At 39.8% G+C, this 71,260-nt stretch overlaps 3 protein-coding genes across 3 annotated transcripts in view; 2 read left to right on the top strand and 1 right to left on the bottom strand.

The window, feature by feature from the left end:
* NEK5 (NIMA related kinase 5) overlaps positions 1-17,948 on the top strand; it is a 26,506-nt gene extending 8,558 nt beyond the window's left edge. Inside the window, exons 7-22 of the mRNA XM_062582504.1 lie at positions 143-197; positions 1,748-1,948; positions 2,040-2,121; positions 3,753-3,889; positions 5,780-5,979; positions 7,251-7,317; positions 7,661-7,780; positions 9,011-9,094; positions 9,182-9,286; positions 11,227-11,307; positions 12,158-12,226; positions 13,874-13,997; positions 14,209-14,340; positions 15,470-15,607; positions 17,139-17,253; positions 17,696-17,948. Of these exons, the coding sequence (XP_062438488.1) occupies positions 143-197; positions 1,748-1,948; positions 2,040-2,121; positions 3,753-3,889; positions 5,780-5,979; positions 7,251-7,317; positions 7,661-7,780; positions 9,011-9,094; positions 9,182-9,286; positions 11,227-11,307; positions 12,158-12,226; positions 13,874-13,997; positions 14,209-14,340; positions 15,470-15,607; positions 17,139-17,253; positions 17,696-17,948 (1,963 nt within the window). The remainder of the gene's footprint in view (positions 1-142; positions 198-1,747; positions 1,949-2,039; positions 2,122-3,752; positions 3,890-5,779; positions 5,980-7,250; positions 7,318-7,660; positions 7,781-9,010; positions 9,095-9,181; positions 9,287-11,226; positions 11,308-12,157; positions 12,227-13,873; positions 13,998-14,208; positions 14,341-15,469; positions 15,608-17,138; positions 17,254-17,695) is intronic.
* A 1,758-nt stretch (positions 17,949-19,706) lies between these two features.
* ALG11 (ALG11 alpha-1,2-mannosyltransferase) lies at positions 19,707-25,135 on the bottom strand. The gene is made up of 4 exons (XM_062576599.1): positions 25,097-25,135; positions 23,565-23,798; positions 22,059-22,990; positions 19,707-20,028 (listed from the first exon to the last, which is right to left on the bottom strand). The coding sequence occupies exons 1-4, from the start codon at positions 25,132-25,134 to the stop codon at positions 19,757-19,759; spliced, it is 1,476 nt and encodes a 491-aa protein (XP_062432583.1). The 5' UTR covers position 25,135; the 3' UTR covers positions 19,707-19,756.
* Positions 25,136-45,422: 20,287 nt separating this feature from the next.
* Positions 45,423-68,226, top strand: ATP7B (ATPase copper transporting beta). The gene is made up of 20 exons (XM_062582374.1): positions 45,423-46,599; positions 47,959-48,195; positions 49,354-49,517; positions 50,607-50,768; positions 52,257-52,333; positions 52,692-52,866; positions 53,450-53,683; positions 53,883-53,974; positions 54,114-54,241; positions 56,174-56,328; positions 56,543-56,677; positions 57,827-58,021; positions 59,716-59,898; positions 61,541-61,694; positions 63,078-63,224; positions 64,274-64,416; positions 65,829-66,032; positions 66,145-66,262; positions 67,051-67,153; positions 67,965-68,226. Exons 1-20 carry the CDS (start codon positions 45,426-45,428, stop codon positions 68,224-68,226), a joined length of 4,242 nt encoding a protein of 1,413 aa, XP_062438358.1. The 5' UTR covers positions 45,423-45,425.
* Positions 68,227-71,260: the final 3,034 nt, after the last annotated feature.

The following is a 71,260-nucleotide window of genomic DNA, read 5'->3' as shown; positions in this document are numbered from 1 at the left end:
TCTTAGTATAAAAAATGAAATTTGCATCAATTTTCATCTGTGATGAAATCATAATGAGTTTTAGAGCTGAGAAGAGATACTGATTACATGTATGCAAATATTACCGCCTTTCCTCTGAAATTTTCATTCCTTTTGTTCACAGAGATATTTGGTCTCTTGGCTGTGTGCTCTATGAACTATGTGCACTAAAGCATCCTGTAAGTACCTTAGAATCAGATCAATATCATATTATTAAAAAAAGTAGTAGGAAGCCATAAAAAATTCTAGTAATGACAACATTCATAGACAGCTGCTGGAATTAATTTCAATTTACTTAGACAGCTGCTGGAATTAATTTCAATATACTTATTGGTATTAAAGCCTGACTGTCAGTGTTTAATTTTTCAAGTTATGTCTGTTTTGTGATAATAAAGACAATATGTTATATTTCTACAATAATTATATTTACATACACATCAGTCATACATTTATTCTTTAATAAGTGCAAAAAAATTTAAAAGGCAGATGGACAGTAGAAAGAGCTAAAGTCAAACCTCAAGGTTAGTCTTTAGTCACTTCATTTTACTCATTTCTACTTGAAAATACCAATTTACACTTACTACAGAACTTGCAACCAACATTTGTCCAGAAAGCATTTCAAGTCCCCAGAAGCATTTTCCTAAAGGTTTTATTTAGTTTGGAAGCACATTTATGTCAGGAGATAACAGGCAGTATTTTTGGGAAGGAGAGCTGTGCTCATCCTGATCTCAGCCTGATAGTCCTTAGCCTGCGAGTATTTTTTGGAAAAGGGAATACAGCAGAGACTAATCACCAAAACAGGAAAAAGATCAGACTCCTGGGGCCAGCAAAACATGAATTTTTACTGGCCTCGATGAGGGAGATGGCAAAGCTAGGTAGTCCTGAGAGCACTTATGAGGAAAACTCCAGATTTCATGAAGTGAGAAGACACTAATATTACTTCTTGTGAATGGTAGGTGTTTTATTTTGTATTGTCTATTTTGAATTTGAAGTCAGGAACTAGATGCTGATGTAAGCAGGAAATAAAGTGTGACTAAGACAAATTTTGTTTACACACCCTCAAAACATCTGAGTAAATAAAATGATCCTTGTAGAAAGATGCTGCTTTCAAAATTAATTTTGCCTGTCTCAGGTTCTAAAAAATGGAGATCTGCTGAGCAGAGGAAAAGGTTAACTGATGTGTAGTTGTGGTAGTGTCTCTGTGTGGCTGACTGTGTAGCATCAATTGTTAAATCAAATTGTACTTTGGTTCCTGAGGGAACGTGGAACCCAAAGGTTATGTGGACTGAGGTTTTGAAAGAGAACACTGTTAAGAGGGTGTATGTACAGGTCTCTCTGTTGTACAGCTTTTGGCAAGATAAATCACCTTTCATTCTGGAAAAATTGTTTCCGTTCTACTGTGTGACAGCAGAGCATGAAAGAAACTCTTCCAAATATGAAATCTATTTGACCTGCTGAGTTGTGCAGTGAAACAAGGAAATACAACCAGAGAGTGATTGTATTAATTTTTCCTATAGAGAAGTGGAAATATAGACGTGTTGCTTAAAAACAGCACATTATGGATAGTGAGAAAGGATTTGTGAAGATATTTCCATAGCATAGAACTACTGTCAGCAAGTACCCTATTTTGTTGATTGTCTGCTACACTGATTGTAAATTGGAGTCTAGTCTGTCATTTTTATTATCAACCAGCAGTACTTACTATCATCGTTTTACTGTTTTCATTGAGTTTGAAGGCAATAGTTTGCAGCAGCTGGTGCTGAAGATCTGCAGAGGACATTTTCAGCCGGTGTCTCCCAACTATTCATATGATCTGAGGATATTAATTTCCCAGTTGTTTAATGTATCTCCAAGAGATCGACCATCTATTAATTCTATTTTAAGGAAGCCCTTCCTGGAGAAGCTTATTGTCAGACATTTGCCCCCTGAGGTGAGTGCTTTGTGCCTGCTGCCTGCTGAGGGAAAAATGCTTATCAAAGTAGCATAAACAATTCTATCATCAGATACTTTTTTGCCTGTAGATAATACAAGAAGAATTCAGTCACACTGTGATACACAAAAAAAGACCTTCAGCATTACAACCTGGAGAGAAGTTGATACAAGGTAATGATAATAATATTAATTAAAATCAATTCTACACTAACATTTGTTCTATCGGCAATCAAGCTGAGAAGTAAATATTTGATGGCTATAAATCTCTACAGCAGTCTTTAATACACATTTGCACACAAGAGCTTCATACAAAGTTGCAGATAAACAGAGGTGAGAACTGCAACAGCAAGAACTTTGACCCCAGACTGTCCATCGCTGTCCTGTTCAGGAAAGGACAACTTTAAGACTAGCTTGATACCACAGTTCAACCAGAAGAGCTGCTGTAGGAAAGTACTGAAACATTAATCTTAATTACTTTAAGAATAGGATTTACAACACTAAGAGACTTTGACATAGATGTAGTTCAGGTCCATCACATGACAAACCTCCTTAGTTCATTTTGCCAAAGTACCTGCAAAATTGAAAAAAAAAATTGCAATTTTATTTCACAGTATTTTACAAAATACATTTTGCAAAATAATAGAATTGTATTTTACAAAATAGTATAAATTAGATTAAATTGTGAGGGACAATTAACTGTATTTGGATTAAGTGCTCATTGATAGATCAGATTGCGTATGCATATTCTTAGAAGACATGGATGAAAGTAAATGGCATCTCTGTATGAACTGCTGGATGTCTGACCTGGTTCTGGCAGTGTGATCTTTTTCTAATTCTGTAGTATTTAGTACATCATAATTATTCTTCAAATATTTCTTTGGAAATATGAAAGTAGTTTAAACAGACCTGTGAAAATAAACCACTTAACTTATAGGGATAGTGAGCTTTTCTTTTTCAAAAGTTCTTCAGTAGTGTGAGAATCCATGTTATTTTGCAAATTAATTTCAGTCAGATTTATGTGCCTTCAGATGTACTACAATTTTGGCAGAGGCACCTGAACACCTAAGTCTCTTACGCATTATTAAAAATATCTGGACTCATATACTTATAATTTTCAAACATTCTGTGTCCCAAACATAACACTCTGTGGTGGATAACAGTCATTACTCAGGAAGAACCTAATATACTCACACAGAAATTACTTAATCCTAACAAGTACACTAGTTTTCTTTTTTTCAGCTAAGGTCTTTGTTAAAATACTTATTCTGACCAAACTGGAATGGTGTATCGTGTTATTCTCTTACTGGGGAATTAGTAGATAAGATAAATTTTTCAGTTTATAGCCCTTCTTTCCAAATTTCACAAAGATTACAACATTGTCTAGTGGAAGTAGAATAGTGGGGGCTAAGTTTAAAAAAGGATGTACTTAAGAAGTAGGTAGGTATTTAATCTCTAATAAAATTTGAGCTTAATCATCAGACCTTCAGATTTTTGTTCTTGGTGCTAGCATCAAGTCAGCATTTTAGTTGGAAGAAGTCTCCCTTTGATTCAGTGTACTTCTTTATAAAACTAATCAATAAGATCCACTTCACATCAGTTTGAAAAATCTTAGTGTTTTCAAAAATGTGTAATTCTAAGAATGATGATCAGGATGCGTAGAAAATGGTGGTGATAATGATGAAATGACATAAAGAGGCTAATAGCCCAGCCTGTCAGTGTTATGGGTGTGCATCTTACTGTGGTTTGCAACTATCACATAGAAGGCACAGTAGATAACCTTTTAATCTTTTGTCGTTAAGAAGCACATAAACTTCAAAAAACGAGAGCCCAAGAACAAGTTCCTCCAGAATGTGGAATGGTGGTACGTGTCAAGAAACTGGAATTATTTCAAAGAAATGAATGGAAACCTCCTTCAGGAGTGCAACAGTCTGTTTTTCAGGTACTGTGCATAAAAAACTTGCATGAACTCCACCCTCTTCTAAGATCTAATCATCTTCAGAAGGAATATTCCTGCTCTTAAAAAAGACCCTTTCAAAGGCCTCATTAAGATAGAATAAATTCAGCTTGGTGCCCTACACTGAGCCTATGGAGACATGTAAGCATTCTTGAAGCCTCATGAGAGTTATTAAAAAGGCCTAACTGAGAAACACTGAGTTTAGGCTGCTTCAGTGTGGTCCTTTGTAACACAAAGAGTCAGGCATGCTTTGCATTTACTTTTGCTGAAAGAAAATAGACTGAGACTGTTCCATTTTTGCTATAAAAGCAAATAAACTGATCCTTTTACTTCACTACCCCTAAGAACCCATTTCCTGGACAAAACCGCTGATACCCACTGCTTCTGTCTCAGATACTGTTACAGCCAACTGGGACCACATCCTGCAGCAAAAAGCCCCAGTTCCTCACACCATCTGTGTCCCTCACTCATTTTCCACCTTCTTTCCTCAAGCTAGATCTCAGCTCTGTGCCATCTTCAGCCTCTTACATGATATCACCTGATACCCCTGTCTTTAGTTCCCAGAACTGCAGCCATTAAGCAATCAGTTATACTACCCTGGCCCTATACAGAATATAGGACTTAATTTTTCTCATAGTTACATTGATGTATCTCCAATGTAAATGATGTGTACTGCAGTAATCAGAGACAGAATTTTGTCCACAGTGTTTTAATCTACCAGACAGATCTCTTAATATTAACACTGGACAGGTTCCCACATTCTTTCAGCATCCAAATGAAACAGCCAGTTTACAGGGCTTGGGGGATACTTGCAGTGTCATACTCTGAATGAGTTGCTTAGGGACTTACTGTTCACAGTCCCCTTACGTTTATTTAGATGGCCTTGCTTTGTTGTTTGGGATGATCATGCTTCTGGATACTATGCTCTCAAAACATCTTTCAGTGAGGGACGAATGTACCCATTTTAGTGTTACCTCTTCTTCAGGAACATCTTTAGCAGAGGAAAATTTTCTTCTAGTATAGGCATTAATTTATGTTGTGCAATGATCTGGACTATACCATAGGTAGATGAGTCTATTTCCAGTGTTTCTAAAAGGGAAAATAGGGAGAATTGGTAAACATATATACTAAGGAAGAGATACTTAGATTCTTTTTAATTTATGTAAGGAAAATGAGTAAATTTATTCATTTTTCTAATACAGCATATGGTGGTTTTTAGTCTCCCACTATGGGAAAGTTCATGGATATCTTACCATACATTTTTATATCATATAACAGCACCTAGACAGTCATCTTCTCTCCATTGTTCTTATGAGAAATGGAAAAGACAGTCTTGTCACAGTGTAGAAATACAGGAATGTTTCATCACAGTAAGGACTTTGAGAAATGAAAGGCAAGCTCCCCTGGGTACATAATCAAAGAGACAGTGGCATGAACTAGCCCAGTGCTCCACTCAAAGCAGCGGTCAATGTGTATATTCCCCAGAACTACATACCAGGCTCCCCTTGCTCTCACATGTCAAAATAAGACTCTCCTGGAATTAATTCAGTGCTTTGGACTTCGGAGCAACGCAGTGGCTCTAGGGGAAGTAAGTTACAGGGTATAAAGCTCCATGCTGATTGACTCACACAACAATATGGGCTGCTGTGTAATGAGAGGATGTCTAACAGAGGGAGACAGCGATAGGATTATATATCAGCCCCAAGAAGTTAGGAAGTTTCTGGGTTAGATGTGAAAGTGTGTGTAGAACTTGCACTAGCTATAATGTAGATACCCTGTATTATGCAGCTGAGAATGAAGAAAGGGGCAGGAAGTTAATGCAAAATGATACTGATATGGAGGAGAAAAGATTAACATCTTTTACTATGTTTTCAGCCACAGAGTTCCAGAATTAAGGTGGCAGAAAGGCCAGAAAGCGTTAGAGTACATGGGCATTATGGTCATTACTATGATAAACTTGACGACTTGGAGAGGAAAGCTAATGCACACTGTGACTTTTCTCACATCAGCCAAAGAGCTGAGGAATACTACAAACTAAAAGGACAAGTTGCACCTTCGCCTCCACCACCCCACTGGTAAGCCTTGATTACTGTATTAGTAGTGAATTGTTTTACATGTTTTGAGTTATCAACATTCCTGATAATGTAGCGACATGGACATCAGTATGATTCCTTCTGTACTTGGTCTTTGATAAGTTTTTTGTGCAAGTGTATTGCAACCTCTGTTGCTGTCTATCCAGAAGTACCTTCTGAGCGTGTTGTCCTGATATTTGAAATTTCATTTCCAAAATGTCTCCCAAATCTCAGCATTTTATTGGGGAGGAGTAAAACCTACCTTTTTGTAGACCTTCTGATTATACCAGGGATAAACACAGTCTTTCCTACCTACTGGGATCAGAAAGATCTAAAGAACCAAAAGGCGTTCTCCAGTTGAGGGAACAGAGTGGGAGGCAGGCCATACAATTTTTCTTTTTTTCCTGCAGAGCTTATACTTTGGTTTCAGGTAAGAGACCCTTTATCCCTAAGTTTGTGTACTTCAAAGCCTTTCTCTCACAAAGCAGGAGTAAAACCATTCTTTTCACTTCTGAGACTGCTGGTCCACTCCATGACTGGCCATTTTATAAGTGGGTGAATTTTATGAACCTTGAGAAAGATAAGTGAGGAATTTTTAATACTGTGTACTTTGGGAACCTTCCATTAAGGCTGGCTAGGGCATTAATGTTCATTCAGTGATTTTGAATGTTTCAGTTAATGATCATTACATTTAGAACACCTTGTCTGAGCCGAGTTTATAGTGTTTATAGTTTAGCATAAGCTCAGTTCGTTTTGGCTCTCTGAGACACAAGTAGATTCTAAGGGTATGATGTTAAATAAACAAAATTAGGAAACTTAAAAGTGACTGCTGATTATCTTACACCAAAACAAGAGGAAAATGCTAAAAAAAATCCAAAAACATAAATACAAAGTTAGGTTGATAGAGTTAAGCATAAAGGAGAAATGAAAAAAATATTATTGAATGTGCCACCTCCATTCTCACAATTTTCACTTGTTCTGAAGACCGGAACAACTTTGTTTTGACTAACACTTCCACATACCATTTATCAAATAAAAGGCAGAAGAGCACTTTGCTGCAGAAGGCTTATGTGCCTGAAATAGTAGGAAGGGAAATACACAAAGTGAATATGTTTTCTCTTTTTTATTATTTTATTATTATTTCATATTTATACCTTTCATTTAATACAAGGAGAGCTCAGTTCATATTATGTGGTAAAACTGAGAGAGAAATGTATATGCAGAAAACAGTAGAATCTGTGAAACAATATATGAACATTACTTTCTTCTTTCAGGCCTGCAGATTATCTTCAAAGGCGTTTTGAAGCCCAGCAGTATAAGATTAAAGTAGAAAAGCAGTTGGTAAGTAAATACTGAAATTGTTGAATAAAATCTCTAAAAGAAAGTGAATGAAATTTCAAAAGATGAATTCCTGTCTTTCTAATAGCAGATTGTCACACTGACAAGTAGAAAGTTCTGCTCCAGTAAATTTGTTGACATGCTCTGCAATGCTCATCTTGAGGTTTTATTTTCTGATATACAGGTACAGTAATGTAAAACTCTACTAGAACTTTTTTCCTCAAAGAATATACACTTGTCTTATTGCACTCTTCAATGGAACAGAGGGAGTGAATTGCAAGAGCATTCAAGGAAAGGATTCTAAATGAAAATTCCTTTGTTTTGTGAATTATCTGTACATCAATAGGGACTGCGGCCATCCTCTGCTGACCCACATCATGACCAAATACAGCAGCAGAAAATAAAGGAAGAGCATCTCAAAAGCCATCAGCTGGACATATCTAGAAAGAATGAAATGAAAGAACAGGTAAAAAAAAAAATCTTTCTTAGCTGCCTAAAGCTCTTTTATTATACTCCTTGACAATGATGTTTTTGATGTGAGAGCTGATTCTTTTCCATCTGATGACAAGGAGAATATGAGCTGCTTTCATGTGTTTCCCTCTTTCATTTGACACAAATCTGACTTCCATAATCTTGTTAAAAGCCATGGTCTTGATTTTGATTTCACTTCTACTGAGATCAGTGGAATTACATCACTGAACAAACTAATATCAGAGGTCAATAGATCCTCACATTTACAAATCAGAAAAGATATTCATAAATACATTATTTATATATGTGTATTCATTATTCAGAAGTGATACATTTGTCTTCATACTATGACATTTAGAATGTGATATAGTAGTAGGTGACACGTATTGCTTCCTTGGTTTATTACAGCTTTTGGAGATTATGTATATTCTATATAGACACAATAAGCTATTTCTCTTTTTGTGTGACTGAAAAAACAAACTGATACTTCTTTCTTATATGAATGTATATAAATAGAATTGATCTTTATATATAGGAACATTTTGTCTGAATAAGTATGAATATATTAACTTTTATCTAAAAGTAAGACTTGGAAGTAAGAACATACTTATATAGATATTTGTCAGAGACTTGCTGTTTAGATGTGAGATTTTACAAAGGCTTGTAATATGGACAAATTTGGATAGACTTTCATAGAAACAGTAAAAGAGAGGTTCTTAACACAAAGGTTATCTTCTGGCCAAATTTGAAATTTTTGCTTCAAGGGATAGAGATGATGAAGCTTCTCCATGAAAAGATTACCAGGTTTTTTTCATTTTGTGGAGGGGGTTACCACAGAGTAAATAATTTACACATTTTTTTCTTCCTGCTTACCTAAGCTAATTTCTAGTCCTCAAGTTTCCCATCCTAACCTCAGGACCCTAAGGACTCAGCCAGTCCTTAGGCTATTCTTGGAGGTAACTGTTTTGGATATAATTCTAAAAAAGATTCAGAATGAAACATATAGTCTGGAAAACTTCAGAAGGGTTAAAGTCTGAAAGAGTAGTAATTCCAAAAATCTTCGGTATGGGAAATATCAAACAATCTTTAAAATTGGCAGTAAAGGACACTAATCCTTTCTTTTCTCATATGTACACAGTTGTACATCCATAAAATATTTTTAGCTATTGTTATTTCTGTATGTATTTCTAATACAAATATATTCTACTTTGCTCTTGTTTCATAGAAGTACCTGAAACAATTAGAAAAGATTCGGAAAGAATACCATGGTGTTCTAAAAGAACTCAGATTCAGAGCAGGCATACTCCAGGTAAAAAAGCTCAAACATAAACACATCTTTAAAGCTAGTACACTTACATAGTAATTGAAATGAACACTTTATAAACATGTCTTTTAGGAGAGTCCAAAAGTACAAGATAAAACCTATCTTGTGAAGCAAGGGAAAGCTGAGAACCAGTTTGAAACCAAGGATACATCTGGAACAAGAGAAAAATCAGTTCAGGTATCAGTACTGTCTTATAGTCTAAACAGTACTGGTAGAGTAATTATATAGAATAGTGCAACGACCACATCATCCTTTATTCACTCTCTGTGGTAATTCTGAAAAGTAGTGAATTTTAAATCTCACCTGATGCTAGCACTGTATGTGAACCTAAGCACCTAAGCTCCTTTCATGAATAGCCTGGGAAATTTATTTGGTTGTGTCCTATCTGTTTTGGTAATTGTCTTTCACCTATATGTATTAATATATACTTCTACTTAATATCTCCTTTCAAAAGTATATTTCTTTTCCTTTTGTTATGAGCAAAGTATTGAAGAAGCCAGTCATAGTGACAGATCTTTATGAGAATTCTGTGCAGAAGACAGTAATTTGTGACTGAATTACTGCACGGCATAGAGTAGAGCACGAACGTGATTCTTACATGGAAGATGCTATGTGGGAAGTATTTTAGAGTGCAGTTTGATGTGGTTTCCTTCCTTAAACAAAAATTTAGGAAAAGCAGGAATAAGAAGTAGAGCCAAAGGCTTCCTGTGACAGGAATCCTCTACTTCTTTCTAATTAAATTCTACCAAAGTAGTCACTGGAATGGAGTTGCAGAACTGTTCAACTTTTACTTTGCAGTATTGGCATGGTAAAGACGAGATGAGGTTGCCAGACTACACAGAGTTCTGCAGCAACAAGTCCACAGTGGGTGATGGGGTCTGGGAAGAAGGTGTAGTCCTTAATGAATAAGCATATTATGATATTCTTTTACAGGTGAAAAGAATGAAAGCCACAACTTGTTAAAATAAATATCAGTCTGTAAATTGCCCCTTCATTCTGAGGGGAAAACAGCTTTGATGTAACTGCCAGGGAGTCTTCAGTCAGGGTTTGCCTCATTTAGGATATGGCTTACTGCATTGTTCAGCAGCGCAGTGCTGACAGGCAAACTTTCACATAAACCTGTGACAGATGCTGCTACCCTCTAGCAGCTGGTACTTGGGTCAAACCTGCCAATATTAGCAGGATTCTCTCCAGTGATTTTCATAGGTTCTGGATGAGGCTTTTCTAAAATGATTTCACCCATCACTTGACTGGATAAACTAGATTATGGGCAATGAGAGCCATGACAGGACAGAAATGATATTCCTAGTGCATGATGACAAAAAGAAACAGTTGACTTTGTGCCTGCTTTCTGTTACTTTAGTCCATGGGCATGAAGGAACTGCTTAGATGTTTTAAAAAAGTAAAATCTATGAATTGTGGTTTCATATGAAGTTGAGAACATGCCCTGATGGTGACAGCTCACTTGAAGAATTACACGTAATTCTTATTTATTCTGCTTTTATCCGATGCAGACCTATGTTCTAACATAGGACAAAGGAATATGATTAAATAGAACATATGAATGACAATATATATGATTAAATATAATAATAATATAATAATGTAACAATAATTATATTATAATATGATATATAATATTATAATAATTAAATAACTTCTAGGTATTAGCAGAAAACAGGGTACTATGAAACATACTTAGATTTTCTACAGGTATAGGTTTCCCTTATAATTTTTACTTTCATCACTCCCAATTTTTGCCAGAATGAAATAAGTCTGAATCATCTTGCATCATTTAATCATTTAAAAGAAAAGAGGTGTTATTTATTTCTTGACACAGTGCTCTATCCTTCAAACATAGACTTGCAAAAAATCAGGTTTTCACTTTATGAAAGGTATCCTACATTTTCTTTTTGCCAAATATGCCAGAATTGTAAATGTCTTTTACTATTAGATTCTAAATATCAATAAAGCAATGAATGGAATATTCTTACAGGCAATCACAAGGAAATCAGTGACTACATTTATTACTTAAATAAGTCTTTTCATATACATTTTATACATATTCTGATTCCAAGGAATGCATTCTAAAGTCTGGGATGTTTCCTTCCCTCCAGGATGTGGAAGAAAACTTTAAACAAGTCAGACTCCAGGATTTGCAGGACCAAAAAGTTTTAGAAAAGAAACATAACACAAAGGTATCTGTGTTTATTTCCATATTTCTTCTGTTTTCTTGTTTCATCTGTTTGTTTCAAATGGTCCTATTATGCCACAATAGCTCTGGAGATTAGGTTGTTTGAGAGTCAGTTAAGAGCACTGGTCTCCTGTTTGTGAAAAGTTCCTATGGGAAGATAGGATCAGCCAGAAAAGAAATTTAGAGCAGAGCTTTTCTGATAATTTGAGGTTCTCTTTAGGTAGGCTCAGATAGTGATCAGTCCTCACCTGCTTATCTTTATATCAAATTGCATTAGCAGCATACATAAAACTCATGCTGACTCTTAAGAGAAGTCAAGTCAGGCTGTTTTTTTTCTTAACATTTTCTTGTAAATCATTATTCTCTGCAGTGCATTTTAAGTTGTAGTGGGGGATGGGAATGTATTCAGTGGAAACATACATAGGACACATCAGGAAGGATTCTGATCATAGGTTCATTCTGACCATTAAATGTTGGAATGAAGTTCTTTTCTGAAGTACTGCACTGTACTGCACTAAATTCAGATTTAGACTGGACAGCCTAGCGAAGAACCAACAGCTAAGAACCTACTTTGTGCATTGCATTAAGTGATTATCTTAAGACATTTTCTTAAAATCACTGATATTCCAGCCTTGTGTAGTGGATTTAATCATTTTAAAATATCTACAAACTATACTAGAGAGATCTATTTTTGTCTAATTTGTTCAGCAGTAATCTTTAAATGGAAGAAAAATCTTGTTAAATAGAAGAGTTGTTTTTTAATGGAAGGATTGTAGCTCCATATAAATTGTGTACAATTTAATTAAATGTTTTTATTAAATATAGTATTTAATAAGTCTGTAAAATTTCTTTAGGGAGGAGTAAAGTTTGAAATAAATTTAGACATATGTGTTCCTGAGGAAGTCAGCGTTCAAGAAGCAGAGGTAGGCTGCAGTTACATTTGAACCATTTACATTAGTAATCTGAAAACATGACAGTAGCTCCGTGATTTAGGTTCTACTATTTCAATTACCATCCTCCTTTTTCTTTGTTATAACGAAGCTCCCTATTGAAGCTCTGTTGATCTATAGTATGTATCTGACCTTCTGCAAGAGAATAATTGCTTAGAATAAAATTGGATGACATATGGATCTTTCACATGATAAAGGACAAAGGTGTGCAGCTATTTTGGTTCTGTAAAAGTGTGGGGTGCAGAGAGGAACACATCTAAAAAATGAGTTAGCTTGCAAGTGCCATATTTGAATTGTAAATTGTTTTAGTACATTTCAGTACTATTTGAAATGATAATGGCCACTTTTGCAATTATTAGCTACACTGGTTTTGAAAGCCAGAAGTTACAATATTTTTATAAAACTTAATACTTTACTTAGCAAAATCATTGTCAGTTTAGACATGCCAGAAAACTCCATCTGACTCAGTCCTTACAGAAATTCCTGTGAAGTCTGTTGGAGCTTATACATGCAACAGACCAAAGCAAACACCTGAGACCAGTAGTGCTTCTCAGTGTAAACACTACACACGTCCAAGTTCAGAACCTAAGTCTTCTCGGATCCTTGTTTCTGGGCCTGCCTCATTTTCAGAATAGGCCAAAACCGATGAGTGACCATGGCCAACATGCATGCAAGGTTTCTAAGATCAGTAGGAGCAGAATTATTAGAAATGTAGAAGAGTAAAGTCAGTGGAATTACAAAAAAAAAAAAAAAAAAAAAAAAAAAAAAACTGCAATTCAACTTTCTGCCTAGTATAGTTTCTAAGGAGAATCTGATAATCTAATTACGGTTTAGAAAGGTTTTTTTCACCTGAAAGGAAAGTTCTTCCAGCAAGACACACATGCTTGTTATTCTGAATTATTTTCTAAGCCAACTGCCTATTACATTTTTTTGTTGTGTTTTCATCCATGTGTCATCCTCTTCAGCTTGCGTAAGTCTTTTTCTGTCCCTTTTGGGGAAGAGTTGAGCTGCCAGACAAGCAATTATATAACAAGATATCTGTCCATTCTTTGCTTGAAATACTCCCCCCCTCCCCCAAATAATACTAAAAGTTGAGCTTAATTAATTGTAGTGCTATTTTAATATTATATTAGCACAGTCCTATTTTTTTTTCAGTAGTATTATATCACAAAACAAGAATGACATTGTGATAAACAGGTGTTATTTAGACAAAGTAGAAGTGAGGCTACAGACAACATAATATTAGAATGCAAATATTTATAACCAGTCAACACATAATAGCTAGCTATTAATTTAATATTTTTATTAGCATATTAGGATGTTTAAAGTATTTCTAATAGCAACATTGGAAAATAATATATGTACTTTCCATACTATATATTCCATTCCATAATATATATACTTAACTTATTAGGCACTATTTTGTTATTCTGTTGTTTCATTTCTCTGCAGAATCCCAGGCAGCCCTATGATACATAAATCACAACGTGTGTTTTGAGTCCTAGTGTTCCACTTTTACTACCTACCTGTGCATACATGAGAATGGTTGTAAAGTTATTGTCCCATATTTCTTTTCGAAGTAACTTACTGTTACTTAGAAACAACTTACTGTTGTTTCAGGTACTAGATAAACTCAGTGAGACTTCAACTTTTGTGGATGGTGAGAATCTTAAGGAGAAATTGGTGGAAGTTCATGAAGATCCTATGGACAGGGCTTTGGAAGAACTAGCTGGATGCCAAACAGGTATTACACAGAGAAATGCAAAGCCAAGTGAATGTATTTATCCTGAAAATCAACTACGAGTTAGTTAAGTTCAGTAATTTCACGCTATAGCAAGTTTATCTGATGAGCTAAGATTTTATGACACACTCAACATTATAATCACACTGAAATCTGTTTTAAACTGTTTTTAAAAAAACTGAAATAACTCTGCCTCTTCTTTTTTTCTCCTTAGAGTTCAGTGATGTAAGTGATACCAAAGAAAATAGAAAACATTGGCAAGCTGGAGCCCCTCAGACACTCCTGAATGTTTTAACTGATGGTGATGTCACATCTGTATCCCCTACAATAACTGAAAATGAACTTGGTAAGAATATGTTATATTTTTCAGTTAAGGAGGATAGGAATGGCTAGAATTCAGCCCAACTAGTTACAGACCTTTGCCAAGACAGTTGCATAGTAGAATGCTCACAGGATCTGAGGGGCTGTTAATCTCGGGACTTCATACTAACTGAGGTTATCCTATGTGTTAAACAAAAGAATGCAATTGTCATTTTCCACTTACTCTAGTATTGCAGTCATGCTCACGATGATACCTGCAGATAATGCTCATAAATATAAAGAGGGGTTGACCAGTGCTGCAGTGTATGAATTACACTGTGAGCTGGGTGAACAAGAGCTGAAGATGCCAGCCCACGCAACTAATCGACCAGCTGATTGACATGACTTTCTTTAGCCTCGAGTGATGACACAAGAACTAAGACAGTCTGTGGCCAACATCCTCCAAGAACACTCCGGACAGTGGTGTTGCTACACAGTCAGAAGGGCTGCTGTATCCTCACACAAATGTGGCTGTGCTGATGCTCCTTTTCAGAACAGGTTAATTGCTAGGTTTTTCAGAGTACCATGGCATACGTTCCCAGTGAGCCAAGTACCTCCAGTAACTGACTGCTGCAAAAGAGGGACTCCTCTAGCATTCTCCCAGTACCCCATATACTCAGAAACACCCTGAAAAGTTTGCATGGACAAGCAGGACAAAGCAGAATATTACATTAACATTCTACTTGTTCCCTCATTCTGCCTTAGATGATGAGTGTAGGAGACAGCAAAAGCAGAAACTTCTGTGAAGCTTTTTCAGCCCTAAGCAACCAGCACATCTGAAACCAAGAACTACTCAGTGAAGCTGCTGCTGTCTATTCCAGCCAGGCCTAATTAGCAGCTATCTGAGGATTAAAACTGGTGTTAGGAATTTTTAGTGGCAATTAAAATTTTAGTGGCAAATAGTCCAAACTATTTCTAATCTATAGTATCAATCAGATAAAATACTTACGAAAAACATTTTCAGAAGGTAAGAAAGTTCCACAAGAAAAAAAGAAGTCATGTTTCAGGATTACACAAAGGGAATAAATCAGTGTTAAAAAGTCTGAATCTGACAAAAGAAGACAGTGCCAGCCATAGACATGCTTTACTGACCTGAGAACCTTCCTGTTCTTTAGCTGACCATCTTATTCTGCCTGAAGACACCCCAGAAAACAGGAAGCAGTGGAAAAAGACAGCAACAGGGACACTTCTGAACATCTTAGCAAAGGCAGAACTGTCTAATGACTCCTTTTTTCAGCTTGAAGAGGAAATAGGTAGGATATTTGTTATTGTACATTCTGCAAGTTTTTCTTGGTGTATTGTTTCTTCTACCATTGGAGAGGACTTGTGGCTAGAACCAAAATTTTGAAGCAGTTGACAAAGTAGAAAAACAAGAGCAGCCTCTACCCTGTAGCAGTGAAATAAGCTTCTTTCAGGATGTTAACTGGGATTTTCAATTGCAGGAAAAGCGGGAAGTTATGAGCTATTACTTCATATAAATATTTTCATTTACTTAGGTAGATGGAGGCAAGCTACTACTACCAGCAGGTAGAAGAACATAACCCTGCAACTGCTGAGACTAAAGAACCCTGTAAAAGATTTATATAAATACATGTATTTATATAGAACAGCTATACAGGGTAGTACATGATGGCTTAAGCTGCAGTGGTGACATACCATTTTACAACATGGTCTGTGGTGATACAGCTGACACTGGAATTAATTCCAACTTACTTATACTGCAGCACATTCTCCTGAAATAACACATGATTTTTTAAAAACTACATTTACTTTGAGTCAAAGTACATTTGCTAAAATGCAGAGCAAGAGTATTGCCCAAAGAAAAATGCAGTAAATATAACTTGAAATTGTGTTTTTATGCACTACTGCTACTAAATGTTTAATTAGATGACAGGCCTTTTAAGTCAGCTGAATTGTACATGCCAAATACTAGCATTTTTAATGGATCATGAGAAATATAGTTCATCTGCAATTATATAGTGAGTGCCCTTCTGCTAATTATGCCTCATATAAATGTTTTCTCATAGTATAACAAGGTCTGTTATAACAGCCCCATTCTGAAGGTTAAACAAGCTAAACGTGCATCCCATTCCTAAGACTAACTTTATAGCTTATGCTTAAGGAAAAGGAAATCAAATCGTACTTCACTAATATCAGTGGTTCGTAGGGCTAATGCAAGAATAAGGTCACACAAGTACTCTAACTGCCATTGCTTTTATCAGTTACACTTATTAAAATATTTTGAAAGCATTCTCTTAATACTCATTTCTGCTCTGCTACTCAAGTTGATGTTGTGGACTGTATCATTACCCAGATTGATAGATTTCTGTAGAAATGCGGAATTCAGCCTTTACATTGTAAGACAGCAACTCTTACATCATTGTTTCCTCACCTCTCAGGTTTGGGTTTCCCTTTAGTCTTTGAAAGTGAATATTCTTAGAGAACTCAGCTATATCCAAGCAGTAATTTTCAGCCTTTCCCAAACAGTCCTTAAGCTTTCCCACTGAAATGCAGTACTTTAAACCTACTAACAACAGATTCCCTTTCTTGCTTACCTTTTACAGTCCTTTGGTTATGATCTCCAAATACTCTGAGCGAAAGTTATAAACTACTGACTAAAATGTTTGTGATCAAGAATAATAGAAGTCAATTAAACATGAAATTTATGTTATTGTAATTTAAACAAAAAAATCAAGCATTTACTTATCTGTTTGCTAGTAATTTATACACACTTTTATAATTTACTTAATACATAAATAAAGGAACATTTCTTTCCCTTTCCAGGGAGATTATTAACCTCATTGCCTCCAAAAGAAAACAAAGATGATGATTCAGAAACATATTCTGCTGCTGATGTTGGTGAAGGCAGACTTGAGCCAAGATCAGATGATGATGACACGTAAGTCAAGCACACCAGAAGAAATCCATGCAAGTGAACAGTTTTCATGAAATGGCAGGTTGCATTGCCTAAAACTAGTCTTCTCTGTCCTTTTTTAATTCAAAAATCAAGAAAACTTACTAGTTTTACAGTCTGCTAATTTAGCTTTTAATTCTGTAATTTAGTATTTGAAATGCCAGTGCTGACATTAAAAATATTATGCAGAAGGATTACTATGGGCTTTTGCAGCTCCTTTTCTTTGACCATATAAATACAGAGAAACAGTCTGATGGAGAAAAGAGAAGAAACAGCTCTCATTTTGTGTCTAGCTTCTGTATTTTTACAAAATATTTTTGAAAGCAAAATATTTTTTGCTTTTGAAAGCAAAAATCTCAAAGGCTGAAACTAGAAAAGATGAAAATAGAGCTGTTTAATTAATATAATTTTCTTGTTTAATTTACAGAAATTTTGAAGATTCTGAAGATGAACTTAGACATGGGCTGGAGGGAGCTCTGGAGAAAGTGGTTTCTTCTCCAGCAGAGAGAATCACAGGATCTCCCGTCCCTTCAATAAATAAAGGTCAAACCAATGAAGAAGAGATGAGCGTACCTAGCAAACTACTTAGAAAATTTGATGAGGATTCAGAACATAACCCTGGGCCATTTAGTGTTGACACACACAATGAGAAAAGCAAGCAGCAAGGAACAGCTGCTTAGAGTACTAGACTAATTATTGTTTCAAAACTTTAATTTGCTTGAAATTTCAGCCACATCAGTAGCAAGATTTTAAGAACAGACATCTGACATTAAATGGCAAGTAAATCAGCTGCTTTTCAACACTGCTAAACACTCAATTAAAATTAATAGAAGGTTGGTGTCACTCTTGTCTAAAAGATAAAAAAAAAAATCAGGCTACTTATTTAGATGCCTAAACGTTGAAAAATCTGATCCAGACCGAAATTGATTTTCATCTTTATTATTCTAAACTACCCAGGACATCTCTGACAACACTAACCTTAGTAAATCTCTGATTATATGCTCTTTTCAATCATTTTTGTATCATTTAAGAAAGTGCCCTAGTCAGTATATTTGTATTTCCCTTCTCAGTCAAGTTCCTGTTTTAAGAAGCTTCTCCAGCTTTTCATTATCTTTGTGTTGCCAATATAGCTTTATAATCCCCAAGTTTAATTTACATGGTACTGACTGTACATAGTATCACCAGCTACTCAGTTTTATATAGTAGTAGTAGTGTTTATTAGCACCAAAAGAATTGTGCATTCCCAAATTCCTAGTAAGACATGAATAATAGGTTCTTCTAACCATATTTTTCACATACAAAATTTCATACAATCCAGGTAAAGTATAAATAGAGGTAAAAAGACACTTTAACTCTTATTTCAGTAGCTTTTTGCACTTTTTTATTTTGCTAAGATAAATCCTTCATTTGCTCAGAAAAGGCTATACATTTTTCCAGTTTTGACCAAAAAAGTCTACTAACAGTTTGTTCACTTTGTTCTCAATGTAATAAGCATAGTTTACAGCTGGAAGGTTCACATTTGTGTATCATTTAAATCTGTCCTCTAATCTAGAGCCTCCTTTTCCTTAGGAATAGGAGTATTTTCAGTAGAATGGGATTGCAAAAATACTGCGGTCATACAGTAGGAGGACAGGAAAAAACAGTTAATGTAAGTAGCATATACAAGTACAGTTATTATACATACTAAAAAGCAAACTAACAAATACAATTAACCTAGAGCAATCACTGTAGTTAATGCTACTGAAATCTCCATTAAGTTCATTTGAGAAACAGCTACCTACATATTCTTCATTAGAAAACGCAGGCAAAAGAATCATAAAAATGAATGCATTTTCTTTTTATATTGTTAGAGTACTTACCTGTATCAATGGAAGGAGTCTACAGATGGATACAAGCACCTGTAGACACATTGTGTGTTTCTGGAAGGATTCTGCACATTATTAGAAAATTAAAGTTTTCATCAGAAATAAAAGGGAGCATATCTTATGCATTAGAAGATCAAGAACCACCACAGTAGAAACCTTGCAAAATAGAATTTTGTTACTCTGTGGGGGGACAGCAAATTGAAAGTGTGATAAAGATTCTGGAAAAAGATCTAGATATTAAAGCACAATCAACACAAAAGTGTTGATTTTAAGAAGTGTGACTGTAAGTGAAAAGTCATGAAATAGGTGGAGACTGACTGAAGGCAAAATAAATATTCAATAAATAAAAGATCTTCCAGGTGTACTTCTATTTGCCAGGAAAACATTGTAAATTCAGATGGTTTTGTAGTGCACTGTATTGTCATAAAATGTCAGCAGCATTTCTTCTCCATTAAAAAAAAAAATCTCTATTACAGATTGCAGATGCCCTGAGTGGAAGAAAAAAATCTTTTTGAATAGGACCATTAGGACCATGGGATTGCAGGTAGTAATATATTTACAAGAGACATATGGTCAAATACAAAAATTTAATTTTATTCATATATAATTTTATTCATATACATTTACTTAAATAATGGCTCCACAGATAATAGAAATGTCTCTTTAAAATTTTGGTCAGAAAATCTGTGCACAGACTGGCGAGCATTTTCTCTGATCACTAATCTTTTTTCAGGAGACAAAGAGAGGATATATGCCATAGTCTCAGCATAACCGTCCTCATTTTCTGCTAGGAAGCCTGTAATACGTCCTTCATAGGGTACCACAATGTCTAATTTGGGACCTCCAGAATTGTGAGCCAGGATAACCGTGCCAGCTGCCATACATTCAACTACACCTGAAAAAGAAACAAAACATGCTGATGTGAATGTGTAGATCACATGTCTTGGATTTCAGTAATGAACTGAAATTTAAAACTTTCAGCTCGTCTTCTCACAATTGAAAGCCATCTTTGAAACTACAGAACTGAGTTCTGGCTCAGACACATAGAGAGTAAATGGTCTTATAAACCAAAACAAATTCAGATTTTCAGTCTGAAGAACTTGAATTGTATTTTCTATTAAACATATGCAATTGAAATTAGAAATCAAGTATAACTGATTAAGTTGTTGTTTTTCTAACATACCTGATTTACCCAACATAGATGATACGGTGATAAAAAGTGCCAATGTTGAAAGGAACATAAAGATAGGTTAGCTCTGTGAGAGAGCACTCCATAGCTACCCTGAAAACAAGGACTTGATTTATGGCTTAGTGGCAGCTGCAAAAAATTAAAAATTACAGTTGAAGATGTCTGCGTATTCAATTTCTCATTCAGACTGAAGATTTTTAACATTTAAAAAGACATTCTGAGAGGAGAGTTGACTGTGATCATAGTGTTTCAATCAGATGATATTCAATCAGTTGTTAAATATTTTGCTGATGAACTAATCTTTATAGTTTTTTGACAATTCAGTAAGGCCAGCCAAGTAAATTGGTACCACTGAATCTGCACTTTTGACTATAAAAAGTTTTCATGAAAAATCAGTAATGGCAGGAACCTGATACATAATCTTTCCTTAGCCAAATGCTGCAGGATGAGAACAGCATATAGCATATGGATCAACTCCACTCTCCTCCATTGTTCCAAAACAGATCTCAGACATCATTTAATTGATGATTTTCCTCAGTTCTGATTTGATTTTTAGAAGTTTCATTAGGTCAAAAATTGCCAACTATAAATAATATTCCAGAATTTTGGAACATGTTTTTTAAAGGCAAAAAGTCACCACAGCTGAATGTGAAATCACACTGAAGTTCAGAATTCACAGTATGATTACTGACACTTTTTGAAAATAAACTGTATTTTATGAAGGCGAAAATATAAGACATCATTATTTCCAGATTGAGGCAGTTTCTTCTGGGAAACTATTCAGAATCATTTTTATACCAGTTTCCTATGGAAAACAAGCTACTTCAGATATTTATTTAACTTACATTCTAATAAAGCTTAAATTATTAATTGGAGCTTGGTCATATTATATTCAAGAATGGCATCCATCTATTTGGCCACTGACTTACCTGTTGTACGTACATTTATGTTATGTGGCATTCTTACATTCCCTTTCAAAGTCAGGAAAACTCAACTAATCCCCGTAAACCATGTCTGATATCTTAATTTCATATGACAGCATATTTCACACTAGGTCCCAACTCCTCTAGGATTCAGGTCTACACAAAGGAAACTGATTTAAGGGCTTGGTTTAGTTGTTCTAAAATATGTGTCTAGTGCAGTGGGATGACCTAAGGTACCTGGTGGCATTTGTACAGGGCTTACAAATAAAAAACAGAACTTGTTGGAGATGCACTGCTCTGAAACAGTAGCTGGTCCCAGTAAAATACACCAGACTTGGCAGTTGAAGCAGAAGAATCATGCTCGAGATCTCTACACATGGATGTCTACACGTCAGCTAAGTGTCTAGGCTCCCATTAGTCAACAGAGCACAGTTTAAGCTGCTTAAATGTTAAGTAACTAGTGCCATCTGAGGCACCGTTGGGTATGAAGACCTCTATGTGAAGCTGGCAGACATGAAACACTAGCTGTTTTTTCAGGTCACTGAAACTGAGCTTATGATCAATACAGTCTGGAAAGTCCACAGTGATTCTGCTTGTGCTACAGTAACACCTAGTAGCTAGTCATCTGAACTGGTTTCAGGCTTCAGCTCAGCTAGACTGCCACTGACAAGAATGGGAGCTGGACACTTGCTTGACGTGCAGACCTCTGCTTAGACATCTTGACAGAGGAGCCTGAGTCATGAACTGAAGCCTTGCACCAACTGTATTCTAACCCCTGGGACAAAAGTCTTAAAATTGAGAAAAGATACTGACCGATCCCAAAGTGTTCATTCCACATCGTGTGCAGGCCAATGGTGGCCTCAGCCAGGTGCTTCTTTAGCTCCACAAATGGAATGTTTATTCTGAACGTCACGTCGTTACTAACTCCTAGCTCTTCACAAAGATGTTTAAGGTTATTTACACGCTCTTCATCTTGCTGGTTACGACAGCCTCCAATTAAGATAAGCTTCAATGATGGCTGGTGCCCCACTCTCTTCTTTTTAAGCAATTTAGCAAAGGCTCTGATTTGCAATGAATGATCTTTTTCAGGCCTGAACTGGCTCACAGAAACAATGGAATATTCAGTAGTGTTCTTTTCCTCTTCCAGTGGAATATCCAAGAAGGTCTGAACATCGCATGGTGGGTACACAATGCTAGTGCAAGCCCCAGCTCTCCAAAGGGAAAGGATGTGATTCAATGTCCAAGACGAATTAACCATAATCACATCACTGCAAGAACCAACCAATCCATACATAAAGGCAAACAAGTAGTAGTAGATAAGCTTAAATTTGCTGAAAAGAGGATTGTTTGTAATGAATGCTGCATTGTTAAATCTGGTATCCTGATTCCGAACTACAGAGAGCATGTCAGTGCTGATAGTGGGATAATGAACATAGCATCCAACACGACAACCTCCTAAATACTTAAAGAGCGGAAGTGTGAAGGCATAGCCCATTGAGTCAATATAAATATCAGGAACACACTTTAGAAGAGCTTCCCAACCAAGAAACACAGACCCTAAACTTTGTCCCAGCAAAGTGAAATAAGGGTAAAGACAAGCTTCCACAAGATACCGTTTCTCTAGAAATACAAACTTCACAGGATGAGATAATTTAATATTGAATCTTCTGGAAGCGCCTTCTACTATATCTTCTCCAGTGACATCTCTATCACCAGTATACACAACGCACGTTATATTTTTGTACCTGAAAAAGAAAAAGAATTTCACGCATTCTTCTCTTCAAACTCCATACCATGAAACTAAAATTTTATCCATCTCAGAACTACCCAGAGTAAGAACAACTGTCTGGCCTACATCTGAAATGATTCTGAGTTAACTGAATTGATTCTATGAATTCTTGTCCTTATACTACCATAGCATGAGTGAAATGCAGAGAGGCTATGCCAGCCAGTGGATGTGCCAATGTTAACTTACTTTGCCTTCTGCACCAAGAAACAAGTATCGAGACTAGGTTATCAGTTATCTACTGGTGAGTTATGCCCATACCAGTACTGCAAAACAGATGGGGGAGGAGAGGTAATGGCCAAGGAGAGAAAGATGAGGGGTTCAACAGCTATGCAGAAGGCAGAGAAGGGAACGAGGTCTGGAGCAGAGAATGAAGCAGAAAGGTAGAACCTGGTGAGACCCAGATATAAAGAAATTAAGAACCTGTAGGTTAACGATACATACTTAAATATACAAAATTCCAAAATGTGGCTAAATAATGCCTTCAGAAGCTGACACTGAGATTATGATACTTGATAAACATATGTGCTTACTTTTTCTGGAGTGTTCTTATGGCACACCACAAGACTCTCTCTCCTCCACCACCTGCATTGCAATATGGGTGAAAAAATGCAACCACCAATGGCTGCTTCCCATCTTTTCCTGCTGAGCTGAACTGTTTTTTCCTTTGTTGTATCCAGAGTCGTATTCCCCACAGTAGCATGAACAAGCAGACACACAAAACTCCACTCAGAAATAATGCAGGGATTAACAGTGAGCACAATAATCTGAAACAAGAAAATTTAAAATATAAAATTGCTTTAAAGAAATACTATATATGAAATGTACACAGAAGGGCTTACCAGTAGAACTAAAGGAAGCTAGATAATTTCTTGAGTTCTCTTAATCTCAGAAATCATCTGCATTCAACAATTCATGCTACATTTCAACAATTACAGAAAATAATATTGCTATTATTTACCAAAGATAGATAGTTTTTTTTTTCTCCTGTTGGCTTTCAAATTCCCAAGCTGATTCTATGCCAGCTTTGGTCAAGCAACATTATTTGCTCAAGCACCACATGAACACACAGAGGTTACCTTCACAACCAGCATGGCTCCAAAACCAGCTCAGATGCTTTTACCTGGAGCCCAAGGTACGCTCTGCTCTACATATGTTGGAGGATTCATGAGGAGCCTGACACAGCATAACCAGTGAACAGATTTCCAAACAGATTTGCAAGGATCTTCTTCAACCCAAGCTACTGCTGGCCTCCTGTAGCATGGCCTGCGCTAGTGCAGAGCCGCTTGGGTTAACCCACGCTGCATGACCCAGTACTTGCATTTTCCATTATCCCCACTCTCCAGCACCCTGAGAAATGAAGATCTGAATAACTGTTTTTATGGCCTCAGGTCTCTGATGTGCTCTTTAAACCTTGCACTCCCCTTGCTTCGAAGCCGCCTCCATAAAATTCCCCTAACCCAGGCATGGTGTGTGCGTGTGTGTGTCTCCACAGGAGTTTTTTCTTGGTCTGTACAGCTTCAAACGCAACCGTGCTCGACTGCTGATGCCGTGCTCCGTATTAATGACAAGTATCTTTTACTCGATAGGAAGGGCTTGCTCACAGCAGGCTAAGCATCATGACGGACACCTAAGGTGGCGAACGCTGTTTCATTTTCGGGTCGAAGGGACCGAAAACCAGGGCAGCTCATCCGAGGCCGGTGGCGAGCGCCGCCCCGCCGCTGCCGCCTCAGGAGCGATGGGGGAGGGGCCGCGGGGCGGGCGCCAACGGCGGCGGGGGGGGGGGAGCAACGGCCGCGGGGCGGGCGCCAACGGCGGCGGGGGGGGGGGGGAGCAACGGCCGCGGGGCGGGCGCCAACGGTCGCGGGGGGGGATGGGGGGCGCCACGCGGCGGCGGGGGGAAGGAGGCGCCACGTGACACCCCCCGCTCCCCACCGCCCGAGGGGCAGCGCCGCGGGCGGGGGCGGGACGGCGGGGCGGGACCGTGCGGGCGCTCGCTCTCCCTTCCCCCTCCGCCGCCGGAACGCGCCGCCGCCGCACAGCGCCGCCCTCGCGCCCCCAGTACCTGACGAGCCCAAACAGACACAACCCTCCCGCCACCATCTTGGACAGCGCCGCCGCGCCTTTCCGCCGGAAGGCGTCGCCGCCCGCCGGGGCGGAGCGGGGGCGGGACTAGCCGGCCAGCGGCCTTCCCGCATTGGCTGCCGCGAGAGATTGACGGGGGGGAGGGCGGAGGGGCGGGGCGCGCTGCGGGGCGGGGCAGGCGCCTCCCCGCGGGAGGGTTTTCCTTGGCGGTCGCCACCGAAGCGCCAGTTGTGGTCGCGTCGCCACTGTCTCGTCGCTCGTCTTCTGGCCATGAAGGAATCCTGCTCCGTGTCCCTCTTCGAGGCGTACATTAACCTCTGACTCCTAAACGAATACCTCGTTTAGGTTTAGGGGTGCCTGCTCTGCTCCCTGCCTGCGCCTGTGGCTCTCGCGTCTGTGAGGTTCAGGGACCCGGTCCCGAAAACAGGCCGTTATCTGCCTCCTTCTCGGAGAGGTCCCCAGGGACCGTTTCCAGTGGAGGATGCTCAGGTTGTCTCTCTGTTTGTTGCCCTTGCTCTTTTATCTTGTCATCACTGAGAAAACAGAGCAAAGGGCAGAAATAAGGCAAAAAGGCAGCTGTATCATCTGCCTCCATGAACTTCAGCTTTTGGTAAGAGAAAGCTGAAGGCATGTTATGCAGAAAAGGCTGCTCATTTTCATAGGTACAGTTTATATTACACAGGCTTCAGCAGACAACCTAATTAAAAAAAATGCTGGACAAGGCCTGCTTGGAGGTCAGGTGCTTCCCTGTGAGATCTCCAGAAAAGCTCCTAGGAGCAACTTGCTTCCAGGACCGTTGCAGGCACAGCACTAACACTGCCCAGAAACTGCTGGCGTTACTGGAGAAAAAGGAGAGAAGAGTATGGCACCGAAACCTGGCAGGAATTCCTGCAGTTGCCTCCACGATCAGCTACAAGACCATGCAAGGGTGTTTGTTATAAGTTAAATAATCATAAATCAATGAAGAGGCTTGAGAACTTACAACAAAAGCTTTCAGTCTTCTGTGACCTGTTCTGTGCTGATGGACTAGTCTGGAGGTAAAACTAACCTGTGCTGTTTTTCAAAGTATTACTAATAATGTGTCATGAAACAGCAAGCCTTGGTATTTCTAAACAGCTTCCCATTGATCAGAGTAAGAAACTTCCTGCTCTCTTGCATTCTGGGAATGAAACTATATTGATGTGGAGGAGCTTAGGCAGAATTTAGCCATTTATGCCAAAACTAATCTGATCTCCTATGCAATAGCTAGGTGCTATTTCCCCCCCCTACACACACACACACAGATTCTTCATAAAAAAACCCAAAGTGTCATGTGGTGAATTTGTGCTAGATAGATGAAGCCTTGCTGTCTGCCCCCTCTTGCTGAACTGAGGTTTTCCAAACTTTGAGGGCCTTTCAAGTTCACTTTCTTTGAATGGAACCTTTCAAAAAACGATAATCTTTCAAGCTCTTTGAGGTCAGAGCAATCTCTTTCATCTCAAAGCCTTTGGTGCATTTTGAGGGCTTGAAGCTCTTAGGGATGTTTATGAAGGTCATCTTGTGTCTTCGCTGTCAGAAAAATACTGGTGGGAAAATGCTGGATCTTCAGTCAGTTTGGCCATTGTTATGGCCCTAAGCAGAGACAAAATCCCTATGGTAGTGGGGGTGTGAAACCTTCACTTTAAGTAATCCTTATTTGATACTTTTCCACTTGGGAGTCACCGTGTGAGGATGGAATTGGAAATCTGTCAATCCCTTTTATTTTACTTCTATAAAGAATCGATGTTTTTATTTAAGTCCTGTCACTATCCTAAATACCACTGACTACAGGTTAGCAGGGCTTCTCTGCCTTTATGTAAGAATGGAAGAATTCCAGTTCTGAATCAAAGCTCTCACATGTAGGGTGCCACAGGCATTAGTCTCTCTCCCATAATCATCTCCCCTACACACCCTACACACACCTAATTGCCTGAGAAAGCATGTCAGATGCCTGCAGACAGGAACCTCTCTGGATTCATACCTCTCAGCTCAAGACATCTGCTCAAAACCTCTCTCTTGTAAATGTTAAAATTTGAAGCTAGTTGCCTGAGTTCAGAGGAGAGTCATGGTTCTAGGGAAAAAGAAGTCTGGTTGATTTTAGCTGAGTCACCTCCACTGACTTGAAAAGAAGCTTATGGCCACCCACTTGGAAAGTATGAGTCTTAGACTGAGTGTCTTTTTGAGGCAGAAGGATTACAAGTTAGCCACAGCTTAATTAAAATGAGACTGAAGTCATGCTGAAGAGTTCAGGAAGCAAGAAGATAGAAATAATGAGGGAGACACCTGCATAACTAGTTTTTGAGTGTCTTGGGCCATAAATGGCAGATCGGATGTTTTGGGTTTAGATCCAGCACTCTGTTCAGTAAATCATATAGCAAAAGTTTTCAGAAAAGCCTTCACTTTCATGTGCCTAGAAGAGTACAACTTGTTCTTTCCAGTCAAGCCTCATTGCAAAGTTAGGTGTACTGGGAATGAGGATTCTCTAGTCATGGGATTTAACCTGCAGAGCTTCCAGCTAAAGTCATACAGCTTCTTCAGGGTTGCAGCCTGAAATGTCAAGAACAAGTGTTAGCCTGAGTCCAACAAAATATCTTCTTGAAACCAACTAATAAATTTTCTCAAAGTTCCCCAAGTCTCCTATTAAGGAATGTTTACATGCTGAAAAAAAAAAGACGGCTTTGGGCAATCACAATATTAACAGCTGCCTGTGCTGTGCCTGCTGCCATGTGGTAGTGTATTCTGTTTGTAGTGCATGCACATGTAGTGCAAGGTGAGCCTCAGATTGTATTCATCTATCTGTACTACCAGCCATGCTCTGTGTGTACCGTATAGCTGATGTGGGGCGTAGGTCTGCACTTCTCAGAAGCATTGATTTTTTTTTGCACAGATGCAGTCTGGTCTGGTTGCTAGTGCTACTAATAAATTTCCTGGTGACACTTCAGGAGCAAACGGAGGGAGCTGCTGTTGAAAGAATAATTCATATATCTGATTCTTGCCTTCTTTCCCAAGGCAAACAACAGCTAGGCCAGCAGGCCAGAGGAATTGTTTTGGCAGGAGCAGCTATCCTTTTTCTGCAGCTTCGTGGCCCTTGCCCTTTCATGGACTGGATGTGCACTCCCCACCTGCGGGTACTTCCACAGAGAGGAGTCCAGGAAACACACTGTCCTTGTAAACTGCATATGATGTGTAAGCTGTAGCTCAGGTGCCTTGTAATAAAGTATGTTCATAAGCAAACAGAGATATTCTGGTGCAACTTTTCCAGGTTCCTACCAATTCTAAGCAGGGAAAAGAAAAGTTTTTAAAAGACAACCAGACTACATAGGAAGTGCACAGGATGCGAAGAAAAGTTGCAGTGTATCTGCTTGTAGTTTCTGCCTACCTTCCTTTTTAAAATATATCTCTTTCTGCGAAGCTACACAAGTCGCTATATACAAATTCTCATGCAAGTTCAAATGATAGTTTTGGAATAATTTCTGATATCTGTCAGAAGATTATTTCTTTTGCAGTGCTTCCTATGTATTTTATAGTCACCTCAAGACTGCTGTCCTTTTCATGGAAGGTCTTTTTCTGTTGGAAACGCTGTGCGCTTGCTTGCTGTAGAGAGACATCTGCTTGATGGTAGGAGCACCAAATGAAACAGTTTTCTCAGTTCTGATAATTCATAGTTGCTTTATTTCTTCTGTTGCCCATCTAGTGGTAATTAAAACCAAAAAGATGTATAAATACTTGTGAAGTTCTTTTTAATTTTCTTTTTTAATCATAGTTCACCTTTTGACATGAACAATGTGAAAACTATGGTGCTGACAGCCTTACAGACTGCTAGGGCTACCTTTTACGTTTGAACAGTTGAACACAGACTAATTGGGTTAACACCACTTAACAATTTCCCCACCTTAATGCATGTGTAGTCAAAGAGATTGTGTATTTATATTTAAGGTATTGCCCATAACTTCAGCAAGAGCAGAGCTGAGCTCTCGGTGGTGTTCCTACTCCAGCAGTGAGAATGCTATTAAAAGCCTTGTCTGTAGAAATTCCGTGTCGCAGACGTTCCAAAGAAGTTAAACTAGCCTCATCATGAAGTTAGCTTTGTGCTCACCTTCCCAGACATGTACAAAAGGTTTTCTTCTTTTGCTGCCTCTGTAAGCATTTTTGTCCCATTTTAATTGCTTTTCTTATTAAGGTCCTCACTGTGAAATAAGCTGCATGCAGACAGGCCTCCTGAGGTGAGCAGTATCCAGAACAAATAGCAAAATCCACTTGCAATGAATTCTCCACAACCCTGCAAAGCATTTGAGACAATTAAGTATATTTCTGTAACTCTCATTCTTGCTAAGTATTAATCATACAAGTAACTTGGTAAGATAAACACACAGAAGCTGGATTGCTATCATGTAAGGATATTCATATGACCATCACGTGGTCTTTTATACTTGCACAACTGACCGCTTTCTTTCTGAAACATGTACTGTGTAGTACTGAGTCTCTCACACTGGGCTGTGCCTTAGCTAACAAAATGCATGGGACTGTTTTTAGCAGAAGAAATCTTAGATCATTCATATACACAGTAAGTTTTTCCTTTTTGCAAAGTCTTGTAATAGGTTATTAAATCTTATTGTACATTTGTTTTTCATTGCATAGGAACATAGTGTAGAAATAAAGTTGCAGTAGTTGCTTACTAAGAATTTGCAAAGTGAAAAAACATGTATTTGAAATAAATTATGGCACTTTCGTATCTAAGGCAAAATACTATTGGCAGACTTTACTGACATGTTGTAATATTAAAAGTTGCTAAGTACAAGCAATTCTAGTAAAAAATAGTTTTTAATTGTCAGCTTTACTTTGAGCTAGGTGTTCCAGGGAATGGGTGCCTGCACCATTACCTGTGGGCAGAAGCTGGCCTTTATTTTGGGAGCAAAAGCAGTGAAGTATTAAGCAGCTTGGATCTATATAGATTTTTTGCAAGAATTCCTACAAACCATTTATTTGTATCACCATGCAACTTAAGCAGGCTGAACCTATAGCTTTGGTTAACAGATGGTTATTTTTACACAAGTTGTCCCAGTAGAGCACAGACCATAAATGAAAACAAGCCAGCTCCACTGTTGGAGTTAAATCCTGTAGATTGTGCCAATGTTTTAACCTCCTATAGGCTCTTCTGCAAGTTCTCCTAAGCTCTCAGTCATTGGAAGGAAAAATCAAAATGTCTGTCATTTTTAGGGTGGGTGGAGGAAACTGCTGCAAATAAGTGGCACAGGCAGAACTGAGACTGCAAACGACATAGCTCTATGGATAACAACACTGAGGTTGCAAAATAACCTCTAGTTACACCTCAATTCCCTGCTTTTTCAGCTGGAAGCTGGGATTTTTGAGCAACTGTGGACTAGTTTTGAGTGTCTGTGATAGCAAACCTAAACTCTTACTGCTTTTCCATCTCCCCTGTGCAGATACTAATGCCTCTATGGCCATATGCTGCTAATACTGACATGAAGGGCAAGCATCACCTCTTTCACAATAGTGCTTTAACATCTGTTTAACTCAGCTATGAAACTGCTTATTAAGCTGCAAAACTTCACGGCGTGAAGTTTATACCTCCATCATCACACTTGACACAAATTGAAAAAGGAAGACATCTGCACTAAATCGGTCAAGGTGCATTTGTGCACATGTTGGTGTGTGCTTTTAGCCTGTTAGAGGAGGCTAAGATGAATGCTATTTAGATGGCAACCTGGATCATGTCAAACAACCCAGGACTAGGCAGGGTTTTGCATTCTGTGCTCACGCCTGGCTTCTTGGCACTGAGCAGGAAAGAAGAAGGAGCCAGAAACTAGCTGCAGAACAGGACAACGGGGAGTTACTATGCTGGAGGAGACTGTTTGGCTAGTGCAGACATGAGACACAGGCGCTGTGCCTTGCCACCTCCTCGGACCTTTTCCTGTTCTGGGGATAAAGCAAGCTTGAAAAGGACAGGAGTTTTCCCATGCTGTAGTTTCAGTCAACAGTTCCTTTCTGGAGTGTGAACCAGGGCTGCTTAAAAGTGGTTCCCTGATACGCTACCTTTTCTTTCTCCAAGCAGAGGTAACACACAGGAGGGACTGATAGATGAGCTGGTGGCTGAATTTCCATGGATTACCAGCTCTGCTTCCCTGGGAATTGAGGGCAGTTAATAAATTTTAGGAGGTTGCTCAGCAACCCTCAGGATAGTTGCCTTCTTTTGTACTGAGCAGCAGAATGCTTTAATTTGGACTAACAGTGTCTTTGGAAGAAACATGCCTCTTCTGCAGAACAGGCTGAGGTGAACTCTGGACGTGTAAGTGATTGCTGAGAGCTGAAAAAAACCCATCCATCTCACTGTTGGAATGCTTTTTTATTTGCATTTTTCCTTCCTTACAATTGCAGGCTTCCAGGAAGTGTTTCTTTTAGGAGTGAACTGTCTTTGAATTTCCTCTGTGTGCTCATTCAATAAAAAAAACATTGTTTTTACAGTACATTTGGTTCAGATGAGCCAATATGTATACTGCAAATAATAACCTCCTGAGAAAGTCTTTACGTGTTTGAAAGCAGGATCTTGACTGCATATTCCAACTCAGGTGTTAAATGGTTCAGATAAAAATACCTGTGAAGAGAAAGAGTTTTTCTTTGCATTGTCCTTTTCTTTAGGTGTTTCTTAAAACATCAGTGTCCACTGAAGCAGTGGGGTAGTCCTGCTTAAAATTGGTAGCAGAAATTTTCTCGATTTTTGATATGTTCAACTCTCTCTGTTGTTTTTGCTCTGACATTTCCATCCAAATTCTTCTCCGCTACTTGTCGTATGCTGCTGGTTGTTATCTGACGCAATACGGAATTATTATCAGTAGGCGTTCCAGCAGAGAAAAATAACAGCAAATAATCTTGTCATCTTTATTTTTTATTTCTCCGCTCACTTTTTATAAGCCTCTGTAGAGAACCAGGGAGGGAAAAAAAAAAAATAAGATCAGGGATGGATTTAGGGAGGCTATGGCTGCCGAAAGCCTGTCCCCTCCTTACAGTGATGCTGCATTTGGGGGTCTGGGCAGCGCCCGCATTCGGTGGCTCGTGGGAGGGCACAGCCTGGCCTTGGCAGCGCGTGGTGCAGCAGGCCGCCAGCAGTCCCCAAAACAGCGGCCACTAGGAGATAAGCTAAAGGGCCTTTGCACCAGCGCCGCGGGCAGCCCTGCCAGGGCCACCCTGCAGCCGTGTCCTGGAGATGCCCCAGCAGTAGGTTCACCTAAGTCTACCCTTGCTGCCAGCGTAAGATCACAAAGCGGGTCCTTGCACTTGTGCCTTTTTCCACCCAGAAACCCCAACTGCTCCGCAAAAGGAGGGGGGAGGGCAAAAGGAGGAGAGAAGCGGACGGGTGATGAGGAGAGCACAGCCCTGCTCCCCAGGGCCTGAGCTGCTCCGGGAGCCAGACGGTGCTCGAGGAGCCCCGGCGCTGGGCTGTGGTGGTGAGTGCGGGTACGACACTCTCTTAGCGACTTGGAAACTGCTAAAATCTCCTCACTGTCTGCATAGAGGTTGTTTCCAATAGCTGCCAACAGCCAGCCAGAAACAAGAGAAATTGAGTTTGGCTTCACGCTTATGTATCTAGCTTGCCCTAACAAATGCAGTATGCTTGTATTTTAGATACGGCCTTTATAATGCAGACACAAGATGCTGTGTTGTCTCTTCCTCGAAATGAAGCTGTTTGAGCGGTATAGAAATGAACTGTGATGAAATAACCGTTTATTCAGAGGCCCAGCACTCTGGCTTGAGATTAAGCACTGGTTGTAGAACCAGAAATAGAGGCTTAAATCAGAGAGATACAATCCTTTTTTTTTTCTTTCTTTTTCATTTTTATGCATGTTTTACAAATACAATGTGCTTTGTGAAGTGAAATCTTTGTATGCCAAAAACGATGGCAAGCAAGTGCTGTTGAGGAACTAATAGTAAATCTAAAGGGTGTGGACTCTGCAGCTGGGGGCAGATTCAGGGGTATATATTTTATATGAGTACCATCTAAGACTTAGGTCTTATATTGCAAATCTGTATAGGGAAAAATTTATTTGCAAGCTTTTTAGAGCCTGCTATTAGCTTGTCTGCAAGTAGGTAAACAGCTGCGAAAAAAAAAAAAAAAAAAGAAAAAAAAAGAAAAAACCCAATCCTTTGTCTTCTCATTTACTTAAATGACAGTTCAGAATCTTACTACTTTCTCTATTCAAAACAAATGTAATATTTTTTAAGAAGCCAAACAAATACTGAGGAGTTTACAAAACAAAACTGGAATTAAGAATTTGAGTCTTATTTCTAAATGTGAATAGCAAATGTAGGTGATAAAAGTTATCATTTTTACCAATGACTGATACAGTTCACAAGTAGTAAGTCTTTCTGTCTTCTAAAATTAGCCTTCTAAAAATAATTGCTTTTGTAACATTACTCACGCTCAAGTTATATTTTAAATATTGTAGTTAAGATGGGTAAAATGTTGGTTCTTTTCATCTGAGTGAATTCAAAAGAACTTTTGCTCAAACTTCAGAAGCAAAATCAGCTCCAGGCAAAAGCGAAGCACAGGAAACCGCAGAAAATTTAGAGCAGTGGGAAACACAGAAGTTGAAACACTCTTTTGGTGGTCGTACTGCCAGACAGGTTCTGCCACACTTACAGGAGGTGAGTATTAACCTGTTGCTGGAAATAGGAATTTGAATTAATTCGTACAGATTGCAATTGTGCCTTGCGCTTAAACTCTGACCAAAAAGGTGTGCCTCTTCCTATGGTAATATGATCAGCCGCGTAGTTTCCAAGCACTTTAAAACAAACTGCTGCAGGATTAGTGTGCAGATAACAGACATTACCATAATGAAATCAACGCTGCTAAAAGCAGACAAAGTACCAAGTCCAAACAATATGCAACCATATTAGCAGCCGTAACGTAAAAAAAAAATCAGTACGCGTTTTCGGGCACTGTTACAAAAGAGAGAGTCTGCTGAGTTACTGGTTTAGAACAAACAAACCTTTTTTAAATATTTAGAGAAGATTGAGTCCGCTTCCTGAAAAGCTGAAGCCAAAGTCTGACCTGATTTGATCTGAAATGAGGCCATCAGCTGTTATGCAATTTTATTCATAGCAGGTATGAATTTGATTCCTTGTATTTTAGAGTTAAGTAGGACTTCTTTTTTTCTTGTAGCATAAGAAATAATACTACTTACAATCATGCTTCCTTATCTGTTGAGAGAAACGTGTGTACCACAGAGTTGGTAGTACTCCATGGAGTACCATTCACTCCGTAGAGACACCTGTGTGGCTCCTGACTGCCAGTTTTCTCATGATGTTGTAGCCAAGGAGTTATCTTGCTGATCTCATGGCTTAAAACTGAGAGCAAATGTAGGTAACGAGGGAAAGATGACCAGTTCGTTGCCTCCTAAGGGATAAAAAGGTTAGGCCGTGTCTTTTCCTGCATTAAGTATGTCAGTTAGTTTGGAAGAGTCAAGGACATAGTTATGTCCCGTGAATCTGACCAAGCTTCCGTTGAACTTTCGGCTGGAGCTGATTGACTTCCATGGGGAAAACGTGAAGCTTGTGTCGCTCAGCATGAATGAGAAGGGACTGCTGTGTGAGAGCAGAGGACTGCTCGATGAGAAGCAGCACGCATTTAATAACTGCTTCACTGTTGGCTTGTGGAGGACCCTGATTGACGAAAAATTTTCTCCTTCCCAGACTAGCTGGGTGTTTTATGGGTTGTCTCCCCTCAGCCCCCAGAAGTAATGTCAGCAACTTTCTGACAAATCAAAGACAAGAAGAACCAAAAATATAGTCAAATGTCAAATCTCTTGTTTTTTAGCCTCATATTATTGTTTGTATGCCTCAGGATGGGTTGTATTTCAGTCGTTTAAAAAGATGTCTGATATGGGGAATAGGAAAGCTACTAATTTACCATTCAAGGCCAGTCTGGATTTCTGGAGTGATGCATTAATACTAGTATGTCCCCCCATGTTACATTGACATGATGCACACATACCTGAACCGGTTCCTCTTGTCTATCAGATTAAGGAAATACGACCCCCTTATCTCCAGGCTCCCAGGTTTTTCTGTGAACTCAAGCTTCTCATCTTTCAGGGCATTGTAAAGAATATTTTAAGGTGTTTTCTTTGGGCAAGGAGCCTAAGGGGATTAGAAATGGGGTGGATCATCCTTTAAAGCTAGAGACTAACACACCCAGGAAGTACCTAAGAGAAATCAAAAACATGTTTTACCAACTTTTGAGGTTTTAAATAAAAGGCATTTAATTTTCTTGTGATGTTCTACATTTTCTGGCACGCAGATTAAAAAAATCTCACCCCAACACTAGTAGAGAACTGCAAAGACAGGGAGCATCTTTTGTGTTTGCCATCTAAATTTCACACCGTCAAATCTGCACAATTCCTCCCAGTGAAACTCCTAAGCTGTGCCAAATCTAGCCCGGGACCAGGGGATGTCGCCGCTCTCGGATGAGACAGAACACATCGCCTTCCTTATTTCAGCCTTCGCTAAAATGCTAACCACAGTCAGGCAGCTGACGCAGTTCACATCGGCTCTATGGGGGCAACTAACGGAGCCAGAACGGGGTGGGAAAACGGTTTAGAAATGAGCAGCTTTGGGCAGCTCGTTGCCTTGCTACTCTGACTGCCCTTGAACGTGGCATTGGAGCCCTTCCTGAACTGACTCCTAACCGTACGAGAATCATAGAGTAACTGGGATAGGACAGAGCCTCTGAGCCTGCAGTCCGGAGTGGTTAGTTTTGCCCTGTGGTGGTCAGATGGTTCTGCTTCGTGAACGGTGCCTGCCGTCCCAGAGCCGCTGCTGCCCGCTGGACCAGCTGCTGCCTTTCGGTTTGCCGTAGCTGTGTATCCTTGTTTGAGCCCTCAGCTGAGTTAGATGTTTTAAATCAGCCAGATGTGTTGAAATACATCGTATGTCCCTTTCATCTGAAGAATTATAGAAAACATTTTCCAGCCAAATAATTCTTTTTAACGTGGGTCTTGTGAACTGAACACGTTCAAAACCAAACCCCATGTATTTCTTCTCTACCTTGAGATCAGCGTTCAGGAAGTGCAAGCAACTATGGAAGCAAGAAGATCTCTTCACCACTGCTTTTAGAAACAAACTAACCAACAGATTATTACCTTAAAATTGCCCAGAAGTTGAAGGGGGAGAAAGGGCACTTACTAAACACCTCTTTATTCCATCAGCCTAGATTGATCTTTGCTGTTTTAACCTGAAATTAACCCAAACGTAAAATGAAAAAACAAAAAAGCTTGTTTTCATGGTATGTTTTATCACATGTTGTCCCATGAGTATTAGTTCCTTGTAGAAACATGCTAGGTTGGGTTTTGGATCTTTTAATAGTAAAGATAATCTCTTAGATGAGTAGCTCAAAGTATGTATATCTGACCAGGAACTGGAATTGCTTTTCCTTAAGACATTAGAGAATTTAAAATTGCCATTATTTGGAATTAACATGCAAAGTTGAATTTCTGAATATCTTAGATTTAGGACCAGAAAATTGCTTTGTTTTAGAAAGACAAAAACAGATTTTTAACTTATATATATCTGTAGTATGTATATGGAGTAAATGGTATTTTATAATTAAATGTTTTCACATAATTTAAATTTATGATTTTCCAATTCTTGTTTTCAGATCAGTAATTCCTGAAAATACTTTGTCTTTAACACAATTGTCTTTTCTCAGAAAGAACTCCAGCTAAAATGAGATTTAAAAAAATTTCTTTATTTGATAGTATAGAACAAATACAGATTCTTTACTTTTTATAGTAATGCTCTAGAAGGCCAATTCTCTAAACATTCTTAAAATAACCTTATTTCAGGTTGTTCAGATTTTGTATAGTGTGGCAATGATACAACATAGTGCTACAAAAATATTTGGGTATTTTGGCTAGGAAGAGTATCGTTGGCATGAACCATTCCTGTTCTCTTCTGATTGTGCAAAAATATGACAATCATCAACCCTAGAATCAGATATAAAGTAGATGCAATATGATATAGCATTAATACTTGCCTTTTTTGGAAACATAGTGGGTTTTTTAGCTAGCTTTTAGGTATGTGTCTGTGTTGTTGATGGTGGTGTTTTTTAACATAAGGTATTGTCTCTCTTCTTCCCCCAAAAGTTTGTTCCAAAGTTTTTTTGTCGCCTGTGTGAGCAGAGCTGAGGATTCACCTTTGTGGGGAAGTTTTCGCGGGCAGATAAGCCGGCGTGCTGATGCACTGCGCGCTGGCTTGCTCTATCGCTGTCCTCACGGCAGGGGTGTGAGAGATGGGCCTCGGCTTTTGGAAGCCGAAAGAATCTGAATTTATCCTGCACAACAAGGGGAATGTCATGTATTTCCTCAGGTTTTCTTGAAGTGACTGAGGTATGTAGACATTTTGATCCTCTACACTAACCTCTGCATTAGGAGTAAGTTGGGTGAATTTTCCCCACAAGCCCAAGAGCTTCTGATGGAACCTGTGACAATTATTTTAAGGCTTACTTGGGCAGAGTCAGTGGGGGTACAAACAGATGACACATTGGCTACATTAAATAAATTCTTTGCATGGCCATTCTTTAGATATGTATTAGGGGGTCTTTAGAAGTAGACTAAGCTACTCAAGGCTTAGTGGACCTCGACAGATTCCACTTAGCAAATTAGAACAGAGTGCTGTAGTTTTCCTAGTTTTCCTGTTTAGCATGCAGGCAATCCTATAGAAAGATAACTGGTCTTGGCTCTAGACACTTCTATACCTATCATGGTCTAAACTAGCCGTTCCAGATGTTCATGAAAAGATTTAAGGGGAAGCAGGCTTGCCAAAGGTATACTTTTTAGTTTTTACTTATTGATACTGATTGCTTCCTTTTTTTTAATAAAACTTGGTGGTGGTAAAAAAGGTGCATTTTGAAAAATATAAATATTGTGCTTTGAGGTCCCCCCCTGAAGCAAAGAGTGAACATTTTCTGCCCTGAACAAGTGGAAGACCTTCAGACAAAGGATCTTACCGAATGAGATCACCGCAGGCACGTTTGAAATGTTAGACAGGACCGTATTTTATCCAAGAAATCACTTGCAATTTAATAGTAAAAGGAAGTGGAAGAGCACTGCGTTTGCAGGAGCTGCGGTTGTGCACATGGCCACAAGGAGCTAATGCCTGACTGAGTTAATTATGCACCGGGTTGCTGCACAGAGGTCATGTTTGACTAGCTTGTGAAAGGCAGCCTTGGCTGGGCTCGCTGAGACGCCGTGTGCAAAGATCAGTGGTGCTGAATGCAGTGTGCTGAGCACGAGACGTGCCAGCCGGTGGGAAGCCTCGGCGTAGGTAGCCGAGTGCAGCGAGCAGCGTTCGCAAAGATCGCCGGCTACGTTTGGGAATTCGTTAGGAATCCCTAATGAGCACGTTGATTAGACGGGCAGAGCTCCTGGAGCTGTGGTAAGCGTAGCTCAGAGAAGCGTTGCTGATAACACGCTGAATAGCCGCTCTCACAAAGCTGTCATTTACGTTACAGTCTTTGAAGCCTGAAAAGATAATGGAGAGCAAACTGGACAATAAAATGAAAAGGGAACTGTCCTGCTTAGCTACTTTAAACAACAAAAACATAACCCTGGTGTCTATTCGTAAGCAGCAGGCAGCTCAGGATGTGCCTGAACTACTGATTATTGGTGGAAAGTCCAAGACAGGATCTCCTGCAAAGGCAAGCGGTGACTTGCAGAAAGAAGAGAAAGTTTTGCAGAGTTACTCCATGGGAATGCCAGAAGTCAATACAGTTGAAAGACAGGTCAGTGAGCTGGGGTGTGTGCTGGAGGGGAAGGCGGGGGGTGGGGGGTGTCTCAGCTGGAGGATTTAAAACAGAGCGTGCTGGATGTGGCTCGTATGCTCGTGCGCTATACCGTCATATGCTAAAGTGGTGTAATCCCAAGCGTGTGTGCCTGCCCTGTAATACAGCGCACAGAGTCCTCTTGAGAACCTCTAAAAAGAGCCTCTGAAAGCAAATGTTAATAATGAGTAATGCAACATTAACTAATGAGCATTTTGCCAGCTCCACCTCTAATATTAAATACAATGTTGATGCCTGCTAAGGAAGCGTACTAGTATTTCCCCTTTTGAACTGCAAGTATTTGAGTAGTGAGAGGTCAGATCATACTAGGTTAGTCTCGGGAATGATAGACATTGCAGAAACATGAAAAGGTCATGATTGTAGGTAAGCAGTTTATCTATAACCGCTTAGGGATACAAGCAAAAGTTCTTGATAATGCCTTTGCGGCAACGATTTTTTTAATCCCATATTGTATATAATTGTACTGTAGTTTTGTATCTTAATTATTGTGGGGAAGAGGTTGTTGCCTTTGGAAAGATCTATGCTGATAAAAATGATGAGATTTATTATTAGAAGAAGTTTTTGCTATTTAAAAGGCATGTAAATTCCAGTAATATAATCTGGTTCAGTGTATATTTAAGGAAAACAAAATCTCAAAGCAAATATTGTGTTCTCTGAAACTATGTAAGCTTGGAATGGCTTAAATAATTAGTGTCACACTGGAATGTAATAACAGCAAGGACATACCGGGAATACCTGAAGGATTTTTCTGTCTCTAGTTACTTCTTGTATTATAAATGTTTACTATAACTGTGACATAAATGACTTTTTTCTGCCCTGTGATCTCTTTTCTGTACTCAGTTCACTGGAATATATTGCATTGCTTATATTGGAGCCACAAAGTTGTATTAAATATGATGTGTGGGGTATCATTTTAGTAAGACTAGCTACAGTTACATAAATCTTTCTGCATCTTCTGTACCGTTCTTTTTCCAAATAGGATTGACAGTCCCTTGACAGTCACGTTATGGCAACTTGCTTAGTATTTTGAAACCAAGAACACCATGAAGCTATGTTGCTTTAAAGTAATATTTTCGTCAGATCTTGATCTCTAGGGACAGTGAGGTGCTTAAGAATCGAGGACTGTTTGAAAACCGAAAAAGATGTGTTACAAGCAGGTACTGATAATAGCAGATGCTAACATCTATTAATATTAGCTAAACTTGGGGTGAAAGGGAAGGAAGAGCAGCCATTTAAGATCTGCTACATTTAAAGGATATTCGCTAACAAGATGGATGGATGAGTTGTACAGAAATTTGTTAAAAAGGATAAGGATTGTATTTCTGCCTCCTGCCTGCTCGCGGAAATGGTGCTGTCAATGGTGGGAAGCTGAAGACTGCTGGACCTCTGACGTCCCAGTGGCCGTTCTGTCCTCATTTCGTTGTTCCCTGGCTGCCTGAAGCAAACCCGGGAAACGTGTGAAGTGTTTAATTAATAGTATGTGGCTTTTCAGCTGTGCGTTACTGCCTGCCTGAGTCCGACGGCGTGAATCAGCAAGTTGTGCAAGAACGAAGCAGGAAAGGTAAAACAGTGACACAGATAAGATAATTCTTTGGAAGTCGTGTGCTTGAAGTTAAGAGGACAGTGGCTACTTTCGGCCTGTTGGTGTTCTGGGAGAAGAGCAGCCCAAAGCCTTTAGAGATCACCGGGCAAGGAATGCAGTAGCATTTGTTGGTGAGTGCAAGGAGTAGAGAAATAACTGAATGGGCCAGGCCTGGTTTCCTTGTCAGCGACGGCTTGGCATTTTGGTTACGAGCCTGGTTCTTGAATTTCAGAATATGAAAATTGGTATCCCTGTAGACCGGCAAAAGAAGAGACAACTGTGACTAATATTCTGAAGGTGAGATGTTGCTGCCCAGTGTCAGAATTTGGACAGGGATTGAAAAGGGATGTCTGGGCTCAGGTCGCCTTAAAGCCTCCTGCTTAGATTTCATTTTTCTGAAAGGGCAGGTATGGAAAATGAGCTTGCTTTTCCCAGCCCTTGGAGCCTTTCTGGGGCACCAATGTGGGGGAGCCATGTGGGGCAGGTCATGGTGAGGACACAAAGCTGGGACCAGATATCTAGCTAAGGAGGCTGCTTCAGACTTCTCCCTCCCCATGGGAGTGGTGATCGCTCTGCCTCTGCTGCTGTGGAGGCAGCTCGCCCTACAGCAGTGAGGAGGGGACACGGTGCTTGGCCTCTCCGCCCAGGGTGGCTCTGGCCGCCCTGACACCAAGAGCTTCATAGCATGATGGGTCTTGAAACTTGCTGTTCCCAATCCTTTAGTATTTCCCTGCACTATTCCACCTCCACACTCTCCCCAAAAGTTAACCCAGCCCTGAAGCATGCTCCTGTTGGATGATCTTCCTGGAAGCCTGCAGCAGCAAGGACGGGCAGTGGGAGCCTACGTCTGCTCCCACGGCCTGGGCGTCCTGGCTCGCCCCACGCAGACGCAGAGGCTTAGGTTCCTCTTTGAGACGGTGAGAATCTCTCTTAATCCTAATGGCTTTGTCTGGAGATGTTTTAGGGAGCATCTTCATATGAACAGCCATGGCTGCTCTTCTTGGGTCAAGTTCAGGGCTGTCTCCTGTGGACAGAAAAAATTCTATTCAGTTTTGATGTTTCCTCTACAGCTACCTCCAGCTGTTACTGCCTCTGTTTTGATGGATCGCTTTTTAATTTTCTTATAATTTTTCTTTTTAAGGGCTATTGGTTAAATGATCTTCAAAACCCTGCTTTTCATAAGGATTCTTTGTTTTCAGGCTTGAGTCTTAGTCTGAAGCAGCCAGACTAGATTCTTGGGCTGTTTTACATGTTGAGTTGCAACTTGTATGTGCAGAACAGTGGGGAAATAATTGTCATAATTTCATGTTTTCATAATTTGCATAATTTTTGCATAGTCACTACAGAAATATGCATAAAACTTGCAGAGCAAGCGGAGTTTGTGTACGGGTCCCCTTAAAAGTAGGCAGACCTTCAGTGTGATAAAAAAGAAAAGAAAGTTGGTAACTGTAGCTGGAAAACGCCAATACCAATGTACAGACAGATGCATTCTTGTTATTTTATTAGAATTTGTCTAGTGAGAAATAAGTGGGAAGGTTAACGCCAGGGAAGCGCTAGGTTGTGCAGCTCCTGGGTTAACTGGATGCTGTTCTCTTCTTGCTGGTCACCTAGAGAGCAGGCTTCAAACACCAGTGACATTACCCCGGCAGATGTCTTTTTGGCATTTCTGAGATGAGAGCTTCTCTGATCCTCTTGCGGATGGTCTCTCTGAATTACTGTGCAACCTTGTAGATGCCATTTTATAGAGAGCTCTTAGCTGGTATCAAAAAACCTTTTTGAGACCTAATATGTACTTAAAGAAGACCACAGGCATATTTCTGCATGCCTCGTTTTTATGTCATTATGTTTACCTGCTGTTTTCCTCGGATCTAGTGTAGAAATATCTCTTCCTCAAATACACACACGTGTATCTAAGCCCCTTTTCCTGAGATTTTTTTTTTGAAACTGTTAAACAGTAGTAAAGGCTTTGCAAATACTCTAAATCAAGTATTTAAACCAAGGTATTTTCAGGAAAAAAAGATTTTTTTTATATCCACTTCTCGCTTTTTTTCTTCTTGTCATTTAAAAATTTGGATTCAAGGATTTTTTTTCTTATAGCATAAACAGCCGTTCCTGTCAAATAGTGAACAAAATATTTTTTTTACCAATTTGTCTGAATATTAGCATATCCTTTTATCCAAAATATAAAGCGATGGCCAAGTTTTGATGCCTCTGTGGCTAACAGTGCACTGAAATAGCAGAATCAGTACTCGCTTTTCTGTTTTTCCACAGAATGGATAACAGGAAATATCCTTTAATCTTTTTAGAAATTTAATTTGAGTTGCTTTTGTATCATGAGGTGCTAGTCAAAACGAAGCAGAAAATTGGAATGGTTAGTGAGAGTGGGAATGGAGGGAGCGGAGTAGAGGACATAGGGCCTGTGACGTTCCCTAGATTTCACATGCGAGCTGCTCCCAGAAATGTGATGAGGGATGGAGGAGGAGGAGGATGTTTATCTCGCCCTTCTCACAAATGCCGTTGTCGTATAAGCAGAAGTACAAAGTGAGCTCCGGTAGCGTGTGCTGGGACTTTGGTTTTACCAGGTGTTTGTGGTAATAAGAGCTGGCCACTGGGAGCAAAGTATCTTTTAAGGGGGGAAAGAGAAGACGAGGGACGGTACTTCAGTCCCTGTTTCTCACCGTAGGCATTAAAATAAACACGTTTGAGGTGAAGCAGTGTTTGAAATGTGGGATAGCAGAGACTGTTTTCATTCTCCCAGGGGCTTCTTTTCCCTATAGTAGTATGCCAAACCGTGGGAAAGAAGGCACAAATGGGAAGAAATCAGCTTGCAGTTGTCTCCATGTGCGTGTAAATGAAGAACCACCTTCACCGTGAGGTCCAATTACCTGTTTACTTTTTATTTTGGAAGAGGGGGCTGGCTACGTAGTCGCATTTGTGTTGTGGCGAGACCCTAGAGAGGCAGGGAGGGAGAGTGCAAGGAGGGGGTCCGCACGGATGAGGTGGGAAAGGGGGTGAGATATTCCCGGGGCTCTTCTTCCCCGGCGGCGCCGAGGTTTTTTGGGGCCTCCCTCGTCCTCTCGCATGGGGCAGCACGGCTCTCGCACCACCCGGTTTTGGCCCCCCGCATGCCGCGTGTCGGTGCCTCGGCAGTGCGAACGTGCATTACCGCTGGGAGCCGGCACTCACGTTTTCGTGCAATAGACGGCAACGTGCTACTGTTCGAATACGTATGGCACAGAGAGGGCTTGTGGGCGTGAGTTTCTCGTTTTAAATTTCTGTCGTTTCGGTCACAACCCAGCCATCGTTGTTCCCAAGCTGTCGGAGCATGAAACGAAATCAGGTTAATGAATCGGGGATACAACATCAAATGAGCTGGATGCAGTCTAGTGTTAATAAGTGGCCTGAATGATCCTAATCTGCGCTATGGTATTAAGGAGGGAGTTTTCTTCCCTGTAGTAGGAACCTGAGATTTGCTGCAGCGAGTGCGATGCAGTGACCCCATCTGTGGTCCCCTCTCTGCGGTAACGCCCAGCGCTGGACACTCTGGCAAACAGTGGCGATCCCGCAGCTTTGGCAGAAATAAAATAATCGATTCTTCATGGTAGCTTTCATCTTGATCTTTAGGACTTAAAGTTGCCTTAAATCCCAAACATGATTTTTAATGTTCCTTCTGCAAAAACTAACAGACTTGAACCTGTCCCTCCCCTTTTAAATCTTCCTAAACTCTTGGTGTCAGCAGTTTCTTTTGACGACAGGGTCTGTGCTCTGATTTTCTCTTATTTCATATTCATATCCATGTTATTTCATATTCTTTTGAACTGAATTGTAGAAGTAATGTGGAGTCTGTGATCTGACTGAAGGATAGTCCACTTCTGGCTAGTCTACTTCAATACTGGCTGTATATCCTGAAAACTGCTGTTGGGTCAGACCAATGAGTTCTGTGGCTCAATATATGATCTTTATTAGGTGCCTTGCAATGACGTAGGATAAACTAAGCTATAGTGGAAATATCTACATATGATACAAGTTTTTTATTAATATGTGTCAGATGCTGACTTTGAATTAGAAGATCTGTATGTATGCAGATAACACAGACACTTGTGTGCATACATACGGCTCTTCAGACATGCAGCTAGTCCTCCCTACACCTGCTGATTACAGACTCTCTGGTAATTCTTGAACCTGTTTTTCCTCCTCTCCTCTCCTCTCCTCTCCTCTCCTCTCCTCTCCTCTCCTCTCCTCTCCTCTCCTCTCCTCTCCTCTCCTCTCCTCTCCTCTTCCTCTTCCTCTTCCTCTTCCTCTTCCTCTTCCTCTTCCTCTTCCTCTTCCTCTTCCTCTTCCTCTTCCTCTTCCTCTTCCTCTTCCTCTTCCTCTTCCTCTTCCTTTCTTAACTCCTAGTGAGCAATAGTGTGTTGGCTCTGGATGTTTGTTGAAGGTCATTCAGACTACTCTGGCCTGTGAACCCTTGGGCAGGTGACCATGTACTATGGAGAGCAGAGCCTAGGTTGTGTGATGAATACGCTTGATGGCCACAGAGAGTTCAGATTTTAGATGATTGTATTGGGAATGTTCAGACAACTTTGCTTTTATGTCTCTACTTGAATATATTTAAAACTGCTGCCTAAGAGAAGTTTGAGGGGCCTGATTCATAACTGTGTGCATAACTAACCGGTAGTATTTTCCGACTGTAAATTAACATTGTGATACGTTCTAGTAGAATACCCTGCACTTCTAGGCATGCAGAATACTGCTGCTTTTGCAGAGATGAACATACATGCATTCTGTTTTTATTTTTCCTTTGCTCTTTAGGCTTTGTCCAAGACGGATTCTCCTCCCAGCTGTGTGCAGGAACCCACAATGAAAGAGAGTTTTGCTTTTGACAACATGGGCTATGAGGAGAGCTTTGAAACAGCACCTTCTTCGTCTTCCCAAACACACACTGTTGCAGTCAGTGTTCAGGGCATGACTTGCCAGTCTTGTGTGCAGTCGATAGAAGGCCAGATTTCCAAGGTGAAAGGTGTTGTGAGCATTAAAGTCTCCCTTGAGCAGAACAATGCTCTAGTAAAGTATGTACAGTCGGAAATAAGTCCTGAACAGATTTGCCAGGAAATTCAGGAGATGGGCTTTGATGCAAACATAGCAGAAGAGAGATCGACACCAGCGTCCGTAAGTGTGCCGTGCTTGCGAGAGGCAGTAATTAAACTTCAGGTCAAAGGCATAACATGCCAGTCCTGTGTCAGCAGCATCGAGGGGAAGATTAGAAAACTGAATGGTGTGATAAGAATCAAGGTGTCACTTGGTAACCAGGAAGCAATTATTGCTTACTATCCTTACATCATTCAGCCCGAAGACCTGAAGAGCCATATCAGTAACCTGGGCTATGACTGCACCATTAAGAGTAAATCAGCCCCTTTGAAGCTCGGTGTCCTTGATGTAGCACGCCTGCAGAAGACGACCACCAAAATGACACCAGCATGTGAAGACAGCGGCAGGGTATCGCCGGTGGCTGTCAAGATGAGCAGCACAGCTACAGTACAAATAGAAGGCATGCACTGCCAGTCCTGCGTCAGAAACATCGAAGGAAATATAGCGGCTCTTCCAGGCATACAAAGTATTAAAGTGTCTTTGGAGCACAAACATGCTGTTGTACAATATAGCCCCACTTTAATTACCCTGTCATCTTTGCAGCAAGCTATTGAATCCCTTCCTCCTGGAAACTTTAAAGTATGCCTGCTTAGCAGTTCAGAAGCAAATAACGGAGCATCTTCGTCACCTGCTTTGCTCTGTGATCTCTTCAGAGAGCAGCTAGCAGATAGGACGTGCACAGCTGTTATTAGGATTGATGGAATGACCTGTAATTCTTGTGTACAGTCCATAGAAGGGACGATATCACAGAGGAAAGGAGTGCAACATGTAGCAGTTTCTCTAGCTGAAAGGACTGGCACCATACATTATGATTCGACTGTAACTAATGGAGAAGAATTAAGAGCTGCCATAGAAGACATGGGCTTTGATGCATCAGTTCTCACAGGTAATAGTTTTTTCTTGCATGAATAGCCTTCCAAGCAGGCCATGAGATTATCTTCTGGAGAGGGAATTTTAAAACATTGCATTAGTGTTATTTTTTCTAAAAGGGGCTGGTCTCGTCTCCCTTAGGAAGGGAGAGCAATTTCAACTGGGAAACACTTTATTTCACCCTCAGTAATGAGAAGAGTTGAGTTACATTATGAAGCCAGAAGGTTTGGAAGTTGGTACGACGTCTTTTAAATGGCAGATCCCCTTGCTCACTGAAGTAGATTCCCTCTTACCCCTACAAACTACCAAAGTAGATCTATCAAATCAAATATTTTAATTCTCTTTATAAAGTCCTAAAAGATACAAACTTAATGCAATACTTTTCATTTATAACCACTTTTTTTTTTAAATTTGCAATCTCTTTCTAATGTCCTAATTTTTTGCTTTTATTTCTTGAGTATTTTTACCAGGGATGTAAGTCTTACTTTTAGCAAGATAAATGCCAAGATGCATGTTCTGCTTGGTGAGAGAAGGCATTGCTTTTACATGTCAACTGCATCTCAGTTTCTACCTTTGTGCTTGTGCTCAATGCGTAAGAAGTTGCTATGGTGCATAATCTCCTCTCTAGCGATTTTCAAAAGCAAGAATATTTATCTGCTTCAACTCGGAACAGAATTGCTTTGAGATAGTGATGTGGTTTACCTGGAATGAATTAGTTCAACCACAGGAGACCAAATGCCGTTAGCTTTGCTGAGGGGACCAATCCCTCTGAATCTGTAGGGATTGCTATAAAAGAGGAGTGCATAATTATGATTTGTTAGTTTTATAATCTGGGAGGGAGAGAACTGTTGTGTAGAGGTCTGTATGCTGACAAGTCCTTTGACTACTCACTCATGCAGTGCTTGCCCCAGAAATGTTGTGCCATAAAGAGAAACCTGTTGAGAAACTTGTTTTTTCCTTGTCTGAGATAAAGTGCTATGAGTTGTGAAATAGAAGGCAACAAGAACAAAATATGTGTAAGACTGGATTATGGTCTCTATACTGGATGAGGATGATAAATTCACTCTGTACGTGTGTTGTTATTGAGTAAAAAGGTAGCTGTTAAGTCTAGGTATTGAAATTGGAGGGAATAATTTGCCATTTGAAAGTGGAAAATTCTACAGTTCTATAGAGTTAAATGGCGATGCAGTGTTACTGGTGTGGGTATATTGTTAAAACAGCATATATTATTTCTAAGAAGAATCCGAGATTAACATGTCACCTTTCAAACACCTGGAAGACTTTGCATGATTAATAAATATGTGTTCTGCATCATCCTCATCATCTGATCACAGTGTAGATAGTGTTTGTCCTCTTTATTGTGTGTTTATTCAAGATACCACTACTGGAGAAAACACATATCGGTCTGACGCCGGCAGTGCCGCAGTGCAGCCTGAAGCTCCAGAGTCTCCTCGCCAAGACTGCAGCACAGATGCTCTTCTGGAAAGTGCTGGCCTTGACGTGTCACACCAGCCCAGCGGAATGACAGACGAAAAGTGTTTTTTGCAAATCACAGGCATGACTTGTGCATCATGTGTATCTACTATTGAAAGAAATCTGCAGAAAGAAGACGGTAATAGCTTCAGCATTCCGATAATGTGTTTATAAGGGATTACCATGAAGAAAAGATATTCTGTGTGGTTCATGGGAGGGGCTGTGTTAGAACATCTGGAGATTAAATAGACTAAACATTCAGTGTTAATGTAACAACATCCTTATTTAACTATGCTACTGCATTCATTCCGTCAGCGAGCAGAAAAGTTGATGGGCAACCTGATGGACGTACTTTCTTCATAACATTAAGTTGTTGCAATATGATCAGAATCTAAATAAGGTTCGAGGCAAGAGCCAAGGAATTGTTCTCATTTAGTTTGCAGGGCCTTGATGCTTTACAGAGCAATCCGTCTCCTCCAGAGCTGTTACGAGCTTTGACACATTTGTGATGTGAAACTTACCCTTCAGGGCACGTTTGCACAAGCAGGTACAAATAAATGCATGGCCTCGGTGCCTGCCTGGGTAATTATATTAGCTCAGGCACAGCAATGCTTATTAGGTTAGAAGTCTGTGGAGTGGAGCTGCCTTTCCTCTGGCCGTACAGAACATGGAGAGAAGAGCCTCAGCGCTGCCTGCATCACCTTGTGTTGGCATCTTGTTGGAGGGGTTTGCTTATTCATTCCTGTCTCTCATACCTCCTAGTGAAGGGGATAAAAATCAGAGAAACTGTTAGCACTTCCAGAATAATTTTGTTGCCTGTGATTTTACACTTTGCTTTTAGATTCTAAATTAGATTTATGTGTTGCTGTTAAAAAATAAAATAAAATAAAATAAAATAAAATAAAATAAAATAAAATAAAGGCCTAAAAGGCCTAGTTTTGTGCTATGGGGCTTGTTTAGGGCTTTCCAGGGTAGAGCTTGTAGAAATCAGTGCAAAGATTCCTTATGAACTTCCTTTTTATTTTGTTAGACCTTAGCAAGACTTACCTCCTTCCCTCTGACTTCTCCTGTTCCTCTTATTGCTAAAGGGAACTGCAGCATACCTAGATCTCTGTCACAACTTTGCTGTTGTGCCCAGGGAACAGCCCTAAAAGGAGGCAGAGGGAGATTGGTCAGCATAAAACATCTCTATGCTGCTGCTGCTCACATTGACGCTCACTTGTAATGGGGTTTTATTTGATACTGCTTTTCCCAAAGGAGCTACAGTGTCTAACATTTTTGATCATTGCCACTGCAGGTATTGTTTCAGTGCTGGTATCACTGATGGCAGGTAAAGCAGAGATAAAATACAAGCCAGAGTTCCTACAGCCTCTTGAAATAGCACAGCTGATTCAGAATTTGGGTTTCGAAGCTACTGTCATAGAAGATCACACTGATACAGAAGGAAGTGTAGAGCTTCTTGTAAGTAACATGTATTTGAAATTATATGTTGGATTTGGAAATGTCAGGTTTGAAAGAAGCATTTTCTCGCAAATATTTTTGTTCAAGGAGCTGTGGCTTAAGCAGTTTGGTTCCAGCTGATAACACCGATATTTCTTAATTGCTATAGAGACAAAATCAATTCGTCTTAGAAGAACGTGTCCAAAGGCGCTGAAATAAAAGGTGTATAGAATTGACTCTTCTTAGCAAGCAGTAAAACAGTACTTTTCTGCAAAAGCACCTTGGTCAACAGTACAGACTCTGAGCACCTGAGAATATATCATCAAGTACATGATGATGATGCTCCATGCTTTGTATGGAGGTCTGAGATACCTGGGTGCCATTACTAAATTGTTCATCCTATGGACAGATTCTTCAGAAGTCCATTTTTATTTTCTGAAATATACACAGACAGATAGCAAGAGTCTGCAATTATGGCAGTAGTTAGACCAGAAAGTGGGAGTATGCCTTTTTGAAGCCACAGGGAAATTTAAGTTGGCAAGGTGAAGCTATCCATGTAGAGTTTGATTTAGACAATATGGTTGCTGATATAACTGTTAGCTATGCTATTACAGTTAATATTATATACTAGTGCTGCTATGTAAATATATGGCTGTGAATATAACTGCTAGTGGTGGAATTTTGAAATAAAAGTGGGTAATTTTATGTTCTCAGCTTTATTTCGTTTAAGACAGCCCTGTAAACTCTTCATACTGAGGCCTTGGGTCAGTAGCAGCAGAGCACAAACAGTTATTAACATGTTTATAACCTGGTAACAAGAGAAGCCTTGTCTCAGGTTCGTCCACAGTTATTGGGTGAACACTGGGTTCATTAAAAAAGCAGTAAACTGCCTTGAGCACTGAAATCTGCATCTCTGGGTTCAAGTTCTTTGATCGCTCAGTAAGACTCTGTAACGTGAGCAAACATTGACATTGCTGGAGAGAAAAAATAAAAAACAAAGCAAACCCCCAAATGACAGATGTACTGGTTCTTTTTCAACATTAACGGTGAAAAGAGACTGCTACCAATTCCAGAGGCTGCTGACCATACCTAAAATCATGTTTTGTTTAGATTACAGGGATGACTTGTGCTTCTTGTGTTCACAACATTGAATCCAGACTTATGAGAACTAACGGCATATTCTATGCCTCCGTTGCACTTGCTACTTGCAAAGCTCACATCCAGTTTGATCCTGAAGTTACTGGACCTCGAGATATTATAAAAATAATTGAGGTGGGTTTTAGAAGTTTTTTTTATAAGAACAATGTTAAGGTGAAGTTATTAAGAAAATGAAACATCTGATACTTGAGAGGCTTTACTGACTGTTGCAGGTAAAATATGGTTATTACTGTATGCTCTCATGTTCTTGCCTCAGTGGTGAAGCTGCTGTGCTCCACAGAAGTGTGTAACCTACCAGGTTGTTACCCTGAAAATGATGATGAAACCCCCCTTTCTTACTTATATCTGCTGAAAGTGTCGCGTACCTGTTCTAGCTGCTGTGTGTGTAGCATCAGGTCTCTCTGCATTCCAGTCACTCCAGTGCGGTGTTGATGTTTCAGAAAAAATACTGCTTTCTCCTGCCACCTAAAGAGACTGTAAAAGGAGTCTGGCAATAGCAGGGAACCAAATTCAGTTAGCACCACGAGTACTACACGTCTCTGTACACCCTGACATCTATTCCCATGTCAATTCAGAGACGAACTGGCTGAAGCAAAACAACTTGCAATACAGCTCCTAAAGAAAAAAATCCAGCTTACTGGTAACTGTGCAGATCCCCAGTACTGCTGTGACATTATCAGGGCCTAGGTTTTAACAACATGCATTGTTCCCTCTCCCACCAGAAGTGAAGAAAGCTTATCGTATGAGGTATTCACGGAGAATAGTCAGGGGACCGGCAGAGATTGTTCCTTTCATAGTCTATAATATTTACTCAGAAAAAGCACCCAGACAGCAGAATTGCCTCAGCAGTAGTGATTAGCATGTAAATGACAGACTGTTCAGCCCAGCAGAGTAGTTCTGTAAAGTGCGTCTTGCTGCAGAAGCATCTCATAATGCAGCTATAAAGTTTACATGTGTTGTGTTCGCAAGAGTTTTTTTTTGTTTTGTTTTGTTTTGTTTCTTTTTCTGCAGCAACACTCTGAAGTGTCAGTTCAAAATTGGCTTTGCCCAGAATGGGCTGCTTTGCCCTGCAGTTTGTGATTTGGTAGGTTTAAACTGGTTCTGACCATTCTGATTTTCAACTTCAGGTGTACCTGCTCTAACGTAGCGTTAAGGACATGCTAGAAAGGTTGACTAGCCCAGGGGCTTGTGTACCTGTTTACCTTCCTTTGTAATATCTCCCTTCTCTTGTACTTACTTCAGCGGAGATCAAAAGGCACTAAATTCCCTTGGGAAGGAGGACAGCAGAATTCCAGCAGTCAGCGTGAGCTGTCTATGCTTAAAAAAACAGAATACTTGCTGCATTATAATTGTGTCCATCCTTTATAGTCCACATTTTGAGTTCTCTTCCATCATTATCATTACGATCTGGAATATCCCCCTATGTTGGCAGGATCTAAAAATAAGTAAGAAGTTGGCATTTATTAAATATGCAACGGTGTCCTTTTCTGACATTTCTGTTAATTTCTTCTAAAAGTAGTGTCATTTAAGTATGTTATAAGTAATACTGTTAATTTAATAAAAACTAACTATTCTCCCCTCTCCTCCCTTTTTAATGAAAAGGAAATTGGCTTTCATGCTTCCTTGGCTAGAAGAGTTCCTAATGCACATAACTTAGATCATAAAAAGGAAATACAGCAGTAAGTATTCCTCTTTCTTTCTCACACTGATGATCTTGTCTAGGTCATCTCTTGTAACTCATTCTGCTCATTTTCCCAAGTTAATTTGTGTAAAGCAAATTTAATTTTGTGTTTTGCTGTGGTGCAAGTACTTCTATGACCATTTTCACTAGTTTCAGTTTAGATAGAGGTCTGTGGCATTTAAGCATGTAGGGGACACTGCAAATGTCCTGGAGTGAGGTGTTGGGTCTTTCCCGAATATCCCAACCTCTGTGTTCATGCAGTACTAATACCTCTAGCTCTCTAGCGAGCACAGTGTTTGGTCTGGGTACTGCTGGGGTGTACTACTGCTAGCAATTTACTAGCTTCTACTTTTCAGGTGGAGAAAGTCTTTCTTGTGCAGCCTCGTGTTTGGTATTCCTGTCTTAATCCTAATGATTTATATGCTAATACCTGATGGCGAGCACCACGGATCTATGGTGCTGGAACAGAATCTCATTCCTGGATTATCTATTTTAAATCTTCTCTTCTTTGTCCTGTGCACCTTTGTTCAGGTATGCCCACGCTATTTTCTAGGTATTTGCTTTCTTTTCATCTCCCGTTTATGTAATCTGATGTGGAAAAGGTTAGGAGACTAGAAAGTTATAGTGGATTTTGCCTGGCCTCTTGTCTCTATAGTCTACACAGAGTGAAGTGGCACTCTCCTGTACATTATTGATTACGTAATTGCTCACAATATCCTCTTGTGCCAAAGTTGTGTCAGTGACATTTCCAAGTGGGGAACATAACGTTAGAACAATTCAAAAAATTAATCAGCTGCAAACTAGCTGGGTAATTGTAGGTATATCCCTTAAACCTCTATACTTTGTGGGTTTCTTATTGCATGAGGCAAAGGTGACAGTATTTAGCTTGTGGAGTTGTTCTGAGAACAAGGAAGGGCGAGTGAGAGGATGACAGTGGAATAAGTCTCCTAGTAGACAACTCCACTGAAGTTACATCAATATAAAACCAGCACAGGACAAGAAACCCTTCCTTTATCTACAGCACGTTTATAATTCTGCTATAGGCACCATGATGTACTCCCTACTTTCTACTGCTGTGGTTTTAGTAAGAGTGTGTACATGCTTACACCAACAGTTTCTCGGTGGATGGTACTTCTACGTACAAGCTTACAAATCACTGAAGCACAGGACAGCCAATATGGACGTGCTCATTGTACTGGCCACAACTATTGCTTATGCATATTCATGTGTGATCCTGATGGTAGCGATAGCTGAAAAGGCAGAAAAAAGCCCTATCACTTTCTTTGATACACCTCCAATGCTGTTTGTGTTCATTGCCCTTGGGAGATGGCTGGAACATATAGCAAAGGTAACTCATTTACACACTAAATATTGTGTATTTTTGATGAGAACAGAATAAAACTATTTAAATGATTTTTTAGTCAAACATTTCCGATGTGAGTAGTAGCCTATATTATGGTCATTTAGAGCTCACAGATCATTGTTTAAGCAGAACATCAGCATTTATGAAGCTAAATATATCTCAAGCATTTATCCCTATTTCTTAGAGTAAGACCTCAGAAGCTCTTGCTAAGCTGATATCTCTTCAAGCTACAGAAGCAACTGTGGTGACTCTTGGACCTGACCACTCTATTGTCAGGTACATATTTATTCACCAAAACCCCCTCAGCCTGCCTGGATGCACTGGCTAGACTTGATGCCATTAATTTTAAAGTGTTATTACGCTTTTGAAGCTGATGGCGTAAATGATCTGTCTGTTCTACTTGTGTCTTTTACAGAGAAGAGCAGGTAGCTGTTGAATTAGTTCAACGAGGTGATATCGTAAAGGTTGTTCCTGGTGGAAAGTTCCCAGTGGATGGAAAAGTCATTGAAGGCAATTCTATGGCAGATGAATCTCTTATTACTGGTAACTGTCCTTCCATTTAGGCAAAAAAGCGGAATCTTCTGTAGCTCTTTCTTAAAAGAACAAAGAACAGATCCAGCCCAAAAGCCATTGTTTGAATAACCTCCGAGCTCAATGGATGCAATGCCTGGCCTTTGCGAGCTTGAATCCAAATCCTGTGTCTGAACATACCCTAAAAAAGGAGGACTCTGCCCAATTTGGTGCCTTTTACTGATCTACTGACAGGATGGGTGAAGTCTAAATACTTCTGTTATTATTCCAGAGATCTGGTGGGAGTTTCCTTCTCTTCAAAAGTAGGTTCTGAAGGGCAATGAGGAAGTAATACTGGTATGTTGGAGTGTGTGAGCATGGGAACCAGAAAGGGCTTCCAACAGGGGTTGCCAAGTGAGCCGGGAGAGAGAAAGCAAGCCTCCCAGACTGACGTTTTTTAAGCATTACAGGACCTTTTCACAGCTTCTGAAAATTTCACTTTATTTTATGAATATTTGCTGGTGCAACTCTTACAAATATGTTAAAGAATCTAAAACCCTAACATGGTCATTGGCTTTTGTGTTTTAGTTACGTATTTATTTCAGTTAAGGAACAGAGACACCCTTAAAATTAAGAGAATCAGTAACCCTAAGAAGAGAGAAAATACAGATTTTTGTAGAGCTAATGTTCTTGAAAAGACAGTGAGAGTTTGCCTTCTCTGTCCATTACTGATCCATCAAAAAGCCAGGACGTGTTGTAGCTCTGTAGTTTGGAGCAAAACAGCTACTTTTAACCCAAGAGTCAGGGCTCTTGCCTTCTGGAACAAGACTTCTGGTTTCTGTTCACCCCTGGTTTTGGAGGTTTCTGGTGGTTACTGTACTGGGCAGGGTACTGATGTTCCAGGCAGCTGTCTGCATTTTACAGAGGACTGATCAGCCTTGTTGTATTTTTAAATATTGAACTGATTATTGTCTGGTTAATCAACTAAAACCTTATCCAAATTCCTTCATTTATGAAGTAATTTTATAAAGAGCTGGGAAGTGCGTTAGATGACCCACATTGAATTCATATGCTGGTTTGATATTACTAAACATTTCTACACGAGGAAAGTGGGAAAGTGTAAGACCTAAGATCTAGTTTCCGACCTGTTTTTAAGTGGGATCACAGAACGCAGTGCTGGCGAAGCCGTCTGTTTTTCCTAGACTGCTTCCAAATAGAGGGTTTGGAGGATCTGTGCTGTGTCTTCCCATTCACAGGCTGCAGATGATGTGCTTTTAACCAGTGCTAGTGCCAAATTACAATTGTTATGCACATAATATACAGAGAAATTCTATCCTAAATTTTTCTCTCTTGCTTTCCTAGTAGCCTGTATCTTGGGTACTCCAGAGTCGTCTCTCTTCTCTGCCAGTAACCCCCTCTCTTTGACTGGTTTTTGTGATACATTTCTTGGCAAACATAGACAATTAACAAGAAATATTTCCACTCCCGCTTGCCTTAAGGCTCCAATGAAGGCATGGTAAACCGTCACCTCACTATTTTAGGAAAATCTGGGAGTGGAGGCTGTTCATCTGTATGGGGAAGAAACGTATGAGAGCAGGGTGCCAGCATCTGTGTGCTGTGTGAGGGGAAAAAAAACACTCCTGGGGTTTTTAGATGGAGACCAAGTTTCTGGAGATGAGAAACTGGGAGCCCTGGATCTCAGATGGGATGAGAAGGAAGAGCCTAAGACATTTCAGCTAAGACATTTGCTGTGAGACTAAAGCTAGAAAAAGCTTCATAGAAGTATGACACCACTTACAAATGTCTTCATTAGACAGAGATACAAAAATACATGATTTCTTCTTATTGTTGTTTAGAATAGCTGATTTTGGTAGCACACAATGAACTGTGCGCTAATGGATTGTGTTAATTATTACCGTGGATCCTTGTGCTGGTCTGGCTCATTTATTCATCTTTTCTTGCCAGGGGAAGCCATGCCAGTCACTAAAAAGCCTGGGAGCACAGTGATTGCTGGTTCTATAAATGCACATGGCTCCGTTCTTGTTAATGCAACTCATGTTGGGAATGACACCACCCTGTCACAAATTGTGAAATTGGTGGAAGAAGCTCAAATGTCAAAGGTAAAAATAATAGAGAAAAGGAAACCTTATTTACAAATATTGATTAAATCAGAAAAGGTTCTATATTTTGACATGGTTGGAAGGCTCAGAAAATCATGTGCTTTTCCACATTACAAAAAAGATTCAGATAAAGACTATTAGATATTTCCATGAACTGAATATTTATGTGATTTTATCATAAAAACATCCAAATACCTGTTTTTGTTTTTTATAGGCACCCATCCAGCAACTGGCAGATAAGTTTAGTGGATATTTTGTTCCATTTATCATCATCATTTCAACAGTGACATTGATAGTATGGATCACAATTGGTTTTATAAATTTTGATATTATTCAGAAATATTTTCCTGTAAGTAATTTCACTAAGAATTGAATTTTGTTATTAGAATATCTCCTAGTGTAACTAGCGTATCTTCTGTGTGCAGAGTTTAATGGTGCAAACCTGGCAAGTACTTTTGTACAGTGTGTTGTTTTCTGTACAGAACGGATAATTATACTAATTGGAATCTGTCAGCCAGTCTAAATGTATCTGTGCATTTGCCCCTTAGTTCTGCATGGGTTTCCTACGAGCTGAAATTATTGGTGTTATATCAGGATTAACCATGCTCTGCAGCTGGCTTGTAGGGAGCTAAAAAATTGCTTTCACGCCAGGAAAATATTTGAACATCCTTGCTCCTGGTGACAGGTAGTGGGTTTGGTTTAGAGGGATGGCTAGCTTCTGTTATGTTTAGGATGGGCATGTAGGCTCAGCAGCTGATGAGAACTGTGTACTGGGAAATAGGGTTCACCTCTGCTGAACTGTAATAGAAACAGCAGTGAGTTGTGTTGTCACCTGGGAGCCTGAGAGCAGAGTCTCTGTCTCACCCCTTAGCATAAGGGGTAATTCTGCTGTGTCCCCAATGGATGCAGATTGTGCCTGGGTGTTGCGAAATAGTTCGTGTTAATGCCAAAAAAGAGATTTGAGAGTGGTCATTCTGCAGCTTTCCTGGAGTTACTGAGCCTGCATCGATCTGTGGAGCAGGACTCTGCTTCTTTGGTCTCCAAGGGGGCTTCCTCTGCCTGTGCAGAGGACAGCCTCTGTGAGCAGCGCTCTGAGCAGGACTTGCTCTTCAAACACCGGCCCGAAGCCAGTGCATCCACTGTGCCTGGGACTTAAGGCAATTTTTGCAGCCTTGCCAGCAACTGCTGTGCCCTGTTTAAGTGTGTAGTGTGTATTTGGGGCGGTATGGCTTAAATAGGTGAAGGTGTCTGATAGAAATTCGTGATGCATATGTGTATTTGAACAGTAAAAAAACTGGAAAACATCGCCATAAACAATTCATACCATTGACCTTTCTCTACTGTTACAGTAACAATAATAATGTGCTTTCCTATTCTGGAGGCTTCCAGGTAAATGTGTTTTTTGAAATGACTATGGTGATTGATTGCACACCGGTGTTATCTCCTATCAGCAAACATGCATATGTCTCTTCTTTTTTCCTCCTTCCTCTTCTCACAGAATCAGAACAAACACATTTCAAAAGCTGAAGTCGTACTGCGGTTTGCCTTTCAGACTTCAATCACTGTGCTGAGCATCGCGTGCCCCTGTTCTTTAGGCTTGGCTACCCCAACGGCTGTGATGGTAGGCACAGGAGTTGCCGCGCAGAATGGTATTCTCATCAAAGGTGGAAAGCCCCTGGAAACAGCACACAAGGTTAATAGTTCATTCTGTACTTTCGTAGTTTACCTTCTTGTGGCTATATAAAATACAATTTCCCAAGAATTCCTCCTAGTCTAGAGAAAGACTGCATTATATACTTTTTTTTATTTGCTTGCAACTCATTAATGTAAAGAAGATGGGTCTGACCTTCTTTCTCCACAGTTCAAAGTCACAGCAAAGCGTGGAAAGTTACTCGTTCCTGAAATCTAATACCAGCTAGGCTGCTACTCTTGCACATGACCTTGAGAGAGGTCTCTGGCTTCTACGCTCACTTGACCTCTTCTGTGGAAGACATTGATAACCCAGTGTTAGACCTTCTTCCTCAAAGCGCCGAGGTGAAATATATATTGTTTGTGATCAGTGGTTTAAATTATAGGATGTAGGAGGAAAATGGAATTGATCTGAGGTTGTTTAGAGAAAAAAAATAGAGAGGAGACATGGAAAAGCCCTTCAAATGCAGAAGACATTGATGAAAAGAGGAGGGGAATGCATGATTTGATATGTCCACAGCCAATAAAAAGAAGAATTGAGTTATAACCATTCTGTGGAAGACTGGAGTCAGACACAGGGAGAACTTTTTAACTGAAAAGGGTAGTTAAGAATGGAAATAAGTTATTCAGAATAGTAATTCTTCTTACTGGACATTATAAAATATACACCAGAGGTCTTTACAAGGCTTTGTAAAAAGCAGAAAATGGCTGCTAGTGCATGTTACTTTTTTTATCTTTTGGTTCTAGGTGTGGCTAGAGTCAGAGTTTGGACTTGTTGGATTCTGCAGGATTGGTGTGTTGGACTGTCTGGGAATGGAAATATTGAGCAGCTTGCAGTGCTCTGTAGTTCACATTTCTGCATTACAACTGACTCTAACTTTGGGTCTTGATATGTATGGGGCTATGTTTCTTCCTTCATTGCTGGGTTCCTCAGGACCCACTGGGCTTTATGAAGCATTGATTGTTGAATTTGATGAAGAGTCATAGAATCATAGAATCAGTAAGGTCAGAAGGGACCTCTGGAGATCATCTAGTCCAACCTCCCTGCTCAGCAGGGTCACCTAGAGCATGTTAGACAGGGTTGCATCCAGGCGGGCCTTGAAGATCTCCAGAGAAGGAGACTCCACAACCCCTCTGGGATTTGATTCTTATATCTGGAATTTTTTGCAGCTGCTTTGTCTCCAAATACTGCCTTGAATCCTCTTTCCTAAATGCTGTTGTTTAGCATAGCATAGCATAGCAAAGCACCGTTGGTAAAGGCCCTACTTGCATTGTAAACCATGTGATAAAAATGATTAAGGTGCCATTATGTGAATCCTGCACGTGAATGAATATGGGCATACACATACACACACACACACACACATGCAGACCTGTCTGTTACTAAAGGCCAGTACAAGCAGCTATTAAGCACTGCAACAATTCTGATGTCTAAAGAGCCTGATATACATACACAATGATAAATGTAGCTTCAGTAGAATCACTGCATGGAAAATGAGCAAGAAAACAGAAGGAGAGCTACTACATGGACAGGACTATTCAAGGTACAGGGATCTCTAGCTCTTGTGGATATATTCTCTCTTGATATGGATACAGCCAGCTGATTATTGAGGTCTGGCCTGCATTTATGTGCCCAGTGCATATGAGCATCCCTATGCTCACAGTGCCTCGACAATAACTCAGGTTTATTTCTTGCAGATCAAGACTGTGATGTTTGATAAAACTGGCACCATCACCTGCGGAGTTCCTAAAGTCATGCGGGTGCTCTTGTTGGGAGAGACAGCTCTGCTGCCTCTGAAGAAGGTGCTGGCTGTGGTTGGCGCTGCAGAAGCCAGCAGCGAACATCCTTTAGGAGTGGCAGTCACTAAATACTGCAAAGAGGTACCTGGCTTTTCTATTTAATCGCAGGCCTGAGGGGATCTGTGTGAATGCAGCAATGTCATATCAAATGAACTGGTCCCAGACGGACAAGCCTGGCTGAAAAGTAATAGGCTGGAAAACTGGCAGATTTTATGATCCTGCACCTCACTCTGGGCAATACCTAGAAGGCATATTATATTATTGTCTATATCCAGTCTATATCTATATTGTTTATAATCCAGTAATGCTGTGGAGTTATCAAGCAAAATCTTACCAAGTTTTCCCCCAAATAATAGGTATCTAGAGAAAAGAAGGATTATGGGATACGTGCAAAAGGAATGCTTATATTTGAAATAGTATCGGGAAGCAAATGCATGTGGTGACATTCCACACATTATTTGACTGTAATCACTTCTGTTAGTCACCTCCTTATCTGAATAGATAGGGCAACAAGTTTTAAAACAAACCTGCATATTAAGTTGTGATATTTGTGAATTTCACAAATGAATTGACAGGTTACTGATCTTTGCAAATTTTGCAAATCCTCAAAGGTCATTTATATTTTGCATGTATTCCTCAAATGTTTCAAGAGGAACAAAAGCACAAATAGTAAACAAAATAGGGAGTGTGGTTTAAATAAACAATATCTTCCTGCTAACACAAGTCCCTGGGCTTCTGGCTATTAGTTGATTTGTGGAAATAAATAATTGACAAGAGTATGAATGTCAAATGACAAATCTTTAGCAGTAAAGTTTAGAAATTAAATTACATATTTAGAAGGAAAAAGAGAGTATAGGTAATGATCCAGCTACCTGTCTTGCATTTTATACTTTCTGTTTTCAAATATACTTTTTTTGTTCTCATGACACTTCCATAATTATCACATGCATCAGTCATTACTGGATCATTGCTAGTATGAATTACGGTCCTATACCTGTTGCTAAAATTCTTACTACTAGCCTTATCATTCATAAATTGTATGGAGGTCACTCTGAAAGATGCAGTTAATTCTGCATTCCAGCGATAACCCAGAATAACTTCTTTATAAATGAATGTGTTTTCCATTCCTTTTGTAACATATAGTGTCCCAGGAGTTTCATTTTCTCAGCCTGAATATACTCACTAGCTTTTCCCTCTCACTCAACAGTAAGACCCAGTTTCCTTAGTATTATCATCCTGGGAGATCACTGCAAGAATTAGATAGGTGTTTTTGCTGTACTTAAAAAAAAACTAAATTAAAATAAAAAGCCTCATCCTCTGCAGCCAGTTCTCTGTGAGGTTGATTAGAAGTTGCTTCTTCTCAAACGCTGTATGGTTTATTCTTACGATATTTCTCTTCACTCCCTAGTCATGGCTTACATCATGAGTCACTTTTGTAACTGCTTGGTTCTTGAACTACCTGGAGAAGTCATCCTTTATGGTTTGCTGGTGCTAGGGCTGAAATTTTGTTGTAATTTGTGTAGCAGTCCCTTTCCAGAAGTCCAAAACAGCACATTCAGAGATCCTTCTTTTTAGTTCTGTGCTACTGATAGCCCATGGCGCTTTTCAGTCAGTTAGTTGCCTGAAGGAGGAGGAATGAGGCCTCTTTTCAGTAGGAGTTATCTGATACTTGTACAACATGGTGACAGCACAAACTGGTAATGAATTCTGGTTATGTCTGCAGGAGCTGGGCACTCAGAGCCTGGGCTACTGCACGGATTTTCAGGCAGTCCCCGGCTGTGGGATCAGCTGCAAGGTCGGCGGTATTGAAGCTGTCCTGGGCACGGCCGAGGGGAGCCTCAATAAGCAGGACACTAGCAGGAGCGGGGACGGCCGAGGTCCCCTGGGAGATAACACGCTGATCATGCTCTCTGAACCAGATGGTAAGTCTGGCCCCAAAGAGACTTCGGTTGCAGCGTGAGGGCTAAGGAGCCTACACTGCCGACCACTGTAAAACAGTTGTACCAGACGGGGAACAAGAGAAAAGCGGATTTATGGCAGAAAGAACATGAAGGGTAAAAATACACCTTGAGGAAAACTGCAACTCTCTCCTCCCCTACTCTCAATCTATTTGGAATTCAGAAATGTAAAGAAGTATTTAAATGCTTCTAAAGAAGGATTTTAGATGCATTTAGGTGGATGCTCAAAAAATCTGTTCAATAAACAGTAAGACATACCCAGGCAAATTCCCTTTAGGAAAGTAAAACAGTCCAGCAGAGAACAAAGTTAGCTAATTAGCACTATCTTCCTATTTTGAGCAGTTATCTTTTTCATCTGTTATCTTAATGCTACATTTTATTTCCTACCTTTTATTTCATATTAACTTAGACCTTTCATTTTCTGTTCAAATATCTGTCAAGGCACTTACTTTAAAAAAATTCTATTCAGCAAATGAGATGTGTTATAATCTGCAAACCAAATTTCAGTGCCTGGTGTTTTGATTTAACCAATACATTTCTCTCTGTTTCTGGCTCTGTAGAAACCACTCTGCTCTTTTGTAGTGTACAAGAGGAAAAAAAGTATTTAAAACCTTCCTCAAGAAGGTGATCAGTTCTATTCAGAAGACATTCCGTCTCCTGACCTTTTGAGGAAAAGCTATTAAAATAATTAAAATAAGGACTTTAATCATCATGACTGTGCCATTTGTGAATGATGTTAATGTAATATTTTCTTTAGATTGAATTCAAAATGAGGTACTCAACAAGCTGTTTTTATTGTTTGTTAGAAGAAAACTACTTTTTTAAAATCAAAAATACCTTTTATATTTAAAATTAGTCATTAAATGTGAGAACAATGCAGCATGGTATTTATGAAATGTGAATACTGCATGTTTCAGAAAGACAATGCAAACGTGCAAGGACTAATACATGTGAATGCTTCCATCAAGTTCATGCCACCAGTCTCCTGTGTACTTATGTATGAACAGTGACAAAAGCGAGTCTTGAAGCAGAAAGGTTTTATGAGGCTGTCTTCAGAAAGTGTCTGTGAGTTTTTGGCTGACTGTGACAGCAGCACTTCAAAAAATGCTAATGCCATTTGACAGGTCACCAGATAAAGTGTCATGGATATGGTCACTGGCAGAATTCAAAAAGATTTAAGAAAACGTCTCCAGAATATTCTTCTGTAGCTAATGCAGCTTGACACTGTCGTTCTTAAACATCTCTGGCTTGTGTCCACAATTTTTAAGTTGCTCTTTTTTTTTCTTTTGTCTGTACACAAAGGTCCATCAGCTTCTCATACGTACTCGGTGTTGATCGGGAATCGCGAGTGGATGCGGCGCAATGGCTTGCATATTGCAAATGATGTTAACGATGCAATGACAGACCATGAAACCAAAGGACAGACTGCTATACTGGTGGCTATAGATGGTAACTGCTGTTGAAGTGACTTAATAAATACAACTGATACTACTGTTAAAAGGATAAAAGCAAACTAAAGCAACTAATCTGTGTCTTAGTGACAAACAGAACTGTTTATGAACGGTTAAGTATCAAGGCATTCTTAAAAGAAGCTTTCACCTCAGTGCAAGCTTTATGATATTTTCTTGGGTAGTTTTTAATATAAGTATTAATTTCTGAACCTCCTGTTGTCCAGGACTGTTGTTCAGAGAAGCAGCGCCAGTGTGGGTGTGCAGTGGCACAGCTGCGTCCCCTGATGACTTCATATCACTTAGGGATCACAAGTTGACCTCTGCTGCATCACTGATTTCAAAACATTTCATGAATAAACATGACCATTGCTTGGATTGTTCAAGTACAAGAGGAAACACTAGATTAGACTAAATGAGTTTTGCCGCAGGGGTTATGTTCTGTGCTATGCAGAAAGGTATCCTAGACCATACTTCAATAGTATGCTATAATGGCAGTAGATTGCTGGGGGATCTATGGTCTTGATATGGGGCTTCTGACTCAATTACTGAATAAATATTCTTGCTGCTCCTGCAGAGCAATTTTCAGAGGCAGTTGCATGGCTCAGCCTGGGCAGTAGCACAGCAAAATCAAATGCTTTTAATGTGAAAATAAGGGCGTGTAGTTGGCATTTCTGTCTGTGCTAATGATAGTGACTGAAGATACAGAGGTACAAAACTTACTTTAGCCCTTACTTTTGAAAGGTAAGGTACGATAACTAAGTAGTGTGAGATTCTTGTAAATCAGGTAAAGGAAACATGGATACAACTTTCAGTCAATATGTGTTGGAGGAGACATTTATCTGCTGAAACAGATAAATGAGAAGTGTGTGTGTGAGAAAGACCAGACCTTAGAAAGCTCTAGATAGTTTTTCAAGCTTGTGAATGTGAATATTGCTCAGAATGGGTTATTTGACAATTCAGCAAGGTGTGATGGAGGGAAACTTTTGCTCTCTTGCTGCTACTTTGCTTCCCACAGCTGTGTTTATCAGAGGATGTTTCTTTGTGAAGGTGCATTGTGTGGCATGATCGCAATAGCAGATACTGTCAAGCAGGAGGCAGCCCTTGCTGTGCACACACTGAAAAACATGGGAATAGATGTGGTGCTGATAACAGGGGACAACAGAAAAACTGCAAAAGCTATTGCTACTCAGGTAAGCAAGAGGGTTTTGCAAACCTCTTGTTTGTGTTAAAAAAGATGTGATGGGGTTCTAAAACTCTACCTGTGTTGCTGAATTAGAAGCGGAAATTCAGAGTTTCCATAGATGTATTAAAGAAAAACTGTATTTTCTTCAATTAGACTGAAAATTAAGTCAGATCTTGTAGCCTGGCTAGGGTAAAGGCCAGCTACTGCATTAAGGAGCCCCAGATGCACGTACAGACAGGCATCAGTACTGCTCCAGGGATACAGAGTTTCTTGCAATAATTAATTCATTCCTGAACTGAAGCCTCATGTTTCTCTTCACTGAAAGGCAGGCCTATTTTTTGTTAGTGATGAAGGGATCCAATCCTGTTCCCACTAAAGAGAAGTGGGGGATTTCCATTAACTTCAAGGGTAACGTAATATTAGTAGGGAGAATTAGTGTTAAGTGCGGCACTCTAAAAGAGGTTGAGTTCATATAAGGTTTCATAATTGCAACCAACCAACATTACTCCAGAGGCAAAACCAAAATCTTTCTCTATCTAGCTACATTTCCACTGTCTTCATCTCCATTTCCCTCTTTTCCCTTTGCACTGGTCTATTTTTATTCTACCTTCTGCTACTTTCGATTCCTCAGGTAACCCACCAAACTGCTCACTCAGCCAGCTTGGTGGTATTCATGTTCTGGTACGTTGTGAGTTCTGTTCTGTTTCTCAGTGTCATGCTTTAATCCTTCTCACATTCTGATTCACTCTGTGGCCTTTGTGCTCGGCTGTGGTTAGAGTACTTTCCCACCTCAACTTTCTTTCTTATGAAAAGGAGTCTTTCAGAAACTCTTTTTGATTTATGTTACAAACACGTCAGGTGATGTTTTCGAATAAGCTTAGTGCATGCCATCCTGTGCTTCCATTGAATTTTTGGGACCGACTTTTTTTTTCCAATGGAAAGAAGTTGAACCAGTGCTCAAAGCTTTTAAAAATGTTACTTTTTGAAATTCTAAAAGAGAATCTCTACCTCTAGCATAGGTGCCTGATCATACATGGCTCCTATGTTGGATTTTTCTGAAAGCGTTATTGGTGCATATGCATCAAGTAGCATGATTATTTTGAAAACTGGCTGTTAACCATGAAAACCTTTATATCTTATCCAGGCAATAGTGCTTCAGAAGCCCTGTGGGGCATGAGGCTAAGAGCATGGTTTGTCAGTGTTTCGGCAATGAAGATGAAGCTGGCTGCAAGCAGTCTCCTTCTTATGAAAATGGCATGCAGCTTTTCAGTTTTCAGTGCAGCATGCAAACGCTACCTCCAACAAAATTTAGTTGGAGTTACCTTCCTTGGTTTTCCCTTTACTGGAGCAGCAAATGGTTCTTCCTTTCAACATGGAAGTATATCACCAACAAAGGCATGTTTCTTTCTTTGTACATAGGTTGGGATCAAAAAAGTCTTTGCTGAGGTCCTTCCTTCTCACAAGGTTGCAAAGGTCCAGGAACTCCAAAATGAGAGGAAGAAGGTCGCCATGGTTGGTGATGGAGTCAATGATTCCCCTGCACTAGCCAGGGCTGACATTGGAATTGCAATTGGAACAGGCACTGATGTTGCCATAGAAGCAGCAGATGTTGTTCTTATCCGAGTGAGCACTGTAATTTTGATCTGTTCCCTCTTGTCATCGACACTCCTCTTTTTAGTATGTTATTCTGAGGATTGCGGGTGGAAAACCCTTTCACTGCTCTTCTATTTTACAGAATGACTTGCTGGATGTAGTTGCCAGTATTCACTTATCAAAGAGAACAGTACGAAGAATACGAATAAATCTGATTCTTGCCTTAATTTATAATCTGCTTGGAATACCCATAGCAGCAGGTAGGTGACTGCCAGAGCTCAGTTTGTGGAAGACAACAGCACAGCTGAGCTCTATAGTGCCTCTTGCAGAATTTCCTGCTCAAGCATCTAAAGGGAAGTTCCTGGAGCCTTTAGAGATTGGCAAAAGGAGGAAAGAATAAATATACTGTTTTTCATGCTGGTAGAAGAAATCTTTCTTTCCCAAATTTTAAGCTCTTAGAAATAAATTTGTATATTGTAAAATGAAACCTAGGGTATTGTTTCACATCGCAGTACTTGGGGATTAGTTTCTGTATATTCAAAATCAGCTCTAATCAGAGATCTCATCCCACTTCTGGATGCTCACTCTTTTATTCAATCTGAATCACCCACTTTCTCTCATACTGCTTGTATTCTTTCTGCTTCTGTCAGACATCTCAGGCATTTCTCCAAATTTTTCCTTAAAATCTACTTCAGGCTCTTTGCCTTTATCAGTAATTTCTCTATCGTTTGCCTGGACCCTTATCCTGTCCTTCTGTTGCTTTTGCTTTGTTTCATACACACAGAATAGCTGGAAGGGACAACCAGTCTTACCTTGTGGAAGGGACAACAAGTCTTACATAGCTGAGTCTGTGCAAGGACCATCTCTTGCACCTGAAGATATGTATTGAAAATTAAGTAAATATATGCTGATCTATGTGTGTTTATGGAAGTCTCAGCAAGTCACTCTGTAGGACTACTGATCTGTTCTGTAATTATACAGGGACAGAAGTGTCTGTATCAGGATGGGCTACACCAGCTGATGATGTGTACATGTTCTTTTTTGCTAGGTGTCTTCATGCCTGTTGGTCTCGTGCTTCAGCCTTGGATGGGATCAGCTGCAATGGCAGCTTCCTCAGTGTCTGTAGTGCTGTCTTCCCTGCAGCTGAAATGGCAAGTTGTCTTACACTAAGCAGCTGGGAAATCATAGACAGTACGGCTGATGGGACTCAAGTTAGAGACAGCACTTTGGGCTTTATATGCCCAAAAGTACCTGACAGTCCTTTAGTTTGGGGCCGTTTTGTCTAATCCTTGGCTCCAAAAATCCTTGGCTGCAGGATCAGCCCTACCACTATAGTCTTTCCCTTCTAAAAAAGGTCTGTGTGTAGCTGTCCAAAAGATGAGGTATTTCTATTAAGAGTTTATTTTATTCTTCACTTTTTCCAGTATTAAACTGATATGCTTAGTACTGGGCATCTTTATGGTCACATATTTACAAATCACCTAAAACATAATTTGGCTTCAAGGAAACGGTATTACAGTATGCTCTGAAGAATAATTATCTTTCTAGAAGCTTCACTTCAAATAAATTGAAATTAGGTTCCAAACAACAGAATAATGTATGTGAAGAAGACCATACATACTTGTCATTGCTGGGCTTTTTTGGACCTGGAATATATCAGTTTAGAAAGTGTCTCTTAGTCCACTCAAGTCCACTCTCCTGCAATTGCTGGAAGTGCCTACTACGAACCCTTTCATAACTCTGAAAGTTCATAATTTTTCTTAAAGTACCTTGTCTTGAGAAGCTCTCTCTTTTCCTATTAAAATACTTCAATGCTGTAGGACCAGTACTCTTAGCCATTAAACATTGCTTCTGAAGTGCAGCTGTCATTTAGATATTCAAAGGTATCTGATATGTTCCAGTGCTGAATTCTCTTCTGTAAATTGACCTCTTGATACTAAACTTCTCTCCTTCTCTTCTTAGTTATAAGAAACCAGATGCAGAAAGTTATGAAGCACAAGCTCAAGGCCGCATGAAGCCACTTACTCCTTCCCAAATCAGTGTTCATATTGGAATGGATGATAGGAGGAGGGATCCATCCAGACCAGCTCCTTGGGATCAGATTAGTCAAGTGTCTCTCTCTTCGTTGACTTCAGACAAGCTGCCAAGACATAACGGTTTTGTAGAGGAGGAAAGTGACAAGTGGTCATTGCTCATGAATGAAGATGAAGAACAGTACATCTGAAGCACTGTATTCTTAGTGCAGCAGAAACCATTCTTTCCCACAAGTGACAGGAAGGACTGCGTTATCTCATCAAGAATTTTAAAACTATAAGAGAAGTTATTCTTGCAACTCACAAAACAATTGCTGCTCAGTTCAATGTTGGGTTCTATGGATTGTGTTTTTTCAGGTCAGCAGTTACTTCTAGTTATTGAAAGGATCTGTGGCTCTATAGTAAAGTGGCTCCTTTGCACACAGAAAATAACAAAATAATGTAAAATTGTAATTTTCAGAGTCTAATAGAAGTTCTCTATATTGGACTGTTTGCTGAGCACCAAATTTCATTCTTTTCAGGCTTACAACCTTTATTCTTTCAAGAGCACATATCACAAGAGTATTTTCAGATCCGCCGAGTGGGAATTTCTGTGTTAAAGTGAAAACATCCATGACATAAGGAGCTTTATGGTTGGAAGTTGTATTTTTACATAGCATCCTAACTAGGCATGTCATTGTGGGAGCACTTTATATTTAGGATTTGTGTGCATCTTCTTGGACCAAAAACGCTTCAATATTTCACTGACTATAACTTTCTGAAAGATCAAGTATCACGTTCTTCTGATTCACATTTCCATTGCTGAACTTCTTCTGTGATTCCCATTACTCTCCTAGGGATTTTTTGTTGTTGTTCTTTGTTTCGTTTTGTTTTTGTTATATATGAGTTCTTTTTTTTCCTGTCTTCTTACAATTTCATCTTTGACTTATTATGTTTACAAATATTCCTGTTTGGGACAAGATCCTTTAAGTCACTAGGAACTTTTCAGTTCCTATTCAAATCCCTTAAGACAGAGCTCTTCTGTGTTCAAGTTGGCTGTCAGTTTTCTCTGGATACCTTGCGGAATCCCTTGAAGTTTCTTCGCTTTAGCAGAGTGAAGTTTATGCTAGTGTGACTGACGATAGCATTTACCATAGTGCAACCGAGAACAGAACTAGGCCTAACGCTGGAGTGACTCCAGCATGGCTAGATGGAGTGGGTGTATTATATAAGTTAACCCCAACTTGTTATTGCTTAAAATGGAACCAAAAGGTTAAATGGGAATAGTGCTGAAATGGCCTGTAAATGAAAGGATTTTATTAGTTATGGTAAAAATAACCCTTTCTGATGATAGAACTTGAACTAAGACTTGAACTAAGAACTTGAATTAAGAAGATTTGTGACAACTTGAATTTTAATGTAAATGGTTATTAATGTCTTGAATTGTTTTTGATTACCCTCCTTGCTCTAGTTAAGTGAGGAATCAAAGTGTTGGGAGTGGACAACCCTTTTTCGCACTTTAACACCTTTACCAAAGCTTGCCATAACTTTATCTTCCTGAATGTGAAATTCATCCCTTAATGCTTACGTTTAGAGTCTGGACTGTGGAGATCACTGCTTCAAGGCTTCAGTGCGCTGAATCTGGTCCTGGATGAGGTGCTGCTGAGCTGAGGGGCTCTGAAGTCACCAGACCAGAGTTTTATAGTCTGATCTAGAAGATGACGTTAGTGCACTAAGCAATGTGAAATAACCACTTAATTCCACAAACTTAAACATAACACTATTTCTAACAGGGCTTCAAACCCTGCTCTTCCTAATGGAAAAATGAGCAGCAAGTTAGAAGGGAAAAGAACTGTACTTAAAGCATTAGGCAGGTCTTACTATTCTCTCTCTGTCTTTATATTATATTTGAGCTTTCCTTAGAAAACATCCACAGCATTAGCTTAAATATAATTACAATTCAAATTTAAAATTGTATAACCTTCCTGTTTGTGTAGAGATTACTTTCACAGCACATACACTTTTAAAAATACCTTAGGTGCCTATACAGGGCCCCATGGGGAAGACGGTCCACTGTTTTACTATTTTACGTTTCTTATGAGGTCGTATAGTAAAAATATTGTTTTTTTTTAAGAAATAACCCTTTTGTGTCATGTGTTTTTTGAAGAGAGAGAGCAGGAAAAAAGAGTTTTAGTAGTAATTGTTGGATTGTAGAATTTACATGCAAAATATCATCGCCAGTGAGCAGGCCAGTTAATATGACACAGCTTTCAGAAATCCTTGACTCAGCACGCATCCACTGACAAAAATAAAAACAAGAAATTCAGCAAATTAGTCCAAATTCAGCAAATTAATTAGTCCAAGCCTTGGACTGTTTGAAGTCTCAAGAAGTTTTGTAATTGATTCCAGCTGAACTAAGACTGACTTGTTGAGTCTTGGTTGTAGAGTTGACTTGTTCCCCACTTTTCGAAACTTGACATCAGCCTGCTCAGTGTGCTTGTCAGATTAGATGTTGATTTATTAATGCAAGATATATGGAAAATTGAAGAAGATGAAGGTCACACAATCTCTATAATCAAAGGTGCAGCGTACATGGGATAAGAGATTTTGTGACTGCATTGCAATCTAGTTCAGGTGGGATAAGCGGCGAGGGGATGAGGGAACATGCTTTTTTTTACGTTGAGGTCAGTGGGGTTGCAAGCATACTGAAGGGTGCGACTGGGATTCAAAATCACCTTGGCAGATTGGGCAGAACTGACAGACTTCGTAGACTGGAAAGAGAGGTATTAAAGGTGAGTTTGGCCGGAAAAGGTCAGGTAGTGGCTCACGTTCATCCTGTGGCCCATTCTACTGCTGTGATGCTGCAAAATGGACAGACACACTGATGTGTGTAAGGACTGTATCAACTGCATGACATATATATATATATATATATATATATATATATATATATACACACCATACAGGATGAGCTTTTCTTGTCTTCAGCAGGACCATCGTCCTGGTAGAGCCCCTCGCAGAGTGGGGCGCTTGCCTGGAGCTTGTGCTTCCCTGCAGAAGCCGGATCCAGTGAAAAGCTTGGATGAAGATGCCTGAAAGGAAGGACTCGTGCAACTGTAATCAAAAATGCTGAGTGAGGACAGGCAAAATCCTTAAGCTCATGACCGCTGAGAGGCTGGCACCTGCTCAGAACCAGGGCTGGCCTCTGGAGGTAGATGTTTAGGTCTCTTTTTTTTTTCCCCTCCC

Source organism: Rhea pennata, chromosome 1, assembly GCF_028389875.1.
Source record: "Rhea pennata isolate bPtePen1 chromosome 1, bPtePen1.pri, whole genome shotgun sequence".
Classification (NCBI taxonomy): domain Eukaryota; kingdom Metazoa; phylum Chordata; class Aves; order Rheiformes; family Rheidae; genus Rhea; species Rhea pennata.
The sequence above is the reverse complement of the archived record's forward strand: the minus strand, read 5'-3'. Positions and strand labels throughout refer to the sequence as shown.

Bases quoted from the DNA above. Each gene is read 5' to 3' on its own strand.
- ALG11 (XM_062576599.1), bottom strand. From the start codon at position 25,134: ATGGTGGCGGGAGGGTTGTGTCTGTTTGGGCTCGTCAG. The intron at 23,799-25,096 runs GTACTGGGGGCG...TTCTTGTTTCAG, and splicing joins TGTCTGTTTGGGCTCGTCAG to ATTATTGTGCTCACTGTTAA. The intron at 22,991-23,564 runs GTAAGCACATAT...TTTCTTTTTCAG, and splicing joins ATAAGAACACTCCAGAAAAA to GTACAAAAATATAACGTGCG.
- ATP7B (XM_062582374.1), top strand. From the start codon at position 45,426: ATGAAAGAGAGTTTTGCTTTTGACAACATGGGCTATGAGGAGAGCTTT. The intron at 50,769-52,256 runs GTGGGTTTTAGA...TTTAATGAAAAG, and splicing joins ATATTATAAAAATAATTGAG to GAAATTGGCTTTCATGCTTC. The intron at 53,684-53,882 runs GTAACTCATTTA...CCTATTTCTTAG, and splicing joins GGCTGGAACATATAGCAAAG to AGTAAGACCTCAGAAGCTCT.